Source organism: Haliotis cracherodii, unplaced genomic scaffold, assembly GCF_022045235.1.
Source record: "Haliotis cracherodii isolate W230 unplaced genomic scaffold, xgHalCrac1.p SCAF_8, whole genome shotgun sequence".
In the NCBI taxonomy this organism is placed as follows: Eukaryota; Metazoa; Mollusca; class Gastropoda; order Lepetellida; family Haliotidae; genus Haliotis; species Haliotis cracherodii.
In genome coordinates, this window is record NW_027266341.1 from 53,524,454 (window position 1) to 53,579,390 (window position 54,937).

The 54,937-nt window shown below is 40.2% G+C and overlaps 3 protein-coding genes across 4 annotated transcripts; 2 read left to right on the forward strand and 1 right to left on the reverse strand.

Moving 5' to 3' along the window:
- Positions 1-2,175: 2,175 nt before the first annotated feature.
- Positions 2,176-27,647, reverse strand: LOC139449531 (transmembrane protein 144-like). Of its 2 annotated transcripts, XM_071230965.1 has the most exons (11): positions 27,544-27,647; positions 24,336-24,523; positions 23,618-23,737; positions 21,782-21,881; positions 20,412-20,492; positions 18,455-18,551; positions 14,678-14,764; positions 13,797-13,897; positions 12,457-12,554; positions 10,169-10,440; positions 2,176-8,618 (listed from the first exon to the last, which is right to left on the reverse strand). In XM_071230965.1, the coding sequence occupies exons 2-11, from the start codon at positions 24,496-24,498 to the stop codon at positions 8,535-8,537; spliced, it is 1,203 nt and encodes a 400-aa protein (XP_071087066.1). In that variant the 5' UTR covers positions 24,499-24,523; positions 27,544-27,647; the 3' UTR covers positions 2,176-8,534. The 2 variants fall into 2 exon arrangements, with proteins under 2 accessions (XP_071087066.1, XP_071087067.1); XM_071230966.1 differs by lacking the exon at positions 14,678-14,764.
- A 76-nt stretch (positions 27,648-27,723) lies between these two features.
- On the forward strand, positions 27,724-38,830 carry LOC139449693 (torsin-1A-like). Its single transcript, XM_071231196.1, has 5 exons — positions 27,724-27,983; positions 30,568-30,833; positions 31,823-31,998; positions 32,633-32,757; positions 33,170-38,830. Exons 1-5 carry the CDS (start codon positions 27,785-27,787, stop codon positions 33,421-33,423), a joined length of 1,020 nt encoding a protein of 339 aa, XP_071087297.1. The 5' UTR covers positions 27,724-27,784; the 3' UTR covers positions 33,424-38,830.
- Positions 38,831-43,950: 5,120 nt separating this feature from the next.
- LOC139450361 (torsin-1A-like) lies at positions 43,951-51,576 on the forward strand. The gene is made up of 5 exons (XM_071232043.1): positions 43,951-44,273; positions 47,705-47,970; positions 49,190-49,365; positions 50,693-50,817; positions 51,033-51,576. The coding sequence occupies exons 1-5, from the start codon at positions 44,072-44,074 to the stop codon at positions 51,284-51,286; spliced, it is 1,023 nt and encodes a 340-aa protein (XP_071088144.1). The 5' UTR covers positions 43,951-44,071; the 3' UTR covers positions 51,287-51,576.
- Positions 51,577-54,937: the final 3,361 nt, after the last annotated feature.

Genomic DNA, 54,937 nt, shown 5'->3' on the forward strand with positions numbered 1-54,937 from the left:
AATAGTCGTTCCACAAGGGAATCTAGTCATACGACCATCCCAGTGCCTCCTATCCGTGGTTTGTGAAACCCAAGATTTATTTCGTTTTGTATTTATTTTCTTGTGGTCCAGTGCATTCAGGTGAGGGGTAACGTTACAATCTGGTATAGTTACGCAAGGTTGTGATTGACAAAGGAGGTTTAGAGTGTGTACGTTATCAGTACACAATAACAGTCAGATAATATATAGTTATTTACGTTATGTCATAATAAACGAAATTGCCTTTAAAACGTTTACTTCACATTGAGTGACCTTGACATTCAACGTCATCCAGTCAGACACGGAAACATTACTTGTTGCAGAGTGTAGCCGTGTTTTACAAATATGAACATCTAGAGAGGATGTAGATATGAATTAAAACTAGAAGGTGTTTTGTATAGAATGTACATACAAAAGAAGAAGAATCCCAATCCACAAATTTTCCTGAAGGCGCTAACACCCATTAGAAACATACATCATGAACCATTTAAACTATATTACAGTGAGCTGACAGTGGACCTAACACATCACTTGCTTGATAACAGTGTTAGAACCTACACCGAAAAGTCGCTCCTAATTGTAAAAAAGAAGCTGTTCATCCATATATCTTATCCTTAATATCACTTCCGGTTTGGGAAAACATGTCCAATGCTTTGCAACATTGAACCAGAAAGTCCCGTACCTCCAGCTACCTTTAAAATAGTTGTCATTTCGCCCATTTCTCTCTATTCTGCCCAATATCGGTGCCCTACACTTGTGCAGTAACACGCATGCTACACTATGTGCCGTGCTAAGTACAGGGCAATATGAGGTCGGATGCATGATTCTCCGGTGGAAGGTGTGGCATATGACCTAAATGTACATACAGTCTGTGATAACGATTGGTACGCGTTAAGGCTGGTACGTGTTAAGGCTGGGACGAGTCCAAATTTACTATCCGGGTACCCAACCCTCTATTACACGACCCTACCTGGGTACCCGCTGTAGGTCACAAGAGAGGGGTACAAAATGTCTGATTGGGAAACGTTTGACCCTACTCTTGTCAAAATATATTTAGATACACATATAATCCGATCTGGTCATGCATACACTGAAGGTGACTAAAGTTATATAATTATGCAAACATATAAAGTCAGAAGTATTGTGTGTATAGTCAAAAAGATATTTGTCACTTTTTGTGTAACCATAGTGTTCTAAATATGTTTTCGCATTAAACAATATAATCACATGACTTACTACAGGTCCGGGTAGTCCTGTGGGTACCCGGTCCTACTCAGTACCCACCCGACCCGAGTACCCGAGTTACCCATCCCGGCCCTAGTACGTGTTCTGAGAATATGATATACTCATTGAAACGAATAATGAAAACTATAGGGAAATATAGCTTTACTGTCAGTAAATTTGAAATAGCTTGCATACAAATTCAACACATATGTCACAATCAAATGTTGAGATATGCTTCTGTGCATTGTTATCAACCCATATTTGGTAGACAAGGCTGCATGCAAACCCATAAAAGCATATACATTGGCTGTGTATGAAACTATGTGTCCCCTTATTAATTTTTTCTCTCAGCAGAAATTAAATGGAATTTGAATACAGTGTCATAAACTTTTCGAAAATTAGGAGCAGCTTTTATTTAAGTTTTAGTTTTGAACTTAAAACTTTAATGTTTGAGACCATGTACTTTCCTGCACTGCAATATGATGTATCTTTAATAGTTTACTTGATATATGCTGTATATTTATATTACTAGAGTGAATGTATTGGTGAGACGTATGTTATCTTCAATCCAAAAAAAGATGTACTGACAAGCGGACAAACACAATGATATAATGTTTGCTTCATGAACGATATTTCTGAAAAGATTCCAAAATGCCATACAATTTGAAACTATAACACCTAAAATAGGCGTTTCACAAAGGAATCTATTCATATCCCGTCCGTCGAATGTGAAACCCAAGAAAGCATATTACGTCCTCAAATCATATCATGATGTCATAGTATTCCATTGGGATGTCATTTATCACTTCCAAATGACATTTCCGAGCATGGACTTCCCCATAATACCCAGTAAAAAATGATAACACTGTTTATCTTCTGATTGTGTCTGAACATGATAAGTCAAGTCACTGTACATAAAACAAAACAAACTCACACCGTGTTACAAAGATTTATCAAGATTTATCATAAGGTGAAAACGGTTACACACAACACAAGCTATTTTTCTCTTGACACAACGATGGATCCTATAATAACATTAACATGACATACCAGGCACACCTAAAATCTGCATTGTACAATAAACACTTCTGTGCTTTCTCAAAATAACAATAATAAGTATCTTACTATTCTGAGAAATTAATTTATGTCTTTTGCTTTCATAAATACTGAATACATGTAAATACATATTGTACAATGTAACTTCTTATAATCGTAAAAACATGACAAAAATATTGCAGACATTTACAGATAAAGTACAATGTCTGATTATCACAAATATTGGTGTTGCCATTCATAAAAAACAACCAAATAACTTGTTTCTCAAAAGTCAGCTATATATCTGTAACAAGAACAGAAATACAAACATGTCATTTGAAACTTGTGGCTGCCATTACTGCAGGACAAATCCTGGGATTTATCGAGGAATCTAAAAAGTGCGCTTGGCAGGCAAAGTTCCCATTTTCTCAAAATAGGAGGTATTTTAACATTGCATTAAATGCAACAGTGTAAAACTAAGCTTTAAAAATCCTTTTCCTTCACCCTTACTGGTCCTGTTATCAGTGAAATAGAAGCCATAACATTGGTCATCAATGGTTAGAACTGTAACTACATGAATTGGGAAAATTGTAATTTGGGAATTTGTACTGCGTCTGATCAGGTCTAAATACCCTGAAATGAAAAACATTGTCAAAATTTGCATCCTGATTGAAAATTGGTAAAATACATCATCCAGATAAACACGCAGATTGAGCAAATAGCCATCAAATGCCCCAACATCCAGAAAACAGTTTCAAGTTCACAAAGGCAAGATGCAGTAAACAACACACCACATCAACATTGTTGAAAGTCTCTATATACCAAATGCAAACCATCTTGTATATAATGCATAGAACAAATAGCAATGGTAACATTTGTAACTTTATATTTGGGGATTTCGTATGACACAAAGTGACAACTTGTTACCCTTAACAAGCCTGGATACAGCTTTGGGTAACACGGGTTCACTTAAAATATACTGACACACTTTGAAAACGCATCTTCGATTAACAGTGTGATATATATCAACATGACACTTGCATGACAACGAGCAATCATATGTGAACAAGCTTAGGCTTCAAGAAGTAAGTGAACTGGTTCTCAGCCAATGACCACAAAACATAGTGTGGGACATGACCATAACACGCGATGCACAGTAAAACAGTGCGCATGTAAAGGGAAGTAACTGCGTGCTGTATTGGAAATTGTTTTTAAGTATTAGGACTTTTTTATTTTTTTGAAAATGGAAATAAAAACGAAACACGCAGTGGACTTTATGATGATGGGGGCTTGAGAACGGCGTGTCAGCTGAGGGAGGGAAGCCCGAAGTGATGCGGGTCTCACACGTTTAACACTTTGGTGAAACCCAAGAGCACAGGTATGGTGCTGACAAACCTAGAAACATAATCAGGGTGGATCTAGGATTCGAACCCATGACCACAGGTATGGTGGTGACCAACCTAGAAACACAATCTGGATGGATCTAGGATTCGAACCCAAGAGCACAGGTATGGTGGTGTCCAGCCTAGGAACATACACAAGGCGAACCTGCAGGCAATAAATAGTAACCTTATTAAATGGCATCCATATGCAAGGTATTCCGTGAGTGCAAGGTCATCAAATTTAAAAATAATGCTCAGTACAATATTCCCTGAATCAAAGAGATACTCATACTACAGCGCCCTCTGGAATATTGCTATGTGCGGCATTAAACAACAAATAACAAACAAACCACAGTGCCCTCACATCATCATGATAATCCAAGTAAATACAAGTTATATATACTCACCGCCAAATTGTTTGTTTGTTGTTTAACGCCGCTCTAAGCAATATTCCAGCTATATGACGGCGGTCTGAAAATAATCAAGCCTGGAACAGACAATCCAGTGATTGACATCATGAGCATCGATCCATGCATTTGGGATGTGTTAACATGCATCAACTAAGTCAGCGACCCTGACCACCTGATTCCGTTAGTCGCCTCTTACGACAAGCAAAGTCACCTTTTATGTCACCGCTAAAAGAAACGCGAACCATAGAAACACACAGAGATGTATGTTAAGAAGAGATGTTTCCAATTTTACACTGTGTACCGCTTAATGACAAAACTAACAAACAGTCAAATGTTACCACAGAATGTCTTTATTCTAATCACGATATGCTGTACGTGATTTCCAAACTTTACACGCTAATCCTGCACGAGACAAAAGGTGCATCTAGAGTCTAGATCTATGACGTCACATGTAATGCGTTCATGAGAATTGGTTCACACAATATTCCATTATGTTCATTTGGGCATCAAGGGATTCAATATCTCTTGGATATGAGAAAGTCTTCATGTATTTACTAACATGTATGGTACTCGCGTTTCTTTGGCGGTGAGCATATATTTATATATATGATGTCACTTATAGTATGCAATACAAGTTACTGGGTCTGTTACCGAGAAATATCTTTTCCCTACCAACGATTTACAGGAAGATATATTATTTTGTATACAGTTTCAACAAAAAAGGGGGTAAAAAAAATCATATCACCCACTATCTGGGGCATGTCACAATGGTAAAATGATGTTACTGTTACATACAAATATATCAAATATCCATCTACCAGTTTCGAAATGGAAATGAGTGAGTTTGTATTAAGTAATAATTGAGTCAGTGAGTATGTTTTTACGCCACTTTTGGCAATATTCCAACAATATTATGCGGGGTACACACCCATGTGAGGAATTGAACCTGGGTCTTTGGTGTGAAGAGCAAATGCATTAACCACTAGGCTACCCAAGCACCCCTATTTAATAATATAACTCTAAGTATGTACTCCATTATATTCTTGCCACAAATCAAGAAGAATTTGAGATTGCAGTTACTTTGGCTTTTTGTCCTACCTGTTGTTGTTGGTTTGTTGTTTAACGCCGCACTCAGCAATATTACAGCTATATGACGGCGGTCTGTAAGTAATCGAGTCTGGACCAGACAATCCAGTGATTGATATCATAAGCTTCGATCCACGCACCTGGGATTGATGACATGCATCAACCAAGTCAGCGAACCTGACCACCCGATCCCATTAGTCGCCTCTTACGACAAGCATAGTCACCTTTTACAGCAAGCATGCGTTGCTGAAGACCTTTTCTACCCCGGAATCTTCACGGGTCTTTCCCACCTGTACACTACATTATGTTTGTAGGTAGGGACTAGAAGTCATTATTCCACACCTGACCTCCCAATCTGAATTTCCGAATTCCTGAGCATTGCGTCCATATTTACTGTTTAGTATAACTTGGTCTGTACACAGACCATTGCATCACTCTGTACAATGTTATGAATATCAAAGCCAAATATTTACATGAACAATTTAACATGACCATTTTGGGTGAAAAATATGATTACATTATATAATTCAAAATGTAAAATTGCCCTTTATATATTGCAACCCACAACAACTATACCGCGGTGCAGTCAGGTAACTTTAAAAACAGTTAACTTTACAACAGTTAACTCTATAGTTAACTTTACAACAGTTAACTCTACAAACAGTTAACTTTACAACAGTTAACTCTACAGTTAACTTTACAACAGCTACATCCAAAAACAATAGGATATTTTCTAAAATCTACAGTACATCATCATTTGATCATTGTCTAAAACATCTATAGTAAAATAAAGCTATGTGTCTATTTCTTATCCTATTTAAACATATATACCTGCAATATAATTTTAAACTGTATTAATATGGTTGTAAACTTTAAGTAGAGTTGAACATGATGGCACATAGTCTGCCTACCCAAGGCTTCTCTTGTTGTTTAGATAACGAGACATGAGCCACAAAAGAGAAAATTAACACCTTTATCGGGGTTGGTTTGAAGTATATTTACTGAACAAATCTTTAAAAGAACAATGCAAACAAAAAGATGTTAAAAAACATATTTTCAATAAAACACACTACTTTAAGATTTATTAACCTGTTTATTTTTTCCTTTGGCACATGGATAAAATAATGTAATGTCAGACCAAATCGATATTACCTTATCTGCACATACTGAAAGATGGTTACATTTCAAATCCTGAAAAATTTATCTTAAGGTGCTACTTGATCGTGTTGATTAAAAACATGTTTACTGTGTAACCATGGTAACAGAGGATGAACAGAAAGGGATTTTATCTGATGATCCTGAATAATCTAGAATATATCAAATATCAATCCATATTAAAAAAAAATTAAAAACAATATTAAAGTCACCTAACTTTCTCTTTAAAAAAACAATCCAACAAAATCACTAACAACTAAAAATGTTGAAACATGAAACATGAAACCAATAAAATGTCACATAACCTGAGCTAGTTCACCTGACCTGGGTGCTGATGTACTAAGCGATCTTAGCGCTAAGGCGATCGTAACTCCCATACTTTAACATAGGCTAATGATAGTCTTAGCGCTAAGATGATCGTAACCCATACTTTAACATAGGCTTATGATAGTCTTAGCCCTAAGATGATCGTAACTCCCATACTTTCACATAGGCTTATGATAGTCTTAGCGGTAAGATTGCTTTGTGCAAGTCATACCAATATGTCAACATGATCAACAATCAGTTGGCACATGGGTACATAACAGCAGTTTCTTATCATGCAAGGGACTTCCTTTATTGTTTATATTCTTGCGCAGGGAGACAGAACCCTGGCAGTGTTAAGAGTCTTCTCAACAAACAGTCATCATTTCATAGTCATAGATATGTTTGCATCATCAACATACAACATAAACATCATCATCTTTCAATGTAATGTACATGTTAGACGATTATCCAGGGTACTATATATTCTTCTATCCAGATAAATACCCTGGACCCTCCTTATCACCACCCCAGCTTTGTCTGGATAAGTGAGTGTGAGTATGGCTTTACGCCGCTTTTAGCAATATTCCAGCAATATCGCGGCTGGAGGGGGTGCGGGGGTAGGGAGAGAGACACCAGAAATGGGCTTCACATATTGTGCCCATGTGGGGGATCGAACCTGGATCTTTGGTGTGATGAGTGAATGCTTTAACCACCAGGCTATCCCACCGCTCCTTGCATTGTTTGGGAAGTGACATCACCACATCCATCTCAACTGTCAAAACTCACCACACAATTGCTCTCTCCCATGCGAGTCAATTAATTTCATGGCTATTGTTAGCATGTTTAACTAGATGCCATCTGAATTGGGCTCAAAACAAAGCTATGGTAATGAAAGGTCCCTCTCCATAATATATAGTTTAATTGCCCATAATTAAGGGTGTACATAACACACAAATGTGTATTATACACGAATAAATAAGTCTTGTGTACATTGATCAATCAGAAGAAGTCTTAATTAGGATTGTTCACTAGCCAATATATTGACAAATATCGCCGTGGGCGCTTATTAGAGTGGGGTGCTAATTACGTTGAATACGGTATATTTTTTCCAGAAAATAAAGCTGAAATAACAGTTACTAATGTACATGTTGTATGTGGCATGAATTTGATCGGAAATGTCAATAAAAACAATAATGTTCTCATGGTAACATACATAGCTTATGTAAGTATAGAAGTTACGGCCATATAGGAGGATTCTCCATATTGTGTGTAAAACAAGAGGCAAGAATATATTCAGGAATATATCTCCCTTCATCTCCTAGCAACCTTGCTAGTTGATACAACATCTTTATCATGGTAGATGACATGAAATATCAGTTACAAAATTTAGCACAAAGCATCAATCATTTATGATACAACATACCAATCATATATGATATGGCATATCAATCATAAAATATGTGACATGTCAATCATATGAGGTGATATAACAAATATCAAACATAAGAGGAAAAAAAATTGCTCCAATCTTCCAAAAAATGCCTCTTTTTTCTCCAATAATCATAATAATGACCATTAGACTTAACATCACTGAAAACAAATATTAGGAAAAAAGATGAAATGACCAAAGGGAGATAATCCTGGTTTCAGATCCCAGGTTTCGTAGGACAAAGTCACGTTTTTGTTTCCCTGTATATTTGGCACTATAAGTAGTTGTGATACACATACAATCACATTGTCCATAGTGGAAAAGACATAATGGCCTCAAACGGAATGTGATTTCATTGAACATCAACAAACTGAGCTTACAGTACTTATAATGCTGCATCACAAGGCTCTAGCATCACTTTATCATAATATTTCTGAAAGATGTCTGTGGCAATAGTTGACCAAAACAACGTTCAGTGTTAAATCCTCTTCATGATTTGGACATCCCAGCTAGAACAGCTCCGGTTACTGTGAAGGACATCGCCACCAATGAAATGAGGATGTTGCGGAGACCCTATAAGTAGAAGTTTCACAGTAAGTAACACATACAGCATGTACAGTTATAAGCATTGAGTTATGTACTAGGGCTGGGACGGGTAAATCGGGTACCCAGGGTCGGGTGGGTACTGAGTAGGACCCGGGTACCCACAGGACTACCCGGACCTGTGTTTAGTCACATGATATATTGTTTCATGACAAAAAAATCACTATAATTATAACTACATGGTTACACAACAATTTTAAATCTCTAATGTTCGCATTTCTTCATGACTTTGAACAAAGCTAAAACTTCAGTCAACTTCAGCGTATGCATGACCACATCATTTTCATACGTGTGTATCTAAAAACATTCTGCCAGGGCTACTGTCAAACTATTCCCAATCAGACATTTTGTACCTATCTCTTGACACCAACAGCCGGTACCCGGGTAGGGTCGGGTAATAGGGGTGTGGGTACTCGGGTAGTAAATTTGGACTCGTCCCAGCCCTATTATGTACTGTTAAGAATATACAAGACAAACATAAGATGCCTGGTTGGTAATATTTTGAAAGAAATGAATTTGTTCCCAAAAATAATTAAAAAAACAAATTTGCCTCAGGTTTTTACACAGAAAAATAGCCTGTGAACTGGACATGCTGGATCTACTGAAAAGAGATGTGTAGAAGATAAAAAATAATCCTTTGACTCCTTCCAGAGAAGGAAACAGTGACAGGAGACTCATTAGCATGTCTCCAAAACATAATCACAGCCCACCAACCCTCCAAGGTACTAAATAGTTGCTCCCAACAAATTAGGGGGCACGGGTGGCCCAGTCGTCTAAGGCGCCGTGATTCGCTGTGCAGAGTTGCATCCCTTTGGCACGCCAGAAACCTATGATTGTGGGTTCGAATCCCGGTTCGCCCCGATTATGTTTCTAGGTTTGTCAGCAACATACCCATGCTCGTGGGTTTCACCGAGGTGGTAAACGTCAGAGACCTGCAACACTTCAGGCTTTCCTCCCACATTAAGCTGACATGCCGCGATATAACTGGAATACTGTTAAAAGCGGCGTTAAACCAAACTAACTCACTCCCTACAAATTATAATTACGTGAATCTAGGAGCTAAACAATGTCGTCCTGACCAAAGGGAGACAACTGCTACTGAACGACCTCAAGGTTTTATCTGGGCTTCTTAACTAAGTGCCCTTTGAAGACAAATTGGGAAAAACATCATCTTTGAATTTTTTTTTTTTTCTTGATTTTATTATTTTCGTAAAATTTGGAGATATCATAACATTGTAATGAACATGTTCAATGCAATGCTGTAAAACCAGACATAAAATCCTCTTTGATCCTCTTTATTGGTCCTGTTACCATGGTTACCGGCGATGCCCGCAGACTTGTGGTCCATTGATCTAATGCCCTAAGAGAAGCAAGTTTACTGTGGTAAAACCTAGCACAGAAATGGGGCTAATTAATCAAGGATCACCATGGTCGCAGTTGATGTGAATCTTTGATTCTTGGAGACACCTGTACTTGAATCCCAACAGAGATGAAGTGTTCTAGATTAGCCTGTAACTCACCCTAATTTCTCTAAACACAATTATTCCAAGTGCCAGTGCTATTCCTCCAGGAATGGTTGAGATGATTGGGAAGGACACAGGCTCTGACAGCGCTGCATTAGCGATGAACCATCCTGCCGTGGCAATGCCCCACATGGCCCCCGACACCAAGCCAGGCAAGATAACTTTGGGGTAGACTAGTGGCTGGTTGCGCTTGTAGATGATGTACAGCACGAAGTAGACTGTACTGGTGAGGTAGATGCCACAGAAGTGGGCAAACACATAATCCAGGGCTGAAATGACCAACATATTTATCATTATACTACCCATACTTCTACGCCAGTCACTTATCTCAACTCGCCCAACAACAGCCAGGTCTTGAACGCACCCTTCACATGGAAAACGTCAAAACCAAAACATTAGCATGGGAAAATGTCACAGTTCTATTTTTTAAAGTAAATGTGGTAAAAAAGTTACAAATCTGAACATCATTTAAGAACTGGTCATTCATTATAGAGAGGGGGTGTCATAGGAAAATGTTTTCGGAGGACCATGAAAAAATAACACATTTCCATTTTTTTTTAATAAAAAAGTTACGACTTATGACCCATCATCATGTAAAAGAGCGGAAGGTCAGGGGTTCGAACCCCGGCCACGTCATACCAAAAAGACGTTAAAAGATGGTACTTGTTGTTACCCTGTCTGGCGCTCGGCGTTAAGGGGCTAAAACAAGGACTGGTCGGCTCGGAGTCAGTATACTGTGTCTGAGTGGGGTATTCATGTTAAACTGCGGCATGGTATCTCACTCACAGGGCTACCTCTATAAATCAGCATTAGTCCCGGCTAGTACGAGCAGCCACACAAACACACACACATACACGTATGTATGCACGTCGCTATATAAGTCCAATAATCTTGGACGCGATGTTAAACCCAATTATACCTCACCTCATCATGTAAAATTACAGATCAACAGAAATAGGACATACAGCCACAATGGCCACTGCATGTACAGCAGGGTTTTACCCTGACCTACAAATATGGGGGGGGGGGGGGGGGGGGGGGCAGGGGACAGTCAATTAAATTATGTAAAGGTCCTTGCAGGGACTTACAGGGTTCTGTAAAGTAAGGAAATGGTCTAGTGTACCATGGTGTACTGTACAATTAGATAATTACTTAAGAGCCTGCAAAGAATCAATAATCATGTGGACAGGGGTGGAGTGATGGATGAAATGACATGCCCTTAACTGCTGTTGATGTGGTGTAGGTACAATGAATATTATTGTGCGTCCTTCAGGACGTCCAATTTCAACATTTGTGCATCACGTAAAACCCTCTACACAGTGATTAATCCTTATCCAATAACCCACAATTAAATAATAAGACAAGCAAGAACCTAAACAATACAGACAATAGGCTCCCTGGACCCAATAGGAGCTCATTTTCACACACAAATCTTTCAAGATATCAACCTGTGATTGAACCAACAAACAACACTTCATCAGCAGTTTGTTTGTTTGTTGTTTAACACTGCACTCAGCAATATCACAGCTATATGACGACAGTCTGTAAATAATTCAGTCTGGGACAGACAATCCAGAGACTGACATCATGAGCATGGATCTATGCAGTTGGGATGCCCAAGTTGGCAAGCCTGACCACCAAATCCTGTTATAGTCTGGAAGGTAATTTAAGGTACCGACGTTTACTACAATATCTGAAAAACTATTGAACCTACTCCAGTCAAAGTTGGTATGAGATTAAACAGTCATACATAACTGGATATTACATTTAAAGACAATCGGTGCATGAATAAAAAATCTGTCTATTTAGCTATCACTATACTTCATCAACAACCAGACCTGTTCGTCACGGGTGGAAGGAGCATTCATTGAAACAGCCATCTGCATAATGCTACCCCTGCATCACAGGGACATATGACACAGTAGAACCAATCAACTCAACTCGAAAGGGTGCACAGGAATCACGTACGCACGAATACGGTGTTAGGGTTGGGTATCTCAACGAGTGTGATTCCCGTGCACCCTTTCGAGTTCCATCCGTGACGAACAGGTCTGGTTGTTGATGAAATATAGTGATAGCTAAATAGACAGATTTTTTATTCATAACTATTAAATAATCTCATAGCAAGTAGGTAGGTCTGATAACTTTTCAGATATTGTAGTAAACGTTGGTACCTTAAATTACCTTCCAGACTATAGTAGCCTCTTACGACAAGCACAGGTTGCTGCAGATCATTTGTAAAGCAGATATTCATGGGATCCCTCATCAGTGACACATCCACTTACAGTTCTGACTTGCCCTTTCATGGTGTTCCTGCACATAGATGGCTGGCATGAACTGCGCTCCGTACATCACGCCAGAGAAGACGGACAGCGACAACCCCCTGGGGAGATAAACACAGCAACGGTTGTCAGGCTGACCCCCCAAAAACACAAGTGTCAGTAACTATGGTAATATCTAACATGTCTAACAAAGAGCTTGGTCAGCAAAGTTCATTCCCTATTTGCTATTGTGCCACATAGATGACAAACACAAGTTTGTGGCAATTAGGAATAACTGGGATACTGGGGTCTAAAATCAGTAATTTTATAACAAAATAATTACCAGAATCAGTTGTTGATTCCTTTGTAAAAAAAAAAGCATCTTACACATTACATCACACATCACACACACTCTATCAAATCTGTTAACTTGACAAGTTAAACTTTGTGACAATTTCCGTGATAATTTACTTCACTACAAGCACTGCAACATGCTACAGACGAAAGTATTTTTATGTATGATATAGACGGCTTACCAATTAAATCAACATATTGTTTGTTGGTTTTAATAATAATATTAACAACAACAACAACAACAATAATAGTCAAATTCTATGGTGCTTTTCTTTGATGTATATCATGCTCAAAGCGCACAGAGAATTATTGCGTCGGTCAACAGCAAAATGCACTGAATTTTCATTCTCAGCTCCCTAGGGCGTATATACAACCCAAGTTCCCTGTAAGGCACAAGAAGGTTAACAGTCACATTACCATCTCATCCTACTGGGATTCCCATTCAATGCTGGGTGAACAGAGGCAAAGCTTGAACAAAGCCAGACCCTTAATGTGTGTGCTTCTGTGTGACCAAATGCCAACGACAGTCTCAGATGCCATGCTGCCAAACACGGTCACCCATTCAAGGACTCTCAGCGATGAATGGCGCTTAAATTCACCTGATTTGTGACCTGTGTGCTGGACACATGACCACATGCCAACACACTTTCTACCTCTGCTGCAACTACAGCAACCACATCATGACATCACCATGATCTTAGTAGTTGACTTAGGCCTTTTATTTTTGCCTAAAATTCAATGTAAGTGGTCAGAAAAAATATATAAATAAAGTTCAACTTTCAGATTAGTACTGATACTAATGAATGAAAACCTATCTAGGACCCATCTAGGACGAATGATCGTAAAACAATACTGAAAGGTAATTGATTGGGTTTTTTGCTGGAATAAAGTTTTCTATGTTCACCATTTTTGGTTCAAAAGATTATTTTTTTCGCCATTTCAGTGGGGGGGGGGGTTGTCGACCAGTCTCACTAGCCACTAAAAAATATATGGCCTATATGAATACTCACACAATCTTCTTTGTTACTGGGGACATTCTATCCAGTAATGTGTCGTCCTCCATCTTGGATTCTCCCCCATTATCGTTTGATTTGCTCATACTGCTGCTAGACTGCAAACACAGGAAAACAGATTTCAGGTGATAGCTCTACAATGTCTACTGTTTTTCCAGACCTTTCTAGATATATGCTCAAGAGTGTTCAAGCAACCACATTACATTGCAGTGACCGACAGATCTGGTGAACAGATATGTAAGACCAAGAACCACAAGCTTTTATCTTAATTTAATCAGGTTATATTTCCTTTTCGCTGATATGTAAAAGTAACCATGGTAACAGTATTAATTATACAATAACATAAACACTCATAGCTAATAGAATCAAAATGCAATATGTCTAGACCTCTTAGTGTGTTAGAGGTGAGGTGAGGTGAGGTGAAATGGGGTTTAACGTCGCGTCCAAGATTATTGCACTTATATAGCGACGTGCATGCACGTGTATATGTGTGTATGTGGCTGCTTGTACTAGTCCAGACTGATGCCGATTTATAGTGCTTGCACACAGAGATACCATGCCGCAGTTTAACATGAATACCCCACTCAGACACAGTATACTGACACCGAACCGACCAGTCCTTGTTTTAGCCCCTTAATGCCAAGCGCCAGACAGGGTAACAACAAGTACCATCTTTTAACGTCTTTTGGTATGACGCAGCTGGGGATCGAACCCCGGACCTTCCACTCTCCGGGCGGACGCTCTACCACAAGGCCACGTAGGCAGTCCATAGTGTGTCGTAGATGGTTAGGCTTTGAATTGAATGTTAGATTACTGGAGTAGAATTTGTGCACAGTTCCACACCAAACCTTCGCCATGCAAAAGAGACCATCCCTCACCCGTCGCTTGTTAAAGACAAGGATATCTTCTGAATTTGACCCATAGAGGGAGCCACTGTGTCGCCGAGTCTGGATATTCTGCTGGTTCTGAACATAATGAGCAAAACAACCAGTTGAACCAAAATGTACAACATCAACCAAAATTGTCAAAAATTTGAGATTTTCTTCAGTGATTTTGTACATGTTGTCGAACACACAAACAAGGACAGGCACAAAAGCTGGCCCAAAGGAGGACAGACAGAGACAAGGACAGAAAGCAAAGCACCCCCTTCGCCACTACAGTGTTCTCTTGTTATTGCGCCCTTCAATATAGTGCGCGGTAAAGCATGGCTCCCAAAATTTACTAACATTTTCAATAAACTCAAGTTTTCCAAAGACACGATGTTTTCCCCCATCTCAGAAAACATTATCAGCTGGTCACCGCGATCATGTAACACCGGACATACCAGTCAACAAATCCGAACTGAAGTACGCAATCTAATCCTATTATTATAATATCTTGTAATAAAAAAAATGTTCATTGTTTATCTGGCCTAATGTTTGCAATTTATTTTTTTAATTATGTTCAAAATTTCATTCAATAATTATAATAATATTTAACAATAATTTCTGCAAAATCGTATGCGAAGTGATCGGTAGATTGCACAACTCACCGTTATTAACAGCAACCATGGTCAGATTACTGCTATTGACTCCTTGAAATGAACTTTAGTTGCAAGTTGTATTTCCACAGTCAAGAAAATCAGTCCGAAAACATTACTTCCACACTGACCATAATTAAGACAACTTCCCAAGATCCAACATTTACTAAGTGTCCAAGTAAAAGTGCAGCAGTATCTGGCATAGATTGATGTAACTTTGTTCCACACTAACCTCAAGTTGACCATATGATTGGTTGGTTGGTTTGTTGTTTAACGCCGCACTCAGCAATATTCCAGCCATATGACAGTGGTCCGTAAATAATTGAGTCTGGACCAGACAATCCAGTGATTAATATCATGAGCATTGATCCACGCAATTGGGACCGATGACATGTATCAACCAAGTCAGCGAGCCTGACCACCCAATCCTGATAGTCGCCTTTTACGACAAGCATAGTCGCCTTTTACGGCAAGCGTGGGTTGCTGAAGACCTATTCAACCGTGGAATCTTCACGGGTCTTGACCATATGAACTACCGGTATGTGTGACTTCCAATTGCATGTGCCAAAAGTATCTTATGTCCATCATAGTACACTCCAGTTGTGAGTGAGTGAGTGAGTATAGTTTTACTCCACTTTTAGCAATATTCCAGCATTATCACAGCGGGGGACACCAGTATTGGGCTTCACACATTGTACCCATGTGGGGAATCAAACCCGGGTCTTCGCCATGCTGAGCAAACGCAATAACCATAGGCTACCCCACCACCCCGTACATTGTAGGATGTCCTCTGTTCTCAAAAAACTCCGTGCTGTAGTCAAGATAAGTATAATTAAACTACTTTTCACAAAGACATCAAAAGTGATGTTGACCAGTTACATAAATGAAATTGACATTTGATGTGGTAATATTTGTTAAGAAACTTTTGCATATTATAATATATAAAGTTCCATGTCTGTAGATGTAAGCATGCCTCAAAAAATGACAATAATAAATGATAAAATGTGTCAAAAAGGTTGATCTTAGAAGTGAGAAGAAGTAAAATACCACTTACCGTATTCGACGTAATAAGCGCCCCACTCTAATGAGCGCCCACGGCAATATTTGCTAACATATTGGCTAGTGAACAATCTTCCGATTGATCAATGTACACAAGACTTATTTATTCACATATAATACACACTTGTGTGCTATATGCACTCTTAATTATGGGCCATTAAATTCTGGAAAATTGTATCTGTTGTTTATAAACATTTCATATAAACCACGAAATTTATCCTTTAATTCTGTTTGTTTCACCAAAAAAATATTCTAATAAGTGCCCCTAATTTTTAATTTTGAGAGCGCCCTGAGCGCTTATTACGTCGAATACGGTACATAGCAATGTGCATGCATGTGTGGCTGCTTGTACTAGTCCAAACTACCATATTTCCTTGAGTATAGTGTGCACCCAAGTATTATGCACACACCCCTCTAGCGGATTCAGTGTTTTGGGAAAAAAAAAAAATTCGAAATTTGAAATTTGAGATAGAAAATCACTAGACATGTTGATTCACCGTTTAAATTGTATGTTTTGTTCTTCTGTGCATTGTCTTACATCCAGCAATTAAGAATACCTTGTGTATTTTCTAAGCCGGAAACAGCAATCAGCTGTACACACGTTTTCTTGGAATCTACCGGTGATTCGGTTAAAACTTGATAAAACTTTACAGGATTTTAATGCAAGGATCGGGGAAAATTGTATCTGAAACTATTTTTTTATCAGGAATAATATATTCCAGTATCTTGTTATTTTAGTTGCAGCTTTTACTTAAATATTTAAAATATTAATAACCCTAAGGGTAGCACTTCAGTGCAGCTGATCGCTATTGCCAGTTATTTTTTTTCACATGGAACATTTTGACCAGTCACCTTTGAGGCTCCCGTGCACGTGGTCGCGAGAACTACATGTTGACATAGAACCGTCAAACTACAACAAATATGACCTTTAATGAGTCAAAGTATGGCATTTATGTATCCATTGGATATATGTATCCATTCTCTGTCAACTAAAGTTTGTTTCAAGGCATCAATAGTGATAATCTGACCGTGGTTGCTGTTAATAATGGTGAGTTGTGAGATCTTCAATCATTTCACACACAATCTCGCCGATATTAATTAATACAATATCAGAGCTCCAGATAAGCTGCGTATCTGCGTAAAATACGCAGCAGACATGCAGAAATACGCAGTAAAATAAAATCCAAGCGTATGAAATACGCAACGAACATTTACAGATACGCTACAAAAATAAAATTTGTGCGTATCATCAAAATATTGTGAAGTAACCCTGCGTATTCGATTAGCAATTCAGCAACTTATTTTGAAATTATAAACGGGCATTCCGTCAACCTTGCCAAACTCCACAATGACAGTTACATCATGATCATTTGCCATCACACTTTCTTGTGGAAGTATCGTGGTAGTTTTGAGTCCTATAAAGCTCTCAAAACCACACGACACCAGTTTGCAGGGACTTGATGAATAGTGTTTTTAAATATTTAACTTAAATACGAACATGTGTAAAAACTAGTGAGTAACAGAAATTTGAATACCCAGATAGAATTACTGATACCCAATGATTTTAAAATGCATGGGTAAAATACCCACAACACCAAGAGCTTATCTGGAGCTCTGCAATATTAAAAGGAATTTTGAATAAAATGAATGCAATAAGTTACAAACATAAGTTCAGATAAACACTTTTTATAACCAGAAAGTGTAATTACACGATTAATTGGCGTACTTCAGTATGGATTTGTTGACATGGTATTTCCGGTGTTACATGCTCAAGGTAATGTCTTTGCGTTGGGGGTAAAACACATCAAAACTTATTATGGCGTGTATAATGCGCACCCCCTCCTACATGTTCCAACTTCCACACAGGTGTGTTTTTTGGAAAAAAATGGGCACTATACTCAAGAAAATATGGTTATGCCAGTTTTATAGTGCTAGGCCACTGAGACACCATGCCACACGGCCTTCATAAATGTTTGTGACAAAGATTCCAGGAGTGAAACAAGAAAGGCGAGCTGCAGTACCTCAGCTGACTCCTACTGTGACCATGGTAACAGTGTAACACAAACACAGTACTAACCTCGTTGAGCAACGGCTCTGTGTCCTCAGATACCGATACCGTCATCTCCAGGCGTGTTGGCGAGATTTCCGGCTTGACCAGTGAATATATCACAGAGCTGAAACACCACTAGAGTGGTCAGTGTTTTGTTACAGACACAAATTGTAAACATCAAATTAACAAGCATGAAATACTCCAGCCCCCACCAATATGGCATGTCGGGTTGTGTGCAATGTTAATGGCCTAATTGCAGCACTAAAAAAAGTTATTACTGGTGTTGTTTTTCCATCTGCAATTTATGATAGAATATGTAACTGAATTTGTAATGAGTAAGGATGAGACAACTTCTTTATTACAACTAGGAGCGATGGTTTCGGTGAAGGTTCTGACACCGTTATCAAGCAAGTGAAGTACAGAGTATGGTTGACAAGAATATATAGTGTTTATACAGTTGAGTAGGTTTAAGATTAGTTACACTGTTGAATTTGTAATGAGTTGTGTTTCTGCATGAAGTTAGTCAGTGAATGCAACAACTGTGTCCATGACACTTTTGGAGGAACAGACACTCAAGCAATGCAGAACTTACCAACAAGAAAGGAAATGTATTCAATACTGTGAGATGACATTATGTGCCAAGTTTGGTGAAGAAATATAAGTATGGTTTTCAAGATCTGCTCCGGAAACGAGGACTACCGCCATTTTCAGTCTAAATCCAAGTTGCTGCCATGGAAACTCGAAAAATATTTTTTGGAAAAATCCCAAACTATCAAAAGGCACCAGTTCACCACTAGACCTATCTATTTGCCAAGTTTGTTGAAGAAATATGGTACGGTTTTCAAGATCTGCTGTTCTGGAATGAGGACTACCGCCATTTTCAGTCTAAATCAAAGTCGCTGCCATGGAAACTCAAAAAAAATATTTTTTTTAAATCCTAAACTATCAAAAGGCACCCGTTCAACACTAGAACTATCTATGTGCCAAGTTTGGTGAAGAAATATGGTATGGTTTTCAAGATCTACTCCGGAAACGAAATGTGACGGACGGACGGACAGACGGCACCCATTCCTATATCCCCCTTCGACTCCGTGGCGGGGGATAAAAAGGTTCAACTAAATGAATTAGTTTCTCATGTGAAGTGAGGTGTGGGGAAATAGGGTTTTATGTCGCATTCAACATTGTTGCATTTCGGAAGTTATATGCATGTGTGTACCGACTCCAAGCCGACAAGTGCTTGTTTTTCCCCCTTGATGCCAAGCACCATTCAGGGTAACAACAAGGACCGTATTCCACGTAATAAGCGGCCCGCTCTAATAAGCGCCCACGGCGATATTTGCTAATATATTGGCTAGAGAACAATCCCAATCAGCACGCTTTCCGATTGATCAATGTACACATGACTTATTTATTTGGGTATAATACGCACTCGTGTCTTATATTACCCTTAATTATAGGCAATTAAATTCTTGAAAAATATATCTGTTGTATGTAAACACTTCAGGCTGTTAGCATAAACCAGGAAATTTACGATCTTTCAACTGAATATAATATTCTAATTTTAGTAATAAGCGCTCCCTATTTCTAATTTTGAGAGTGCCGGGGGCGCTTATTACGTTGAATATGGTACAATCTTTTAACGTCGTTTGGTATGACGCTGTCGGTGATCGAACCTCCAACCTTCCACTCTCCAATCAGGCGCTCTGTCAACTTGACGACGGAGACGGTCAGAGTCTCTTGTAAAGATAGTGCTTCTTCAGTTATCAGCAACCACACATAATTTTGTCAATAATCAAGAATAATGTGAGGTGAATAAGTACAGTTATATATATTCCATTTACATACATATGCATTTCAAACTATTTTTCATTTTATTTTCTGATAACGGCTTTTGGCCACAAAATAAACAAAATGCCATCTGAGCTAAACCTACACTGGTGGAAGTACAGTAGCAGAGACCAGCTTGAGAAAAATGATAACCTACCTGAAGACAGCTATGGAAACACCAGCATAGTTCATCCCGATATCGTTAGGGATCGACGCTTTCAACCCAAAAAGGCCAAACCTGTAACAGAAGTGTGCATGTGAGTGGTTTTACGTTGCTTTTAGCAATATAGCAATGTCCTGGCAAGGGGAAGCAGAAAAGGGCTTCACACATTGTACCCATGATGAGAACCAAACCCAGGTCTTTGGTGTGACAAGTGAATGCTTTAACCACTAGACTACCTCCTAACAAAACATCATTAATATTACCTTAAAATTCAAGGAACAGCCCAGGACACTACCTTACTCATCAGCAGCAGGTGTAGATATAATTATAAGGATAGGTGGATTTACACTTACATATGCAGACATAGACATGATAGAACAGACAATTGAAAATATGAACAGATGAATAGACACACATGAACAGAGGAGAGAACACAGATGAACAGAAGAGAGAACACACACGAACAGCGGAGAGAACACACATGACAGAGGAGAGAACACAGATGAATGGACAGATGGGTGGATACACATGAACAGAGGAAAGAACACATATGAACAGAGAGAACACACATGAACAGAGAGAACACACATGAACAGGACAGAACACACATGAACAGAAGAGAGAACACACATGAACAGAGGAAAGAACACACATGAACAGAAGAGAGAACGCAGATGAACAGAGGAGAGAACCCACATGAACAGAACAGAGAACACATGAACACAGGAGAGAACACACATGAACAGAACAGAGAACACACATGAACAGAACAGAGAACACACATGAACAGAACAGAGAACACATGAACAGAGGAGAGAACACACATGAACAGAACAGAGAACACACATGAACAGAACAGAGAACACACATGAACAGAAGAGAAAAACACAAGAACAGAGGAGAGAACACACATGAACAGAACAGAGAACACACATGAACAGAAGAGAAAAACACAAGAACAGAGGAGAGAACACACATGAACAGAACAGAGAACACACATGAACAGAAGAGAAAACACACAAGAACAGAGGAGAAAACACACATGAACAGGAGAGAACACACATGAACTGAACAGAGAACACACATGAACAGAACAGAGAACACACATGAACAGAAGAGAAAACACACAAGAACAGAAAAGAAAACAAACAAGAACAGAGGAGAGAACACACATGAACAGGAGAGAACACACATGAACAGAACAGAGAACACACATGAACAGAAGAGAAAACACACAAGAACAGAGGAGAAAACACACAAGAACAGAGGAGAGAACACACATGAACAGAAGAGAGAGCACACATGCACTGATGACCAACTACACACATGGACAACCGATATGAAGAGATGAAGAAACAACCCACCTGCCAGTTGCCCAGCCAACCAGGAGGTTAATGGAGCCCCAGACACACAGCCCCAGTCCAAGACCTATCGTCTTGATGATGGGTACCACACATATATTGCCTGGTGACAAAAACAAAACATTTCTGATGATAACAAAGGCATTTAATGAACTTATAAAAATGTAAAGGATCAAAATACAAAATTTCAATATGGCTGCTATGGTGGCCATGTTTAAATGTTAATCAGAATTCAGGAAGCATTTTAGCAGCATACAAAGGTACAGCATTGTCAGCCTTGTGGTCATAAATGAGATTTTGTAAATGTAAAAGCTCATGACAGACTAGCAATGATAATGAATCAGCTCACACAAATATTTCAGACAAGGTGAGCTGATAAAACCATTAGGGAAAACTAGTTAACCTCATTCTCCCCAATATGTCCGTGGGAACAATTATCAACATATCTGCAGGAAATGTTATACATGCTAAACAATGATCATGACTTTATTTCAGGAAAACAACCTCATATGAATAGTTATCATTGATTCTACAATAATAAATTACAACAATCAGATTGCATGAACAAATTGGATAATAATCATTTCTGAATTTACTTTCACTTTGGGTAAGTGCACTGGGCAATTAACATTATTATAGACCTCCAGTGACTTCATGTTATCATTCTTCAATAAGGTTAAATCTCACATACAGGAATGTTACAACATCTCTGGACTTTTATACATACACATTCCGGTGATATTGTAACATGTGAGTGTCCCCTGCTAGACAATGCTGGAGATATATTTTTCATATGAACACAATCTACATAAGGAAATGTCACAATGGCATAAAATCAAATGACAAATGTCTTCTTTATATTTCAGTGACCACCTTCATTTCTGTGCGCTTATGAGTGATCAACTAGGCTACAAAGTCACTGATAAACCACACTGCCTTTTAAGAATCCAATTTACAAGTACATAGACGCCTGCAAGAGATAGTTTACACCCATGTCCTAAGGCTCGGGGAAAGTAAAGTATGTTTGAAACAAAATTGTTGATAACCATGATAACTGCTAGGGCTGGGATGCTACGCCAACTGTGCGATCTGATATGTATCACGATACATTGTACACGATCTGATACATATCACAATACTTGCATGTGCTCTTATCTCTGTTGCATAGGCCATCTTTTTCAGACAGGATGGCCAAATACCTTTCCCACTGATGATTTACATATGGCAATGTCAAGTTTAGCATAATGGCATAATATATTATGCTTTCACTAATAATTTTCATTAATAATTAATGTTTGGGGTAACAGTTATTAAAGAAAACATTTAAGGTATGTATCAATATTTTTTACTTAGTATGCCACTGTGATTGATACTTTTATCGAGAAGTAAAAATTGGGATCCATTGATACATCGCCCCACCACTGTTTAAGACGTTGAATGAGGGTTTAATATATCACAAAAACCTTCAGACATCTCTTTTCCTATACATAAAGTGAGGCTCAAACTGTAGAAAGGTTTGAGTTTGCTTTAGTGTTCATATAATATTCTAGATTACAACCGTCTCCATTGGCATGATCGTGAGTGCAGGTTAGAATACGTCCCCAGAAAATTATAATGGACTGGGTGCTTTGGGTCAGTGACTTGGCTGATTGCATGTCATCATACCCCAATGGCCTGGATTGTTGCTCATAATACCAAACAGATTAGGTCATTCTAACGCTTATGAAATCACCTTTTGCAGTTATTTGACATCCCTCGTCCAAAAGCAAAAACATATAGCAAGTGAACTTGACATTAAAATATTAGAGCGAAGATGCTCCATGGACTGTGAGTGCCTACCTGTAGCCCAGATAGCTCCTCCAACCATCACAAGTGAGTAGAATTGCGACGTGCGGACAATCTGAATGACCAGCCCCACGATGAAGATGGCATTACACAACACCCACTGGAAAAACATGCCTGAAACATGGTACAAAGAGTGAGTGAGTATGGTTTTACGCCGCTTTTAGCAAAATTCCAGCAATATCACGACGGAGGACACCAGAAATGGGCTTCACACATTGTTCCCACGTCAAGAATTGAACCCGGGCCTTCAACGTAACGAGCGAACGCTTTAACCACAAGGCTACCAGACCGCCCCTGGTACAATGAAGGTGAAGTAGTAATACATTAGTTCTAGGTAATAAATACATACAATTTGATAACGGTGTAAGAATCTACATCAAAACGTAGCTATATGCAACAAACCAGAAGTTGTTATCCATAAAGTTTCTCTTACTTATTTGCCATTTCTAGAAAGCCAGTCAAACAGTTTAATATGTTCTAAGTTCAAAACATGAAAAAAATAGAGCCACACAGATATTTATCAACTTAAACTGGTTTCCTCTGTCAATCTAAGCTGCACAGAAAGTAGCCTATAAAACTTGTCAATGCATGAAAACATAGAAAAGACGAAGGTTCACGTAACAAATGTTTATTTCCATCTAGGTATGTCAATAATTTGTACAAACAATGATAAACATATAAACATGATCAGTTGGGATGTTTTCTTTCTTACCATCTCCTGTTTCAAACTTCTTGACTGGGATAAAGTTTGTGCCATAAAACGTTGCTGACACAGCACAACTGATGAATCCAAGGTATTGAGGAACGTCTGGAGTGGTGCCATTTGAATTGTTAGCAAACAGAAGGCCATGATTAAAATCAATTAAGGACGCCATCTTCAATGATCTTGTTCTGTATAAACTGCAAAAAGAAGAAAGCCACAAACTCCTATGAAACTTAAGTTGATGCAGGTAAAGAAGCTTGCAACACTCCATAACAACAACAACAACACATGATCTTGATAACAACAGTCAATAAATAACAGAAGGGACATGATCATGCATATGAAAATCGAAAGGCTATAAGATTCAAAAGTTCCATCCACTGCTTTAGTATCCCACTAACTAGACTCAAATATAGTCCCAAAAATTAGGAGTCAGGTTCAGTAACCATTATACTCAAGATAAGGAACAATAGAGTCTCTTCTTAACAGGCAAAAATGGGATGCAAGAGAGGAGAATGGGTCTAAAATACACACACAGTTTGAAGAGTAACACTAGTAACCATGGCAACAAGTATAACAATTGCAACCACATATGTGTCGCAGACATTCAGTTATGCTCTAATGTCACAACACCCATCATCCAAACCATTTGAATACTCCAGAGTGGGCTGAGAATGAGGTGAGATCGGGTTTAGCGTCATGTCCAAGATTATTGCACTTATATAGCGACGTGCATGTGTGCGTTGCTGCTTGTACTAGTCCGGACTGATACCGATTTATAGTGCTAGCACACTGAGATACCATGCCTCAGTTTTAACATGAATACCCCAGTCAGACACACTATACTGACTCCAAGCCGACCAGTCTTTGTTTTAGCCCCTTAGTGCTGTGCGCCAGACAGGGTAACAACAAGTACCATCTTTTAACGTCTTTAGGTATGACGTGGCTGGGGACCGAACCCCGGACCTTCCGCTCTCCGGGCGGACGCTCTACCTAATATTAGACCACGGAGGCGGTCGGGCTCAGAATGAAATTCAAGTGCACCCTGATCCTAAGTCTGGGGTAATAATATGTTTGGTTGTTGTTTAACACCACACTCAACAATATTCCAGCTATATGATGGCATTCTGTAAATAATCAAGTCTGGACCAGGCAATTCAGCGATTGACATCATGAGCACTGATCTAAGCAAATGGGATACAATGACATGCACCAACCAGGTCAGCGAGTCTGACAACACGATCCTGCAATTCTCTTCTTACGACAAGCATGGGTTGTTGAAGACAAATTCTAACCAGAATCTCCACGGGATCTGGGGTAATAATCAGTGATAATAGTGTGTGAGTTTGGTTTTACGCCACATTTAGCAATATTCCAGCAATATCATGGCATGGAACACCAGAAATAGGCTTCACAGATTGTACCCAATGTAGGAATCTAACCAGGGTCTTTGTTGTGACAAGCAAACGCCTTGCCCACTTGACTACCCGACCGCCCCTGGGGAAATAATAACATAGCGTCATGAGTATTTACTCGGTGTATGGAATCTGATGAATCATAAATGCATTATTAACATTATTACAGTTAAACTTGATGGTACTATCTTTGTTGTAACAGCTTCAAGGTAAACGTCTAATCATGCTTACATCAAGATCAAAAGGATGTCACCAACTGTGCCACGCTGCACTCCTAGTATGCGTGGACAGCTGATTAAGGTTTGTGTGATATAACCACTGTGCCCGGCAGGGATATATGATATAGGTAAATTCATAATGGAGATATCTGTTATCAATGCCATCTTCTGAAATATTTGTTATCTCCTGATGTATTAGTTAATGTCGGTCACTGGGTCAAGGTAATCACCACCATGCGACCACTGATACATCTTGCATTGTTCTTTGTCAAACAATGAATGCCTATCTCAAATGTGGGACACTGCTTCTACCGTGCATTTACCATGTTTTCAGTTAATTCTGAAAATTGAAAAGTCAAAACATCAATCTTAATGATTATTTCACTTACACTGTTACATGTATTTTATTACATTTTTCTATCATTTCCGATATATTAACTGAGCTTGGGTAGGGTGTGTTTATGATTGAAAAATTAGCTTAAGATTATAAAATACAAGTAGCATGATTAGTGTATCAGAGCATAAAAATAATAAAAACCTCCCAAACTGAACATGATATTGAACATGCAATGACAGTTTCGCCAGTGTCAAGGTTAAAATGATCGAGATTTCTTTCTGAATGCAACAACTTTTGCGAAAGGTTTTGCGTTGGTAGTTCCAAATGACAACTATAAAACTGCCACATGTAATCATAATTATATTTGGTATGCTTCCCAACCCCTCCCCATCTTTCCCACCCCTCGATCTCCATCTAGTTTTGTATGAGGAATAATAAACCCACTAAACCCCTACCCGGACACCCACTGTACGTCTCAAGAGTTGGGGGAAAAAAATGTCTGATTGGGAATTGTTTCACTGGAGCCCTGGCAAGGACTACTTAGAAACATGTTAAAAATGGTCTGGTCATTCATACACTGAAGTTGACTAAAGTTTTTTATCTTTACTTAGTTAAAGATAAAAGTTTTAAGATAACACTCAAAGATAAAAGTTAGAAGGAATGCATGCATAATCAGGAAGAAATGCGAACAATAGCAAGTTTTCTTTTTATCGTTATTAAACAATAGATCTATATCCTGTGACTAAGCACTGGTCCGGGTAGTCCTGTGGATCCTACTTAGGACCCACCCTAACCGAGTACCTGAGTTACCCGTCCAAGGGCTATGGGTTATACGACGAGGTATGGATACAGATTGTGCAGTTCCTTCCTCATCTCGATCTGTATGTGACTAAAGTGGTACGCGACGGTTGTTAGTCACGAACAGCTGCACTGCTCGCTGTTTAACACACGAGTATCCACGGGACCAAATTAGTATCAAGTAGCACCATGACTCAAGTCAGTGTCCATTTTCTTCAAGCATTCAGCACCTACGCCTATCTTATGTGACACCCGATGATTTGGTAATTGAAACAACATCCCAATATCGTGATTGAACTGGTTTCGTCTCCCAAGGAAACCACCCAACTACTCAGTGGCTCACAACTGTGTTGAACATGTATTGCTACACAATTCTACCGATAAAGATTTAATGTATGATTGAATGACATTAGAACCAGTGACGTGAGCATTATTTTCTATCAACATACCTTTTCTTTATTCCCGCGATCGTTTCATTACATCTTCAGGAAACAGAGTTGAGGTTCATCTCTCTACAAGTGAGTGTCAACACAAAGCTGTCATGTGATGAGTTGTTAGAGTGGCGCCCCTTCGTTGAACTCCGCACACTACCGCACTGTGTGGAGCTGCAAGTAAGGGGAGATAAGTAACTTCCGCGTCGAAAGCGAAAGCGAATCAACCTTATTCATTCGATGTGTGGATTTTGTAAAAATGCGAGGCTGTGTAATATTTACGGCATATTTTCTCAGTAGTACATGTTTTTTTAATTTAGTTGTGTGTATTGAACCAATTTCCGGCATTTCTGCTGCCGCCGCACTAGTAGCTGCGGCCGTCCTGTCTGGGTACGATGTCTTAAAAAGTTACGTTACTGAAACATGTGGAGACCGATGGATACACAACAACTACACAGGTATTGACGACAATGCGCTTCTCCACATGACTTACAGTCACACTTTACCTTTTGTAATCCGTTACTATTGTCACACCCTTTACGCGACTTATTTTCATGTTTTATACAACTGGTAGGCGAGTGGGCTCTACAATCTCTCCACAATTTATTATTCTCTTCAAACCTGATTTCAAACCATATTTGCTTATGTATTGCCCCTCTGGTTTGCGAGTTATTTCTGGTTCTGGAGCACCTTTAGAATACAGTACCACAACTTCTCGTGAGGACGTTCTCTGCCGTAGGTCACATGTCTGAAGACAAGCAACCAGTTTTTTTGTGAGAATCCGTCGGACTCGAACCAGTGATCTTCGGATTGTTAGCCTGACAGCTAACCGACTGAGCTACGTCCACAGTGTTAAACTTAGTGCAAATTTACCTAGTCATGCCTATGACGTTACGGAACTGAACGAAAAGGGTCGAATAGGTGACGGACACTTACAAAGGTTATGGGTAGGCATGGTGTCTCGCGACTTTAGTCTACGGACACTTACGAATGATCCCGATGCCATTTGGCACACTCGTCCCATTCCGTAATCTACAAGATACCGAGTGGTGGGGAATGAGCCAATATGCCGCGAACTGAAAACGGCCTAGGCGTCAGACGTCGAACTCGCGAGTACGCATGAATGATATGGTATTTAATAATTTGTCGGGTGATTTTTGTGACAGAAAAGTGTGGTAGGGAACACTGTAAGGATGATGTGGATAATAGTAAGGAACAATGGAGGAATAAGCATGACTAGTGACGACACAACGGTGAGTTCTCTTTTGAATCAGTACTGAAAAAATGTAGCCGGTGAAAGTGGCTTGTGTGAATGTTCCAGGACAGTTTCCAGTAGCCAAAATATTCGACACAAAACCATTTCATCCTTTTTACTCGACGTTTTTGTGTGAAGAATTTTAGGAGCCGCTATATAATCTATAATAGCCACTAAACGAGTACCTAACCCTAATGATCGTAAAGGGGATCCAAGGGTTAAGGATAGACTTCGGGTAATCTAATAGCCTGTAAACGGGTACCTAACCCTAATGATCGTAAGGGGGGTGAATGATCGTAAAGGGGATCCAAGGGCTAAGGATAGAGTTTGGGGTAACCTACCCTAAAACTGGCGACATTTGGATGTGTTCAGTGCCAATATAATATCCCTAATAAACTGCATTCTTGTGCATAATAATGAAAATTAATAATAATGTATGTATATTAGTTCCCAGAAAAACGAAATAAAAAATATATAAAAAATAAAAGTGCTTTCGTAAACTAGCGCCTGCTCTAAAATGCGCCGCCGCAGGCTCTAATTAGTAAACAAATACTCAAAACTCTCAACACCGCAGGGCGTATTCAATGACATTGCGTGTAGAGATGATAGATCACTGGGAGGAGCTTATGCGCACTCGATAACCCCTGACGTCACTGGGCATTGTTTCACCGGTGTGACTGGCAACAAAATACTACAAATTATGTCACAGGGTATGATGACGTGTTTGAAAAGTTTGTGGTACTGTATTCTAAAGGTAAGCCCTGGTTCTTTGTCTTCTGAATCAACCACTGTGTTGGTATGATGTGTTTGAAGGAGCTAGCATACATGTTTCCTAGTAGAAATCATCAAGCATGGGATCATGTGTTGACAATAGGTCGAAATCATTAAACATGTTACACCTTTTATTGCTTTTCTTGATAGCTAGAGGCATGGGACTTCACCATACTTGAATAGATGGGTTATAGCGAAAACCTCACCTCAGCAAAACGTCACCAGGCGAAAACGGCACTTCGACTCAAGCGAAAACGGCTACTATTGCCTGGCGAAAACGGCACCTTATTTTTTTTTTACCTTGGTCAAATAAGTGCTATTAAACTTATATGGTAACTTGCAAACAACAACATCCTGTGATAACTGTGACCATGTAAATAAACCATATATATTACTACAAAAATCGTTCTATCATTATTAAAAATAGAGGTGCCGTTTTCGCCCGACACACAGTAGCCGTTTTCGCCAAATGCGGTGCCGTTTTCGCCAGAGAAATCGGTGACGTTTTGCTGAGGTGCCGTTTTAGCCTGCACCCGAATAGACAGGCAAAGCTCAAGACAAGCATTTTTACTTAACATATGAATTGAATAAATTGAAATAGATCTACACAGACAAGTTAAAATCTAGTATATCCATGGACCCTGAATATAGACATATTTAGTGTCCATGGTGTATTAAATATGCAACAAAAACTATAAATATGCTATTAAAATAAAACTAATGCATATATTACAACTGTTAGATACAACGTTTGTGTATCACATTGCAAAATTCAACTACCGACAGTTACATTCGGATAAAAAGTTGTGTAACAAACAAACTTGAATACCAATTGATTCCAATTGAATCGTATATGAATCTAATGATATCATACTGGAAATGCATAGTGGTGTGTTATGATTTGTGGGGCCCTCTAGAATTGGCGATGGAGGAACCGCTGCAGTGTTTTTGCAACTAAAGTACTTGCAAACATGTTTATGATTAAATTCATCTCATTAAAAATATATATACTTCAGGACTGCCAAAGCAGCTGAATGAAAAGCTGTATGGACAACATCTTGTACTAAGAGCTGTGAACAATCACATTCGAGGACACCTTAAGTCTGCGGAACCAGCCAAGGCTCTGGCTCTTTCCTTCCATGGATGGACTGGCACTGGGAAGAACTACGTGAGCCGCATTGTAGCAGAGCACCTTTATAAAGAAGGGATGCGCAGCAAGTTTGTTCATCTCATCTCTGCAACCAAAGAGTTTCCACATGAAGGAATGGTGCCATTCTATAAGGTACATGGTTATTGGGTTTGTTTGGTAGTAGTCTTTATCATGTTTATGTATTCCACTTCCCAGGATAAAAATCCTCCATGTTGCAATGCAGAATTTTCTGCCAATACCCATCAGTGTTTGTGATCATGTCGCAATGCCTGCACAGGATGGAGACATTTACTCTATTTTCTTGAGTATAGTGTGCACTTTTTCCCAAAAAAAACACAGCTGTGTAGAAGGGGGTGCGCAATATACACGCCATATTGAGTTTTGATGGTTTTTTCCCCAAACACAAAGACATTACCATGAGCATGTAACACCGGAAATACCATGTTAACAAATCGGTACTGGAGTACACAATGTAATCTTGTAATTTACATATTTTCTTGAGTATAGTGCACACTTTTTTCCAAATAAACACAGCTGTGTAGAAGGGGGTTTGCACTATGCAAGCCATAATTGTTTTTTATGTTTTTTCTCCCAACACAAAGACGTTACCGTGAGCACGTAACACGGGAAATACCATGTCAACAAATCTGTACTGGAATACACAATGTAATCTTGTGATTACACTGTCTGGTTATAAAAAGTGTTCATTGTATATCTGGAATTATGTTTGTAACTTATTTCTTTAACTTTTTTTCAATATTCCTTAATATTGTTTTAATTAATTTCGGCGAAATCGTGTTTGAAGCAATCAAAAGATCGCTCAACTTACCGTTATTAACAGCAACAATGGTCAGATTAACGCTATGGGTGCCAACTTGGTGACATCTTTGAGGAAGGTGAAATGTGCTGACAATCCAGAATCATAATCAGAAGGATTTTCAATTCAAACCCACAATAAGCAGATCCTGCCATGGCTAAGGGATGCAATTCAACACTGCGCATGGTGCCTTAGACCACATGGCCACCATGTATCAGAAATGATAATTGTTGTTGAATACATCAAATGTTTGCGTTTATCGTTATGATGGTGACCACTGACACAGCTTACATCAATCTGACAGGACCAGCTGAGAGCTTGGATTGAGGGCAACATCACCAGCTGTTCTCGCTCGCTGTTTATATTTGACGAGATGGACAAGATGCCGTCAGGTCTCATTGACACCATCAAGCCGTATCTCGACTACTATGAAAATCTGGGAGGTGTCAACTACCGCAAAGCCATATTCCTTTTTCTCAGGTCAGCCATCATCAGAAAAAAAAATATTATGTTTTGCTTAGAATTTTTTTTAAATACTTTAACATTTATCATGTTTATGCGAAATATTTTTGAAAACTACTTCATGGATTCTTTTCCAATTGGGGGTACAGTTTCTATACCAATAGGAGAGGTGCAGGATTGGTGAGCTCTGCTCACCTTTTGCCTTCTTTACTCATACTTTTCTCAACAACAAAATGACAAAAGAAAATCTGTCAATATGCAATTTAATTGACTTCTTTGCTCACCTGAACTTGAATGTTCAAGTTAGCTAATGTCCTGGCTCGTTGTCTGTGCATGACAGCTGTATAGTATTGGTAGCTGCCCATTATTCAGCCATTTTAGCTTTATTTAATTTCATATTTGATTTGCCGTAATTATGTGGTTTGTTGAATTACAATTATAATACATGTTTTGGAGTATTTTCATTTTGAATCTGTAATTATGAATATTCGTGTTGCTCTGTTATTTCGAAATGTCAATACGCTATTTATTATGACACCTACAATGTAATGTTGGAAATATTCCAGAGACAACAGAAGACAAAGCAGGGCAGGTACATATTGTTGTGTTTTTACCTACACCATGTCCAAGTTGGTATGTTCTCTGTTGACAGCAACACAGCAGGAGGGGACATCACGCAATATGTGTATCAACATTGGTCGAACGGCTACCCCCGGGAAGACATCAAAATGGCAGATGTTGAAAAAATCATTTCCCGTGCTGCACTCAACTCAAAAAGTAAAATCATTTAATTATTGATTTTATTCAAATTTTCATTGTCTCACATATCTAAAGTCACAGTTGAATTATGCTGTCAACAAGCTTTCTGGGATATGTTGAACTGTTATATAACCGATCATCAGTATATTACAAGTTACTGGCCTACTTGGAGCATGAGGGGACACAGGTGGTCCAGTCGTCGGAGGTGCCACAATTTGCTGTGCAGAGTTGCATCCCTTTAAATGGACACATATGTTTTCTCTCCAGACAAATAAATTTTTATTGTTTATTTGTGCAGGGACAAGTTCGCAATGTTTATATTTCCACACCCCTGATGGACATGCATTTCTTGACAAAATGAAAACAAGTCTGAATATTCAGTCAACATAGTAAATACAATTCTAGTATTAACTGTTGAAATATGTTTCAGCTGGACTTTGGCACAGTGAGTTGATCTCCAAGCACATGATAACAGCATACATCCCCTTCCTACCACTGGAGAAATCCCATGTAAGGAGATGCATCAAGGACAGCATGGTTGCTAAGGGTTATGTATTGACTGATGACAGAGTTGAAAGTGTTGTGGAAGAGCTCACATTCTGGCCAGGAAGTGAACAGGTTTTCTCTGTAACTGGCTGCAAAAGGGTAGCCGAAAAAGTGGATTATGTTATGGAAGAATACTAGAAAAAGAAATACAGAAAGTCTGCTATCTGTCTGTCTGGATGGCATTGAAAGGTCCATGATTGTTTAATGGTGTTCACATCCTTTTGGAACTTGTAGCTGTACATAAACTAGCCATTTACCATGTTGCCTATGAAAATTGATACTTTATGTCCAGCTACCAATCCTTGACATGAAACATTTTACTTGCCTGTCTCATGCTGGTGTCAAGCTTATCTCATGACAAAGACTAGGACATTATTCAGTGGGAGCACCAATACCTGGGATGACGTCACCAGAACCTGGGGATGAAGTCACCAGAACCTGGAGATGAGGTCACCAGAGCCTAGAGATGAAGTCACCAGAGCCTGGGGATGAGGTCACCAGAGCCTAGAGATGTCACCAGAACCTGGGATGACATCACCAGAACCTGGGGATAGGTCACCAGAGCCTATAGATGAAGTCACCAGAACCTGGGGATGAAGTCACCAGAACCTGGGGATGAGGTCACCAGAACCTGGGGATGAGGTCACCAGAACCTTGGGATGAGGTCACTAGAACCTGGGGATGACGTCACCAGAGCCTGGGGATGAGGTCACCAGAACCTGGGGATGAGGTCACTAGAACCTGGGGATGAGGTCACCAGAGCCTAGAGATGAAGTCATCAGAACCTGGGGATGAGGTCACCAGAACCTGGGGATGAGGTCACCAGAGCCTAGAGATGAGGTCACTAGAACCTGGGGATGAGGTCACCAGAGCCTAGAGATGAGGTCATCAGAGCCTGGGGATGAGGTCACCAGAGCCTGGAGATGAGGTCACAAGAACCTGGGATGACGTCACCAGAACCTGGGGATGAGGTCACCAGAACCTGGGTATGAGGTCACCAGAGCCTAGAGATGAGGTCACCAGAACCTGGGGATGAGGTCACCAGAGCCTAGAGATGAGGTCATCAGAGCCTGGTGATGAGGTCACCAGAGCCTGGTGATGAGGTCACAAGAACCTGGGATGACGTCACCAGAACCTGGGGATGACGTCACCAGAACCTGGGGATGACGTCACCAGAACTTGGGGATGAGGTCACCAGAGCCTAGAGATGAAGTCACCAGAACCTGGGGATGAGGTCACCAGAAGTTGGGGATGTAGACACTTCAGGACATCTGTCCTTCTGGTTGCATATTATTGTGGATCTGTTTCCGTCTCAAGTAGTTGTGATTTGAACAGTGCAACAGCTATGTGAAGTGCATGTTGAGCAAAAGCATAATGTTGATAGACTTCCTGAAGTTTCATGGGTAAATTATTCCTGATTTTGTTATGTGTTGATTCCCAAATTCAAACAGTATGTTAATCCAAAAATCTGTATATAACAGAATTTAGTGTGAAACCATCAAACAACCAACAAATGGTATACAATCAACAAATGTATTACAAAATTCACTAAGTTTACAAAATCAATACAAATTACTGCACAGTAATAACAATGGCAGTACACATTAGAGTGAAAGTACAATAATGGCAACATATTATATGATGGCAGTGGTCAGTAGCAAATACAGAAATACTGTGGTGATAGCAAAAGTCAGTAATAAAGTCGGTGATGGGCTAGGCAGGGATTCAGGGATGATGAGCAATCCTCACATGAAAGCTGGTCTTGATATGATGAAAATGCATGGGTGAGATGATATGTGTTAGAGATATGCAAACACGCCACTGTCCCCTTATATACAACCTACCCAGCCACTGGAAAGTTCCAGACAGTGCTCTCATAACTTGGAACATTACAGAAATTTCTGTATGTTTCCATAACATACTATCACCATCTGCAGTATACGGACCAGAATTTTACACACCACACTAGCATCCTGACGGCTGATCACTGTCTAAACACAATGCAACGAGTGTCTACCAAATCTCAACAGAAACTATGTAACACAGTTGCAATCATTATTACACAAAAAATACACTGCCATGTACCAATTTATTTTAATAATCTACTTATTTTTCTCCGAAATGGGAATGAAATATATTTTGATGAAGGAGAGTCCTGATCAATCAATGTTAATGTGAATTAAGTTCATCTTTTTGAGAGGATGGAGTCATGAAAATAGTATGTGTTCTTCTGTGAAGTGCACGTTAGTGTTCAAGGTTATGATATTTTTATATCTGATATATTATATGTCCCCCTTGTTTGTCATGTTTAAGCATGTTCAGTTACTTAATATGTCTTCCTATGCATGCTAAGCATGTTTCGGGCCTGGCCTTTGGGGTGGTTCTATAGGGATAGGTCAAGGTCACAGTATGTTAGAGCTGCTTTTGATATTAATGGTTTCTTCGTGTTTAGCCATGGTCAGGGTATAGGTGATGAATATTAAGTTTTGTTCTTGTACACTAGAGTTCCTGTAGTATTTTTTTTTTTCATCTAGAAGTTGATATATTTTTATCCTGCATATTTAAGTTTTTCTGGGACAAGACAGTTTGGGTTTTTAACTCGGACACCAGGATCATCTGTCCATTTACTCTGACTTCTGTGATACCTCTCCGTGTGAAGATCTGAGGATACCTCCTCCATGGGATGTCTTGACAGAGGTTGATTGCTAAAGATTGATTGGCAACGGTGACTTAGTGCTACCTGATTGAGCACAATCTAACCAGTGCAGATATGTTGGAAGTAGGATATGGCAAATAGGTTTTCAGCCACACCGTGTGACGTATGAAGTACTATTGTTTAGGAATAACATTACTGTAGATACAACAGACACATTTAGTCATGGTGCTTATGGTGCTTATAGACCCGTGAAGATCCGGGGTAGAATAGGTCTTCAGCAACCCATGCTTGATGTAAAAGGCGACTATGCTTGTAGTAAGAGGCGACTAACAGGATTGGGTAGTCAGACTTGCTGACTTGTTTGATGCATGTTGTCATCGATCCCAATTACGTAGATCGATGCTTATGATATTGATCACTGAATTGTCTGGTCCAGACTCGACTGTTTACAGACCATCGTCATATAGCTGGAATATTGCTGAGTGGGGTGTTAAACAACAGACAAACATGGTGGCTATAGTTGGTTATTTATGGAGTTTACTGTATGGGACTCAACACACTGTGCAATGTATCTCCCTTGACCATGTGCAGCTATCACTGCATCCTCAGTTTACCTGTGTATTGTACAACCACGTCATACCAAAAGACATTAAAAAATGGTACTTGTTGTTACCCTGCCTGGCGCTTACCATTAAGGGACCAAAACAAGGACTGGTCGGCTTGTGTGTGGTCAGTATACTGTGTCTAAGTGGGATATTCATGTTAAACTGCAGCATGGTATCTCAGTGGGCTAGCACTATAAAATCGGCATCAGTCCAGACTAGTACAAGCATCCACACACACACACAAACACACACATATATGCATGTTGCTTTATAAGTGCAATGATCTTGGATGAGTCATTAAACCCCATTTCACCTCACCATTCCCTTCATCATCACAGAACAGAACTCTTGCCCCTGAGCTTGAAAATCAACAAGCAATCCAAAGGACTCTTCAACATGGATCTTATTCCTTAAAGGAATAAACCTTTGAACATCTATTTGAATCAGAAGACGATGGGAGACATTAGGCAACAAGACTTTTAAAGTATTGGTAACATCGCTGTTTTTTTTAATGAACTGGTGTAAAAAGGAGCTGAGGTCAAATATGTTTTTAATGTCCGTTCAAGATCACTGAACTTACATAGCGATGTGAATGCACAACCAATGCTGGTTTCATAGTGCTAGCCCATTCAGGCACAATTTACTGACTCCAAGCACCAACCAGTCCTTGTTTTAGCCCCTTAATGCCAAGCACTAGACAGGAAAACAACAATACCATATCTTAATGTCTTTTGTGTAACATGGATGGGATCGAACCACCAAGCACCTGCTCTCCAGGCACACATTCTATCCACTAGACAGAGGCAGTCAAAGTGTCAAAACAGTATTTTTTGTCAAAATCAATATTTAATACACTGGATAATCAAGGGTGCCTTCATTGTTGACACTGAAATCATGTATGATGTGGATGAATTAAGTTGATAGAGTTCGTTTTTAAGAAAATATTATGAAAGATTTTGTTTTGAAAGTTGTGATCAATTAATATGCAATAATACCCATAAGTTTTTTCATTGTTTATCATGGTATGGTTACGGTTATGGTAAACGTTTCAAGTTTTTGACAGGCGGAAGTAAATTATGGGTGTGCTATTTTTATGAAATCCTAGTGTTTCAACATGCTGCTGCTTGCATATGTAGATAAGATATCACCTGTTTTACTCAATGCCAGTGATGTGAATCCCCTGTTAAATGCAACCTCCATACATTTTCCTGTACAGTGAAACCTTGTTAGTAAAAAATCCCTGTCTTCCAAAGAAATACCAAAGGCTACTTGTACATTACAGAACAATACTCCCTACCCATGGTTTGAAAATCCGAAAATATATTAAGCAATACCCAGCGTTATTATTTAGGAGCTACCGAGAAAATGAGAGATGAAATGTCCAATTTTCAACTTCCATGAGTGTAGTTAAGTTGCATCGGGAACGAACCATTTTATATACCAAGTCCCACATTGACTGTTGTTTGACACGAGCGTTGGCTAAATCAGTGTTTGCGTTGTGTTTTCGGTCGCTTTTTCCATCACTTTTGCTTTTCATTGTTTTAAAAAGTCATTTTTCAGGTTTCATGAAAACACCCAATCAGTTTGACATAGGCATAAACAAACTGTTTTCAAATGTTAATCACATTGTCAACATACTCATACCAGTTGACGCTTGGTATTTGTTCCTGTTTGACACAATGCATATGTAGGTGACCCTTGACTAATGACGCTGAGAATAGATTGTTTCACGGGAGTGTATGTTCCATATTAACAATGTTTCACTGTGTTCATGTTCTCACCTATCTTGTCTGATGATGCTTGCTCATCCACAGGAATTCTTGATTGTACATAATTAATTTGTTATATTGTTTATGGCCCCTGCATGCTTTTGCTTGGATTTCATTTTGTCGTTTGTTGTTTAAAGCAGCACTCGGCAATATTCCAGCTATATGACGGCGGTCTGTACATAAAAGTGTCTGTACCAGACACTCCTGTGATTAGTATCATGTTCATCGATCCACCCAATATTGGGATACGGTACGAACCAAGTCAACGAGCCTGACCACCAGTTCCCGAGTCGCCTCTTACGACACGCATGGGTTGCTGAAGAGCAATTCTAACCCTGGTCTTCACATCTCCCCGAGGCAAGTGAGTTAACTGACTATAAAAGTCTGTTTACTCTCTTGCCTCGGGAAGATGGGTCTTAACTTCTTTCAGTGGCATTTAGAAGTTGGTGAAGAAAGACAAGTTCTATGGATGAACAACTTCTTTATTACAATTAGTGCAACGTTTCGGTGTAGATCCTAACACCTTTATCAAGCAAGTGATGGATAGTGCTTACTTACTTACTTACTTACTTACTTTGGAGATTTAACGTGCGCTTTCCGACTGACGCGTATTTCGCACACGGGCCCGGCCAGGCCATTTAATGTGTTTCCGAAAGGGGCGAGGGTGGTCTGTGCAACCCAAGAGGGGGCTTTAGGGGTTGCTTATATAGAATTTGGGAATTTTGAGATTTGGAATAGATGCCGATGTGGTTGGGGAGGAGAACTAAGGGAGCTGGGTATGGTGGATGATTGTTTGTTTTTGTGATTTTGATTTGGTAGGTTATTATGGTTTTAGATGCGTTTTATTAGTTCCGTTTTTATTAAGAATACGCCTAAGGCCTTGAAGTTTTCTAGTTTATTTTGTGGGTTTAGTATTGCTTCTAGAGTGAGAGCCTTGTTTAGATTGAGGGTGGTTTGTAATGCGGTTCGATGTGTTAGGTAGTGTGTGCAGTGGATGAGTGCGTGTTCTGGGGTTTCTGGTTGTTTGCAGTGTGGGCAGTTACCTGTAGTGTGTTTTTTAATTTTTTTTAGGTGGTTATTTAGGTTGGTGTGTCCTGTTTGGAGTTTAGTGATTACTCTGTCGATTTTTTTGGATGGATGGAGAATTTTTGGTTTGGTTAGTGGTTTGCTGAGCACTCTTTTGATTTGGCTATTTGAGTTTAGATATAGGTTATGCCATTTTTTTGTGATTTTTTGTTTGTTTACACTTTTAATTTCTGATTTTGAGATGGGTAAGTTTAAGCTTATTTCTGGGATTTTGAGGGATAGTTTAGCTGCTTTATCGGCGTTTTCATTACCGTATATTCCTACGTGGGCGGGTATCCACAAGAAGGTTATTTGTTTGCCTGCTTTTGTTAGGTCGTTGGAGCTTTTAAGTATTTGATTTATTAATTTAGGTCGGTTTTTGGTATTTTTGTTTTGGAGGGCTTGTAGTCCACTTAGGGAGTCAGTAAGTATTAGGATTTTTTGGTTGTTTTTGGATTCTTGATTGTGGAGGGCTGAGGCCATGCCCATTAGTTCGGCCGTGAATATTGATTGGTTATTAGGGAGTCGGAAGGATTGTGTGGTTTTAGTTGGTTGTGTGGTATGGACTCCGAAACCCGTGTGTTTGGAGGTCGGATCTGAGGATCCGTCCGTGTAAATGTGACACCAATTTGGCCAATTTTTGTGTATGTATGCTAGTGTGGTAGTTTTAGCTATGTTTGGGTCGGTTTGTTTATTTATTTGGCTAGCTAGTGTTGTGTCTATTTTGGGTATTTTAAGTTTAGGGGTGAAGATATTTGATTGCAGTTTTGTTTAAGATTTTTAATTTGGTGTTCATTTAGGTAGTTTGTTATTCTTTGGGATATTGGGGTAAGTAAGGGGTGTTTACGAGCTAGAGCTTGGTTTTTAGGGCTGATGTTTTGGTTTATTAAGTTTTGGATGAGAGGGTTTGATTGGGACGCGGCCCAGAAATTTAAGCTTAGCTGTTCCCTGCGTAGACTTAGTGGCATTTCTCCTGTTAAGGCCTGAAGTGAGGTGTAGGAGGTGCCATGTTGGGTGCGTGTAATGAGTTTGAGAGCCTGATATTGTATTGAGTCAAGTTTTTTAGATAGAGAGTTGTTTAGGGTGTTGTATATGGCGCAGCCGTAGTCTAGTTTTAATCTAATTAGGGATATGTAGAGAGAGAGGAGAGTATCTTTGGAGGCTCCCCAGTTAGAGCCAGTTAGGCATCTTAGGGTGTTTAGGTCTTTACTGCATTTAGTTGTTAGGTTTTGGATGTGAGCATCCCAGGTGAGATGTTCATCGAAAATAAGTCCTAAGAATTTGGTTTGTTTTTGAAATTTGATTGTTTGATTGTTTAGCTGGAGGATTGGGGAGGCGGGTTTCATGTTTTTATGTTTGAATACTATTCCTGTTGTTTTTTCTGAGTTAAGGGAGAAGCCCCATTTGTCAGCCCATTGTTGTATTTTATTAAGAGATTTTTGGAGTAGATTTTTGGCCATTTTCATGCTTTTAGTGCGGATCCAGATGGCTCCATCATCCGCGAATTTTGATGTGTTTACTTTAGGGGATAGACCCTCGAATAGATCGTTTATCATTATATTGAAGAGGGTGGGGCTGAGGATACTACCCTGTGGAGTGCCATTTTCTAGGGGACATTGGTCCGATAGAGTTTGGTCTATACACACGGTTATTTTACGATTGTTTAGGAAGTCCTGGATGTAGTTTATTATCTGACCTTTGAGTCCTATTTTTTTAAGTTTTTGTATTAGCCCATCGTGCCATACCATGTCGAAAGCTTTAGAGAAGTCTAAGAAGATGCCTGTGGTATATTGTTTATTTAGTTGTCCTGTCTTAATATCTTGTTCTAGTCGGGCGAGGTTATCTAGGGTTGAGCGGCCAGGAGTGAAACCGCTTTGATCTGGGTTTATGGTGTTATTTTGGGTTAAGTAATGTTGTAATCTATTTTTAGCCATTGATTCCATCACTTTACATAAGTTTGAAGTTAGGGATATTGGTCTATATGAGTTAGCTTGATTAGCTGGTTTATTAGGTTTAGGGATTGGTATGACTAGGGCCTGTTTCCAGGGAGTAGGAACCTGTCCGTTTAGGTAGATGAGATTGTATAGTTTGAGTAGTGCCTGGAGCAGTTTTAGGGGGAGTTTTTTAATTATTTGGTAAGAGGTTAGGTCTAATCCTGGGGCTGTGCCCTTTTTCCTGTTTTGGATTACGTAGAGGAGCTCCTCCATTGTGTAGGGTTGATTTATTTCTAGATTGTTATTGTTTGGTTCTTTTGTGGGTTTGTTTTCTGTTTTAAGTTTATCTTGGAATTTTTGGCTGAAGTTGCTGTTACTGCTAACGGCCGAAAAGTGGTTGGCGAGATTATTTGCTTTTTGGGCGGGGTTGGTTGAGTTGTTAATGTTAGGGGTTTTTTTATGTCGTTTTAAGCCTCTAATGGCGTGGATTTTGCGCCAGACCGTTCTGGCATCTGTACGGTTATTTATACCTTCGCAGAATTTTTTCCAGTCTCTACTTTTGGCTATTTGGACTAGTTTTTGAACCTGGTGGTTTAGTTCGTGGGCTATGTTTAAATATTTGTAGTCGCGTTTTGCTTTATTGAAGGCTGATTTACGTTTTCGTCTAGTCTGTTCTATTTCCTCATTCCACCATGGTACCGTCGGTTTGCCTGTCTTAGATGTTTTGAAGGGGATTGAGGTTTTGGCTGCGTTTATTATATAGTCTGTTAGGTTTTTACAATAGGTTTCTGGATCATTATTTTCTATTTCGTTTAAGTTAGCTTCGTTGCAGATATCTTGGAATTGGTCCCAGTTAGCTTTGTTGTAATGGAATTTTGGTTCTTGGTTTTCTGTTTGGATTGGTACGTTTGTATTTCCTATGGTTATGTTTATGGGGAAGTGGTCGCTACCTATAGGATAGTGCTGAACAACATAGGTATATATACTTATTAACATCAATATTTATACAGTAAATTGATTGATGGACACAGAGAGCTGATTTAGATGATTTGAAGCCAGTGAATTGTCTAATGGACACAGAGTCAGCAAGCAGACTGATAGAGATGATTGGAAGCCAGTGGATTAATTGGATGGACATAGGGATTTAGCAATTAGGTGATGGTAAGCAGGCGGGATGTAATAGCCTTGATCTCTGTTCATTGCTGGCTGGATCCTTTTGATGTAGATGGCTTCTAGGAGTTTCTGATTTTGTAGTCTGAGTGATTGTTGGCCAGGATCTTGATGTTGTTCCACTGGATGTTGTGGTCGGGGTGGGTTTGGGTGTGGTCGGAGATGGCTACATCAAAAGGATCCAGCCACTATCCATCACTTGCTTGATAAAGGTGTTAGGATCTACACCGAAACGCCGGGCCCGTGTGCGAAATACGCATCAGTCGGAAAGCGCACGTTAAATCTCCAAAGTAAGTAAGTACACCGAAACGTCGCACTAATTGTAATAAAGAAGATGGGTCTTCACGGGTCTCCTCTGGAAGGATAAAGTGGGGTCATATACAATTTACATATGTTTGTGCTCAACCGCGAATTTCAGGGCCCCGTTCCACAAAGCAGTCGTAGCTTTCAAACAATTGTATCTCCCATGCTTTAACATAGACTTTTGACAGTCATATAGTGCTAATATCGCTTTGTGGAACGGGGCCCCTGAGCTCATCTTACCAGGTCAATCCTCTTCTCATTGACGATTATGTTTCATGGATTAAACTGACAAATATATGTTGTCTGTTGTTTTCACGCTCAGATTCACTGTTCCATGCTGAAAATACCTCAGCGTTCCTTAGTATCATGTCAATCCACACTAGGAGTGAGTGAGTTGGGTTGAACGTCGAATATGACATAATTCCAGTTATATCACGGCGATATGTTTAGATACAAGACACAATGATATAGTGAAATGTGTTTCTGTACAGCGTCAATGAAAGCATATAAGTAAGTGAGTGAATGTTGTGTTACCCCGCATCTGCATGTTTCAGTTTTAGCAGTGCGGCCTGCAAATAATCAAGGATGAGTTCGACAACCAGTGGTTGCTCAACATCCCAAACAGTTGGGATATGTATGCAATCAAACAAATTCACAATCCTGACCACCCAATCCACGTGTGTCGCCTCATACCACAAGCATTGCTAGACACCAGTTCTAAACTTGGGTGTGTGTGTGTGTGTGTGTGTGTGGGGGGGGGGGGGGGGGGGGGTGTTCTCCCCAAAGGGTGCAGTAATAGTTTGTGTGGCAGAACACTCAAAAAACGAGGAGAGTGCTCTTAATTTTTTTTTTTTAAATGGAATTAATATGGAAATTAATTTGTGTCTGTTTGCCAAAAAATAGTCAATGTAAAGTTCTTTTGTTGTAAACGTTGTCAAACGATTCAGTTACAGATTCTATGTTTTTCATTGGCCAACATAAGAATGCACTTAGAAAAAAGTTTTGGGGGGAGGTGTGTGAACACCACTGCACACGCACACACACACACACACACACTGGGTTCGCGTATTTAGCGGTAGCGAATGCTAGACTTGATGTTTTGATAAAGGTCGATCTGACCTGTATTGACAAACTAAAGGGAGATAATCCAGTGTATGTAGTGAGTTGGTACAGTCGCATACTAAAAATAACCTTTTTTAGTCGATTGGTTTTGAAAGAGTAGACAGATGAAAGCATAAAATGTTTAGTTGACGGGCCACCTTAATCTTGGATGAATATTTGATCATGCAAGGACAAACACTATTAGCTGCAACATGTATTGTTGTCGCATGCTGGGTACATTCAGCTGCATGTGTTAATCCCTTTGATGACTTCGTCGAGGTTATAAAACTAACAGCTGAAATCATCGCCGAAAGATACTATGACTCAGTAAGAAGCAACTTTGCTGAAACTTGCGATGATCGATGGATACACGACAATTTCACAGGTAGGTCCTGGGTGGTTAGTGTACGGGTGGTACTTTTGAACATAGTGATCTTAGCGCTAAGGTGATCGTAACTCCCATACCTTAACAAAGACTTATTATATATACGTCCTTGGACAGTCGAAGCGCTTAGGTTGTTTTGTACAACGGGGCCCTGCTCCCGTTCCGTCTTATAAAGAGGGGTTCCCTAACAAATAAATGTACATAAATACGCTAAAAAATATACTGTTACGCGACGAGAACAAAAGGTTATTTAATCGATGTAGTCATGGTTTCAGTTTGAGCAAAGGGAAAATGACGAAAGAGTTTAACATATTTACAATACTGACAGTGTTGTGTATGCCTAGTTACGACAGGAAGTTTTAACCAGCCAGTCCTGCTGGGACTTACCGGCCTCATTGACTGGGATCCTGTATGTCAAAACTAGCTGCGCGTAACAACAGTGGAACCAGTTAACGGACCCCAGTTAACTGTGCCATATCGCTTAGGTGGAACCGTCTCTCTTATTGCAACCTAGGAGCCAGTACAGGTCAAATAGTCGATGTGGCTGTGAAAGCCTTCGAAATATTAGGCATTCATAGATATTGGAATACGTGCATGTGTGTCACTCTAGTTGTCCGAAACGAGTGTCAGAATTCTTGTATTTCCCGAGCGAGAGCGAGTGTAATACATGAATTCTTACACGAGTCTCGTAAAACCAGTATGACACACATGCGAGTGTAATAATGTATTTATTACCCATTATTTCTTAATCCTTTTGAGCTCCCCTTTACAAAAAATGCACTGATCACTACCGCTGTCCCAGACGACCACAATTGTCGAATGACGTCAATAATCTGCAACTATGACGTCGTTTCTAGTGTGACGTCATTCCGTCCTCATGTAACAAGTAGATTTGAATGACGTCAACAATGCCATCCAGATGACGAAAACAATGCACTGGTGCGCGAGAAGTGATACTTGCACAAGTTCACATATGTGTTTTTATGAACTCGGTTATTTCTGATCCTGTGGGTAATAAATAGAGAATCTCACCCAAATGTCTTTTGATAAAAGTGGAAAAACTCCGAGGCTTACCAAGGAGCTTTTCCACTTTTATCAACAAGCGTTGATATATTTGATGTCAAAAGACACGAGGGTGAGATTTTATTTATCATCCAACATCTTCCTCCGACTTTTTCAGTTTGTAGACAGTAATAAGCAGTATCTTAAGTGTAAAAAGTACTGCTAACAGCTGCAGTAGCAAAACCTTAAGTGATGTCATTTGATTGTGACGTCATGGTAACAGTGACGTCACAATTGTCTGCAAAGCATTGTGATGCAATTTAATTGCTGTGATATCTACAATACAATCTCATTAAATTCAGATCTTAGTTCTTGCTACCGCTAAACAAAGATCTGTTGACATCCCATTACGGGTCACGTCAGACCGACCTTGCGCGAACTTTGACCAACCAATGGGATGATTGTCAAGAAGTCGACACTAGCCAATCAGAAGGCCGCTTTCTCGTGCTTTACGGCACTAATTTCACATTAGCTACTACGCTTCGAAACATATTTTGATACATTTTCGATTACAAAATTGAAACCCGTACAAAAGAGTAAGTGAGTCAGTGAGTTAGGTTTAACGCCGCTTTTGACAGCATTCCAGTTATATCACGACGTGTCAGCTTAATGTGGGAGGAAAGCCAGAAGCAGGTCTCAGACGTTTACTACTTCGGTGAAACCCAGGAGCACGGGTATGGTGCTGACAAACCCAGAAACATAGTCGGGTCGAACCTGGATTCGAACTCCACACTGTAGGTTTCTGTCGTGTCCAAGGGACGCAACTCTGCACAGGGAATCGCGGCGCCTTAGACGACTGGGCCACCCAATTTTTATGAGATTGTCTTCAATGTAGATATCGCTTGATCTCACCCAAGCCATGTCAGCTTTGGGAGCCAGTTTTGGATGATAAACTATGTTCAAAATACCTTCAAAATCTAAATTGTACTTAATTGTAGGGGATTAAATTTCCAAAATTAATATCTTGATATATTTATGTACACGATATCAGTATGTAAGAGAAATAATAATAAACATAGTCTAACGTATTCTTTGGCAAACATTTCGCTGTTTTTCTAATACACCCCCGAATTTGTGCTATGCAGCAAAAATTTTTATAATACACTTCCAGAAAACTTTGAGCGAATAAAATACGCAAGTAAGACTTTATATGTATGGACATATGTTGAGCTATGCAAACGGTATAAATGTCGCATTGACAAACTTTTCTCTCTGGCGCCAAGAAGGATTATATGTTCAAAGATTGCTGTCTACTTTTTATATGATACGTAAGTTAACTGTTTTACGACTATGTTGCCCTGGTGATGTACGACGCATCTCATAATAGTGACCGTGGCAGTTACATGTACAGCGGTTGTATGGTAGACGTTGCCACCTTCCATTTTCAAGCAAGCACAACAACATTAAAAGTTAGGAATCAATAGTTTGGAAACTATCCATGAAACGTGATAGCTTTCTATGGAACATAGATTATTTAAGAATTGTCTTCAATAATTTAATTCATGCAGGTATTTACAAGCGAAAAAACTGTAGTGCATATTTTCTGTATATCTTCAAAAAAATAATATATATTGAAGTCAATTCTTATGAATGATTAGGTCAACAATAACAATAAATATTTAATAAGAACTGGGTTTTACTATTTTGTGGGCATGACCTCAGTTTTAGGTTCAGGGAAATACAAACGGCAACACAATCATTGCTGGGTTAGCCAATCAAATGCCCTTGCAATTGATTTTCCAAAATTATATCAGTAGTGTTTGACGTTCTGACATTATATTTTATGAAGCTCACACAGTTTTAAATCAGATTCCTAGAAATAGTTTTGGTATATTTATGCGTTCATCATCTTAAATATTGCAGTACATTATTTGCGCAGTTTCCAGTATATTTCCTGAATCTCCTTACCAAATATACTTTTTAGAAGGATTGATAGATTTACACGAGTTAGATACGTAAACATATTAAGCACTCAATAATAGGTATTATTAGGGGACCAGTGATGCTGCCGTCCATAAGGAACACCTGTAATGTGTCAGTAATACTTAACAGTGGTCTCTGGATCAATTCTAAGACTTCATGACCCCTGAAGATCCGGGGTAGAATAGGTCTTCAGCAACCCATGCTTACCGTAAAAGGCGACTATGCTTGTCGTCAGAGGAGACTAACGGGATTGGGTAGTCAGGCTCGCTGACTTGGTTGATGCATGTCATCATATCCCAATTGCGTGGATCGATGCTCATGATGTCAATCACTGGCTTGTCTGTACCAGACTCGATTATTTACAGACCGCCGTCATATAGCTGGAATATTGCTGAGTGCGGCGTTAAACAACAAACAAACAAACAAACTAAGACTTCATACTTCAGGACTGTCAAAGCAACTTAAGGAGAAGCTGTATGGCCAACATCTTGCACTGAAATCTGTGACCAATCACATTCGAGGACACCTCAAGTCTGGTGAACCAGCCAAGGCTTTAGCTCTTTCCTTCCATGGATGGACTGGCACTGGGAAGAACTACGTGAGCCGCATTGTAGCAGAGCATCTTTATAAAAAAGGGATGCGCAGCAAGTTTGTTCATCTCATCTCTGCACCCAAAGAGTTTCCACATGAAGGAATGGTGCCATTCTATAAGGTACATGGTTATTGGGTTTGTTTGGTAGTAGTCTTTATCATGTTAATGCATTCCACTTCCCTGGATAAAAAAATCCTCCATGTTGCAAGTTTGTTTATATTATCTCTGCAGTCAAAGAATTTTATGGTGGAAATGTGTCACTGTATAAGGTAAGGGATACACGGTTTTGTTTGGGGGTGTCTTTATAAACCTACTGCACTTTTGCCCAGATAGTATTGTAGGCATCTTGCTGTCTCACTGTAACCATGTGAAAGGTACTACCTTCAGGTGAGAGGTTTTACAGTTTAATTGTAAGTCGTAGAGTTTTACAGTTGAATTGTATAAACAACATTTGCACATGTACCTTTTGTTTATGTTTGGCTGGTTAAAAGTAACAATTGTTTCCACATGACGCCGATCGAACCTGCAACCGCACATATCATGTTTAGTATTGTAACTCACTGTTTTCCCAAATGAGCCACCGGGGCAGGTGTTGAAAGGGTGTTCAGTCTTGCATGTCATGACTTCAGTTGTCTGCATGCTGCACGCGATCTCTCTCTCGCCCGCTGTCACTGAATTCGTTTTGTGCCGCGACTACTGTATTGTTTCACTATAAGGTATTTCTTGCTGTTGATAAGTTAGTGAAAACACTAACTTGATTGAAAATGTAACCCCGAGCTCGGGAAAATCCCTCGGGCCGAACAAAACCTTGGAGTAGTGTTCTAACTATATCATCCTTTCCAGTTCCAAAGGTAAAGATCCCCAAAAGAACGTCTGATATTTAGTTGCCATGTTCTGTTTAATTTACCAATATCAATGTCCGAACATAGAAGTCATGTCAAGCAACACTTATAAATAAATGACTTCTTTGATAGGCATTTAGAAGTTGGAGTACTAAGTAAGGATAAGAATTTATGGATGAACAACTTCTTTATTACAACTAAGAGCGACGTTTCGGTGTAGGTTCTAACACGGTTAGAACCGTTCTTGCTTGATAACGGTGTTAGAACCTACACCGAAACGTCGCTCTTAATTGTAATAAAGAAGTTGTTCATCCATAAATTCTTATCATTACTTATAAATAAATGCTATTTGTTTAGTTAGGATCGTGTTCGTAATGTCGTCTGCTCGATGTATGATAGATGGGGGCCGAGGCCATGGTGGTAAGTTAGGAGAGACGCCTGCTGGTGTAATCATGGCATGGTGAGACTACTAACGCAAGTTTTCACTCATTTTACAGGACCAGCTGCATGCTTGGATTGCGGGCAACATCACCCGCTGTTCTCGCTCCCTGTTTATATTTGACGAGATGGACGACATGCCGCCAGGTCTCATTGACACCATCGCGCCCTATCTCGACTTCCACTATACGGTTGGAGGTGTCAACTACCGCAAAGCCATCTATATTTTTCTCAGGTGAGTCACCAACAGGAAAAGAAAGAATTTGGATCATTCGAAAACATTGAGATGCTGAAATCCTGCGAGATCTTGAGGGAAATTATCCTTAAACATTAGAGACCAAGCATATAAAAGAAAGGCATGTTGCCATGTTTAACCTTCAACATGTCCAAAGAACAAGGGGGCGATCGGGTAGCCTAGTGGTTAAAGCGTTCGCTCGTCACGCCGAAGACCCGGGTTCGATTCCCGACGTGGGTGCAATGTGTGAGGCCAATTTCTGGTGTCCCCCGCCGTGATATTGCTGGAATATTGTTAAAAGGGGCGTAAAACCATACACACTCACTCACTCCAAAGAACAAGAGGGTAAAGGACGTTTCGTTGTGTGTTTTATTGCTTGAGGCATGTTCCTCTGTTTTTCTTACAGTAACACAGCTGGAGATGAAATGCAGAATTTGAATATAAATAGTATGGCACATTCAGATGATTTCTGTGCTGAGAATCTTGCAAGATAGTTAGGGAAATGACCTATAACGCTAGCGAACAGAGAGATCACAAAAAGGCAGTTTGTAGTGTATTTCCTATTTCCCAGGCCAGCCATCACCCATCATCAAAGTTATAAAATGGTCTGACAAATGTCAAGTCAGGAGAAATTGTCTGACCACACTCGGACCTGTGTGATTAGTATGTGACTGGTACATGCTAACACTGTCATTAGCAACACTGGTTCTTCCTCTCTTAGGGGCGGTGAGGTAGCCTAGTGGTTAAAGTGTTCGCTCGTCACGCCGAATACCCGGGTTCGATTCCTCACATAGTTACAATGTGAGAAGCCCATTACTGGTGTACTGGGGTGCGTTGTACAAAGCAATCTTAGTGGTAAGGTGATCGTAACTCTCATACCTTAACATAGACTTAACGTAGCACTAAGGTTGTTTTGTACAACGGTACCCAGGTGCTCTGATGTGAAGCAAGCGTTGCTAAAACGTTCCCCTTGACGCCTGTAGATCCTTGCATGTCCATTAGAGCTGCCTAGATGAAACCTGGACTTATCCATGCATAGTATATTGTCCCAGGCTTCTGAACGTCAGATGCTGTCTACACTAAGCTAGGCGTGCCTGACGGTGACGTTGAAGGAAAACACAGCGTATCGCTTCCGGGCCGGAGTTTGGTATCGAATCTGCAGATGCACCGACCGATTATAGTGGTCTCTTTGACGTGCCAAGTCATGAGTGTTGCCCTGCTGTAGGCAACGGGTCAAAGAGACAATATTGTGTTTCGATGAACAATAATTTTGTTGTATTTTGCCTCGGTCATGTTCAAAATGATATGTTTATCTGATTTCTTCCAGTAACAAAGGCGGGCATAACATCAAACAGTATGTGTATCAACAATGGTCTCAAGGCTACCCTCGGGAGGATATCAAACTGTCTGACGTCGAAAACTTCATAGCCCATGATGCACTCCACACAAAATGTAAGAAATAAATTGATTATTAATTTTTATATCATTTGTGCCCAGAAATACCATACGGAATTCTAAAAGCATAAGCCGTCCAATGATACTTACACATGTGTTGATATATTGATACAGTTGAAAACAAAATATTCATATATTCTTAAAACATAGTAAATGAAATCCTGATGATAATATCACTGGAGTGGAGTATCAACTGGTGATATATGTTTCAGCTGGATTTTGGCACAGTAAGTTGATCTCCAAGCACATGATAACAGCACACATCCCCTTCCTACCACTGGAGAAATCTCATGTGAGGAGATGCATCAAGGACAGCATGGTTGCTAAAGGTTACGCAGTGACTGATGACAGAGTTGAAAGTGTTATGGAAGAACTCAGATTCTGGCCTGAAAGTGAACAGGTTTTCTCTGTAGGTGGCTGCAAAAAGGTCGCCGAAAATGTGCATTATGTTATGGAAGACGACTGATGATTGCCCGAAAGGGAATTCAATGTCAACTAGATGTGTGTCAGGACAACATTCAAAGGGCCATGTTTCATCAAAGGTGGGCAGGTCTCTTTGGTTATCTATACAGCAAGAGAAATTCGTGGCTAATAAGGCCTCCTATGATATATGGGTTATGACGATTGATATTCCAGTATGCAGGTACCTTTTGATACAACATTTTCACATGATCGTGGTACTGTCGTAATCGTACAAGGGACCATGTTCTTGGGGCTATGGAAAAGGTTTTGTAACTTTTATTTGCCCATTTCACGCTGATCTGAAACTTATCTGACAACAATGACAGACAAATATTGAGCAGTGCCACCAGAACCTGAAAATGAGGTCCGAGAGATAGGGTCACCAAAAGAGTTGTGTTTGTTTATAGATGTACATAAAATATCCCTTCCATAACCCATGTAGCCTATGAAGGCTTGTATGCGTTATGAAAATTGATCTTTTAGTTTTACAGTTTCTAATTACTGTCCTTGCCTGTCTCTAGCTTATCTCATGACAAATATTTGCGAGAGCATCATGCCCTGGAGATGATGTCACTAGTTCCCGAAGTGGGCTCCAGACCCTGGAGATGATGTCACTAGATCCAAAAGAGGTCTCCAGACCCTGGAGATGATGTCACTAGATCCAAAAGAGGTCACCAGAACATAGAGATGATGTCACTAGATCCTGAAGAGGGCTCCAGACCCTGGAGATGATGTCACTAGATCCTGAAGAGGGCTCCAGACCATGGAGATGATGTCACTAGATCCTAAAGAGGTCACCAGAACATAGAGATGATGTCACTAGATCCTGAAGAGGGCTCCAGACCCTGGAGATGATGTCACTAGATCCCAAAGAGGTCACCAGACCCTGGAGATGATGTCACTAGATCCTGAAGAGGTCACCAGACCCTGGAGATGATGTCACTAGATCCTGAAGTGGGCTCCAGACCCTGGATATGATGTCACTAGATCCAGAAGAGAGCTCCAGAACATGGAGATGATGTCACTAGATCCTGAAGAGGTCACCAGACCCTGCAGATGATGTCACTAGATCCTGAAGAGGGCCCCAGACTCTGGAGATGATGTCACTAGATCCTGAAGAGGGCTCCAGAACATGGAGATGATGTCACTAGATCCCAAAGAGGGCTCCAGACCCTGGAGATGATGTCACTAGATCCTGAAGAGGTCACCAGACCCTGGAGATGATGTCACTAGATCCTGAAGAGGTCACTAGAACATGGAGATGATGTCACTAGATCCTGAAGAGGGCTCCAGACTCTGGAGATGATGTCACTAGATCCTGAAGAGGGCTCCAGGCCATGGAGATGATGTCCCTAGATCCTGATGAGGGCTCCAGACCCTGGAGATGATGTCACTAGATCCCGAAGAGGGCTCCAGACCCTGGAGAAGATGTCACTAGATCCTGAAGAGGGCTCCAGACCCTGGAGATGATGTCACTAGATCCTAAAGAGGGCTCCAGACCCTGGAGATGATGTCACTAGATCCTGAAGAGGGTTCCAGACCATGGAGATGATGTCACTAGATCCTGAAGTGGGCTCCAGACCCTGGAGATGATGTCACTAGATCCTGAAGAGGGCTCCAGACCCTGGAGATGATTTCACTAGATCCTGAAGAGGGTTCCAGACCCTGGAGATGATGTCACTAGATCCTGAAGAGGGCTCCAGACCCTGGAGATGATGTCGATAGATCCTGAAGAGGGTTCCAGACCCTGGAGATGATGTCACTAGATCCTGAAGTGGGCTCCAGACCCTGGAGATGATGTCACTAGATCCTGAAGAGGGCTCCAGAACATGGAGATGATGTCACTAGATCCTGAAGAGGTCACCAGAACATGGAGATGATGTCACTAGATCCTGAAGTGGGTTCCATACCCTGGAGATGATGTCACTAGATCCCGAAGTGGGCTCCAGACCCTGGAGATGATGTAACTAGATCCTGAAGAGGGCTCCAGACCCTGGAGATGATGTCACTAGATCCTGAAGAGAGCTCCAGACCCTGGAGATGATGTCACTAGATCCTGAAGAGAGCTCCAGACCCTGGAGATGATGTCACTAGATCCTGAAGAGGTCACCAGAACATGGAGATGATGTCACTAGATCCTGAAGTGGGCTCCAGAACATGGAGATGATGTCACTAGATCCTGAAGAGGGCTCCAGACCATGGAGATGATGTCCCTAGATCCCGAAGAGGGCTCCAGAACATGGAGATGATGTCACTAGATCCCAAAGAGGTCACCAGACCCTGGAGATGATGTCACTAGATCCTGAAGAGGTCACCAGACCCTGGAGATGTCGTCACTAGATCCTGAAGCGGGCTCCAGACCCTGGAGATGATGTCACTAGATCCCGAAGAGAGCTCCAGAACATGGAGATGATGCCACTAGATCCTGAAGAGGGCCCCAGAACATGGAGAAGATGTCACTGGATCCTGAAGAGGTCACCAGAACATGGAGATGATGTCACTAGATCCTGAAGAGGGCTCCAGAACATGGAGATGATGTCACTAGATCCTATAGAGGTCACCAGACCCTGAAGATGATTCACTAGATCCTGAAGTGGGCTCGAGACCCTGGAGATCATGTCACTAGATCCTGAAGAGGGATCCAGAACATGGAGATGATGTCGCTAGATCCCGAAGAGGTCACCAGAACATGGAGATTATGTCACTAGATCCTGAAGAGGGCTCCAGACCCTGGAGATGATGTCACTAGATCCTGAAGAGGGCTCCAGACCCTGGAGATGATGTCACTAGATCCTGAAGTGGGCTCCAGACCCTGGAGATGATGTCACTAGATCCTGAAGAGGGCTCCAGACCCTGGAGAAGATGTCACTAGATCCTGATGAGGGCTCCAGACCCTGGAGAAGATGTCACTAGATCCTGAAGAGGTCACCAGACCCTGGAGATGATGTCACTAGATCCTGAAGAGGTCACCAGACCCTGGAGATGATGTCACTAGATCCTGAATAGGTCACCAGAACATGGAGATGATGTCACTAGATCCTGAATAGGTCACCAGAACATGGAGATGATGTCACTAGATCCTGAAGAGGGCTCCAGGCCCTGGAGATGATGTCACTAGATCCTGAAGAGGGTTCCAAACCCTGGAGATGATGTCACTAGATCCCGAAGTGGGCTCCAGACCCTGGAGATGATGTCACTAGATCCTGAAGAGGGCTCCAGACCCTGGAGATGATGTCACTAGATCCTGAAGAGGGCTCCAGACCCTGGAGATGATGTCACTAGATCCTGAAGAGGTCACCAGAACATGGAGATGATGTCACTAGATCCTGAAGAGGTCACCAGAACATGGAGATGATGTCACTAGATCCTGAAGTGGGATCCAGACCCTGGAGATGATGTCACTAGATCCTGAAGAGGTCACCAGAACATGGAGATGATGTCACTAGATCCTGAAGAGGGCTCCAGACCCTGCAGATGATGTCACTAGATCCTGAAGAGGTCACCAGAACATGGAGATGATGTCACTAGATCCTGAAGAGGTCACCAGAACATGGAGATGATGTCACTAGATCCTGAAGAGGTCACCAGAACATGGAGATGATGTCACTAGATCCTGAAGTGGGATCCAGACCCTGGAGATGATGTCACTAGATCC

Excerpts from the sequence above, each read along its gene's own strand:
- LOC139449693 (XM_071231196.1), top strand. The coding sequence starts at position 27,785 with ATGCGAGGCTGTGTAATATTTACGGCATATTTTCTCAGTAGTACATGT. Across the intron at positions 30,834-31,822 it reads GAATGGTGCCATTCTATAAG|GACCAGCTGAGAGCTTGGAT; the intron begins GTACATGGTTAT and ends TCAATCTGACAG. Across the intron at positions 32,758-33,169 it reads TGCTGCACTCAACTCAAAAA|CTGGACTTTGGCACAGTGAG; the intron begins GTAAAATCATTT and ends AATATGTTTCAG.
- LOC139449531 (XM_071230965.1), bottom strand. The coding sequence starts at position 24,498 with ATGGCGTCCTTAATTGATTTTAATCATGGCCTTCTGTTTGCTAACAAT. Across the intron at positions 18,552-20,411 it reads GTTTCCATAGCTGTCTTCAG|CTCTGTGATATATTCACTGG; the intron begins GTAGGTTATCAT and ends GTGGTGTTTCAG. Across the intron at positions 14,765-18,454 it reads CAGAGCCGTTGCTCAACGAG|AACCAGCAGAATATCCAGAC; the intron begins GTTAGTACTGTG and ends CATTATGTTCAG.
- LOC139450361 (XM_071232043.1), top strand. The coding sequence starts at position 44,072 with ATGCAAGGACAAACACTATTAGCTGCAACATGTATTGTTGTCGCATGC. Across the intron at positions 44,274-47,704 it reads GATACACGACAATTTCACAG|GACTGTCAAAGCAACTTAAG; the intron begins GTAGGTCCTGGG and ends TTCATACTTCAG. Across the intron at positions 49,366-50,692 it reads GCCATCTATATTTTTCTCAG|TAACAAAGGCGGGCATAACA; the intron begins GTGAGTCACCAA and ends GATTTCTTCCAG.